Here is a 71,896-nt window from a genome sequence, read left to right on the forward strand (position 1 = left end):
TCATCAAGTGAGGTTTTTCCTTTACAGTAACCTTAAAACAACCAATTCTTGTATAACTGTCACTTGCATATAAGTAATCATGACAATCCTTTAAAAAGACCCGCATTTGCTGCAAGACAAACTTTTTGTTGGGCTAGAAATGAACTTTTACTGGACTAAAACACTGCCTTAGTTACAGTTAACAAAAAAAGTATGCTGAATATGATAGTGACATCAAAATTTTGATTTTTGTCACCTAAATGGAGTTTAAGCTCACAAACGTTTCAATCGCGCGACTTTCAACCATGAATGATAGGCTGTATTTTTTGTTAGCAGAAATTGTAAAATTGGGTTGCATTGTGGATGTTTCATAGTTGTGCATTTTCAATAGCAAGATAGTTTATGCAGCGCCTGCATATTTTTTCGCTAGAATCAATCGCAGTAGTTTAAACTTTTTAAACTACCAAGCGGAGGAAAATAAATTCAGCCAATCACAAGCCAATTATATTTCAAGATTGCGAAGCATTAAATTCCAAATGCTAGACAGCCAGCCTAATAAACAAATACCAAATATTAAGATAGATCTTAATGAAGTTACATGGTTTTTTTTGTTAATAAATTTCGTTTGAAGTGGAAACAACATTTTTTTCACATCCTGTAAAACAAGGTTGGTTCTGCTGTGTTATAAGAAGCTTTCTCAGCATGTTAAACTAGCCTAGTCAAATGGTGCATCCAGGGAGCTAAAAAACAAAGATAAATATTATGGGTACATTACTGGTCCAGGACCAAAAGCATACATTTCAGTGGTAAATTTGCTAAACAAAGTTGAACAAAAATGATAAAACAATAAAAAAACGATAGTATTTTAAACTGGTCGGTGGTGAAAAATCGCCAGATTCCCAGGAATAAAAATATGAAAACAAGTGTCTGGAGTGGTAGCTAGCTAGCGGCTACCGGGAGAGCTACGCTAGCTATGTTGCGTCAGGCTAAATAGCTCCTCCTTGGAAAGATATTAGTCAACTGCATGTATAATCTAAAAGCTAAATAAAAATATTTAAGAGTGGAGAAAAGATATAATGAACCCCCACCCCCATCGCCGCCGGGGTGGTACAAGCCGTCTTGTGACCTTTCGTTTCGTGTGCGAGGTGCAAAATCACTAGATATTTTGAGCCATGACTTTTTTTATTCAGCCCTAACACTGAAACAAACAATAAGTCAGCTAAATGTGCATTTCATGTTTATAACCTCCAAATCTTCACAAAGAGATTTCTTCTTTAATTTATGGAAACTTATTTACAAAAAACTATTAAAACTTAAAATATTTTATCTTTTTTCCAAAAAAGTAATCTTTATGTAAGCCTTATTGCACAAACATATATTCTTTGCCTAGCGCATGCGCAAAGTAATAGCATGTCTTTGTTAAAACTCACCCTTTCTTTTTGAAGTTTAGACGGCGGCGTCAGGGTTCGTTTTGTTTATTCTTGCCTGGCATTTTTTTATATTGTTTTTTGCATTTAACTTTACAAATGTTTTTGCAATGTGATTTTTTGCTTTATAGTATAACTGTATTTTTTTTATGGTACCTTTATTTACGAGGTAACGATTTTCAGTTCATTTTTCTTATTTGAAAATTTTTGATCATTTTCAACAAAAATAAATTCAGCATCAAAATTTATACAAGCATGCAAATTTATACACTAAGTACAATCCACCTCTTTACAGTTGAGTGAAAATAACATACCCTTTTTAGAAGACATAACTTCAATATTAAAACTGAAAACGAACTTTCCTTTTTTACCAAAACACCCACTGCTGTGGAATTGCAATTGTTGTTGTTTTCTGCTATTTCTGCACAGAAGCCTCCACGCAGATTTTTCTCAAAGGCGCACAGCATTGTCTTTTGAAACAACTACTTCATGTATTACTACATATCATAATAACTGTAAACACGTGTATTCCCTCTCCTCTTGGCCAAACTTCGAAAGTTCTATATCAAGAAACCACGCAAATCCACTGCCATGAAAATGTTTTAAATCTATCCCTTGCAAGCAAGGAGAACCATAAGTCTTTACTTTGTGACTTCCAATCAGGCATTTATTTTTCTAATGACTTGCTAACTTTGCCATGTTACCTAGCAAATGAATGCCTTTCTCAAAACCTGTCTGGCAAAGCTAGCCAAAAATAAATTTATTGTATATTTTCTGATCTTGATTTAAAATCTGTGATCAATATCAAGAATTACTAACAGGAGAGCTGTTTCGGGCATCTGGGTTCTTGTTAAATTAAAATCTATGGTTATGCTTAAGTTGATTAAATTTGATTATTAAAAAGTGGAGGGAAACCATGCGTATATGTTCTGCTCGGATAATGAACATTGGCCTGATTAAGTACGGCAGCTTGCACCGGTTAAGAACAGGGCAGAAAATACATAATCAGGGCAACATAATCAGGACAGGCCGGCTTATTACTCAAAAAATATTATTTGGCACTTATAAAAGGGACATATAATCAGGGCAGGCCAGTTTATATACGACAGTGTAATATTATTTCTCATTTATTATAGAACGAACATAATCGGGGCAGGCCGACTTATGTATGACACAGTCAAATATTATTCGAGACTTATAGAACGAACCTAATCGGGGCCGACCGGCTTATGTATGGCATTTTTCAATTATTTCTCACTTATTATAGAACGCACATAATCGGGGAAGGCCGGCTTATGTATGACAGTCAAATATTATTCCAGACTTATAGAACAAATATAATCGGGGCCGACCGCTTTTATATCATTCGTCATCACTTCTGACAAGCGAATAGCCCTGGTGGCAAAGTTGTTGTTGCTCTCAAATGAAACGAAATTTCGCGGCAAATACTAAATTTTGGGATTCGCAAATTTAATAACTTTTCACCAAACTTAATCCTTTGGCGGCCAGGTCAATTTTCGCATTTTTTACGAAAACGTAGATGTACTATAAAGAACCACAAATAATTCCTTTTATAGTAAAAATAATACTATAAAACTATATATTTTCTGAAACCTTATGAGTTCTTCTCCACAAATGTTACAATTAAAATAGCATATTTTTACCATAACGACAAAAAAATGGACAAAAAAAAATCAAAATGGTAGCAAAAGTTGTGAATTTTTCAAAAAAAATCCTATTTTTTAGCAAATATCAGTAACAAACAATGAAATAAGCAGCTAAATCATACTAAAATATGAACTACAATACCTTAGCTTGATACTGCAAAAAAAAATTTTAGTAAAACTCATTTGGTTGCTTTTCTATGGAAAAAGATACAGAACGCAAAAAAAGACATTTTTTCTAAAAAAAGAACAAACAATTGGTAAAAGACCATGTATGTCTTGATATACCTAAATCAAAGGATTTACATCGTTTTTTGTCAGTAGATTATAAATGTATATCAAATATCAAATGCTAATTCCTAGAAAAAAGTCATTTCAATAATTTACTTTCTTAATTTGCCTTTCGTGTGAAAGTCCCGAAAGCAAACTTTGCACACATGTGTTTCACATTTTTGACAATAGTCAAATGTTTTTGTGTCCCTTCTTTTTCCAGTTACAGGGTTAATCTGATAAGCACACAGGGTGCATTTCTTTCGAAGTGCGTGGTGAGACATATAATGTTTTCCTGTCAAACGAACTTGAGAGGAACACTTGCGGCGAATGCTTTTCTCCTCTGTAATGTTTGAACTATTTCGTGTGGGTTCGCTCTCCTCAACCTGATCAAGATATGTTTGAACAAGTTGGTGAACCAATGCTTCTCTGAATTTTTTGTGTGCTCTTCTTGAAGCAGCAAATTGTGGGTTCTTGACAAAGTAAACGCACATAGCATTGATGACGCAGAGCTCAACAAGCCGAAAAAATACTTTCTTCCACCACTTCAACGATTTGCGCGACACAGTGTAATATGATAGCAATTGATCGCACTTGTCAACACCCCCCATAAATTTATTGTATTCACAAATTAAATTTGGTTTTGTGATATTTCCTTGGTATCTTTCAATAACTTTCATCTCAAGATTGTGAAAGGATGATAAGCAAAACACGTCACGTTTATCCTTTCAGTGCACAGCGACGACATTGTTTTGCTGGAGATAGGACGCAGCTCCCAGATCCAATTTTTCTGTTTGGAAGGCAACAGGGAGCTGAGCTCTTCCCTTTCTTAGTGTACCACAGGAGTATGTCTGCTGTTTCTGGAGATCATCAACGAGTTTCAAACTCGTGTAGAAATTATCGAAGAATACCAGATAACCTTTTCCGAGGTATTTTTGAAGCAAATCAAAAACAATGAGGTACGACAAACCATGCTCAACTGTGCCCTCAGTCTTTCCAGTGTATATCTGGAACTGTAGGCAGTAACCAGTAACAGCTTCGCACAATACCCAAATCTTTATCCAAAACTTTTTTGGCTTCTTTGGCATGTATTCCCGCAAAAAGAATAATTTAGGTTCCGTGAAATTTAGTTACTTCAAAGTATATTATGCTGAAATGTATTTACTACAAGATTAGTTTTAAACTAAGAATTACGTCGAGACTTTTTTCTTCCGCCATCTCTAGTTTTTAGGGGTGTATCTTCCAGAGAATGTTTAATTCACAAAAGTTCGAGGAAAATGCCAATCACAGCCTGCCTGGCCAGCCATTATATCAGCGTTCATAATCCGGTCACCACTACATAACCAGTGCAAAAAAAACATAATCGGATCATGTGTACATAATCCGGCTGTCCCGGTTGTAAACAGGCCGTTTTCGCAATCTGGGCAGAACATATATACAGTGTGTCATAATGTCACACAAAAGTATAAAAATCATACTTACCTTATCTTATCCTGCTTTACATTTTAGCATTGAACTTACCTTAACATAAAAATGCAAGGTGGTGAAAGAATAAAGCTTTATGTTGGCTCTTTGCCTTTTGATACAAGAGGACCAGACCTCGAGGAAATGTTTTCAAAATATGGAACACCACATAATGGTAAGTTATCTTTGGATTGGGTTACTGTTGAGGTCTGGGAGAAATATGTGCATTATCACTGCTTATTTCTTGTATAAACCCTAACTGTATAAAATTTGTTGTTAAAGAGATATATCATGTTACAGAAAGCCGAACAGTTTAAATTTTTGTCACCCCTTCCCCCTTAACTGTTGTACGAAATACATAAATGTGTTATTTAATTTGTATTTAAAGCTCATGTGGTGATGGAAAAAGATGATGAGACAAGATCTCGTGGCTTTGGTTTTGTCGAATTCGAAACTTCAGAGGAAGCAGAAGCAGCTATTAATGGATTAAATGAGACTCCACTTGGCCATAGACACATAATGGTTCAGCATGCTGGTAAGCCTGCTAGTGGTAAACCCCCACAAAGAAGAGGTAGAGGAGGTCCTGGTGGGGGCAGAGGTGGTCGTGGTTTTGGTGGTGGGTTTGGTGGACGAGGTGGAAGAGGAGGTGGTTTCGATCGAGGAGGTAGAGGTGGGAGGGGTGGACGTGGTGGGTTTGACCGTGGTGGTAGAGGGCCCAGGGGAGGCAGTGGACGTGGTGGATATGGTGGTAGAGGAGGACGAGGAAGAGGCGGGTACGGAAATGATAGTTATGGCAGTGGAGGTGGTTATAATCAAGGAGGAGGGTATGGTGGAAACAGTGGAAGTAGCTATAACAGTAATGATTATAGTGGAAATTACAGTAGCGGGGGTCAAGGGGGTGGATATGGAGGAAACAGTTATAGTGGTTCTAACCAAGCTGCATCAGGTGGTTATGATAGTGCTCAAACTTCATATGGTGGTGGCCAGAATTCATATGGTGCAAATCAAGGCGGGTATGGTGGCAGTACAGGTGGATATGGAGCATCCCAACAGAGCAACCAGTCAAGCTATGGGGGCAATCAACAAAGTTATGGTAATAGTAACAGTTATGGCGGTGGCTATGGAAGTGGTGGACAAAATTCATATGGTAGCAGTGGCGGTTATGGACAACAAAGCACCAACACTCAAGGTGGAGGTGGCGGGGGTAGAAGTAAGTCTATTACTTATTTTCAGAAGCTAAAGTTTAGATCCAATTTTGTATGTATATCTGTTTCTGGCTAAATTTCTTTTCAACTTTGTGATGCAAATCAATATTTAATTTTTTACTAATTTTTTTACGTATTAAAATAATTATTCGCAATGCTACTCTTAGGTGCCTAATAAAGACAAAGGATTGTTAAAATAAATAGAAGTGTATTTGGAATATATTACGAATAAAAGTGTGGGCTTATAAGTCGTCTATCTTCAAAAAAGTGAATTAACACCACTTTCAAGGAATCCAAGGCAAAAAATCAATGACCCTTATAAGTTAGATGACAGAGATGCCTGAAGGGAAGGGTTTATTCGGCACCTTAAGAGTGTTTTCCACTTTACGAAAATTTTCATAGAACAGTGCGGAAAGAAACACGAAAGCTTCTGATCATGTACTTTAACTTAAATTCTTTACTGTTCCTGGAAAAGTTGAAACTAATGTAACTATTTCTCTTTGTTTTTGGAAACATCAGATAGAAAATTAGTTCACCAATCAGGTTTTTATTTCATAAAGTGGCAATAAAATAAAGCAGAAATGTACTGTTCCTTTTCATGGAAATTTTTTTGAAGTGGGAAACAGCCTTGAAAGTATTAGGCAGAAGATGGTAAAAAAATTATTCTGGACTATGTAAACTGTGTTATTGCCTACGTATTGGCTACATTGACCCAATTTTTTATTTTCAAGGTGACTGGTATTGAGCAGGCCTACATTGATCATCTCCTGCCTATCTTAATGAAGTTGAAAGTGACATTGTGGCCTTTATAGAGGTCTTTGTACATATAAATTTATCCACTTCAAGAAGAAAGTTATTCGGACTACATTACGCCTGTAAAGAATGCAATTCGATATGAACTACAAGTTATAATATAAATATGTGGACTTCACGGAACAAGACATATGCCTTTCAAATTGTTTTTATCAAGCTCCTTCAGCAAGAATAACTTAAAGCCTTTCGTAACTACTAGTATATTCCTGCATTTGTTCTATGATGTTACTGCTCTGACAAACTTGCCAAGAGCCACAAGTGGTCTCTGTGTTTCTTTTAAAGATAATTTTTAATTTTTTAATTTTATGTATATTGATGATAACAGTAATCTCAATTTTCTCATTTGTATTCGTTATTTTATTCCAGTCTATGTCTGCTCAATGTTTCAGGAAATGTAAAACTAATTTAAAATTTCTAACTGTATTACTAATTTTATTCTGGTCAATTCCTGTCTGTTGTCCTCAAGGTTTTACATAATTTTGTCCTGAAGATTTGTTAAAAATATCAAATGCAAATAATTAGGAGGGGATAACGAAAATTGATAAAAACACAGTTAAAAGGGATAATGCTTAAGGCAAACAATGGTCTCTTCTAAGAAATTCTGCCTGTTCCTGATAAATATGTTTGCTTGTAAGGGAGGCAGGGAAAAACAGATATTAGGATAAAAGGATTGACCAAATGTGAAAGCAATAAATCATATTTCAATACCTCATCAATAAAGTTGAAGTTACACAGCTACCTGGTTTTTTGGTATTTGCGATTAAAGAGACGACCATCAAGAGTTTAATCAGTTATATAGGCCTAAACCAAAAAGAATATAATCACCTTATATAAGTCTGGACCGACAAGAATTTGATCAGTTTATTAAGACCTGAACCAGCCAGATCTGCTAAAATAGACCAGATAAGCTAATGCTGATCGAATCAGCCTGGACCAACACACACTTTATGCTATAATCATATAGGCCTGGACCACCACGGATTTATGCTTTCCTCAAAAAGGCCTGGACCCGCACAGATTTCTGCTTTGCCTAAATAGGCCTGGAAACATTTGCCATTAAGGTTGGTTACATTCTTTGATTACGAAGGCACACTTGTTTTTTTGCATTTGCACATGAATCTTTTTTAAAAAATCATTGTTAAAGTCAAAGGTATTGGTGTTTTTAAGGAAACTGATTGGGGATGCCAGTCCTTTTTTGATTGTAAATATTGGAAACCCGGAGATTTGCACAAAAGTTGAAAAATAAAAAAACATTTCTTTTTGTGTGTAAATATGTTGAAGATAGAACTGATTTCATAGCGTTAATTATAGGACTTGTGATGCCAATGACTAATTGACAATGATTCATTGTGCTTAAAAGGATTCCAAAGTGATACATGTCGCTGAACTTTGTGGCTGTTCATATACAACTTATTAATTATCAAACCTTCCTGAATATTTTAAGATAAGATATTTTTTCTCAATATATGCGCTTAAGAAAAGCTTACCTACAAAATTTCATTCCAAACAAACATGCAGGGTCAATTAAAAACTGTCCTGGAAGACTGACTACCTCCTTGGCCTATTTTTTTGTCAAAAAAGGCTTAAAACGTTTTTAGCTTTGTCACAGTAGTTCAGCATCACTTTTCACCTTGGAATCTCTTTTGAAAAGCTTTCCTAAGTTGAAGTAAGTGGCAACTTTAATAATGCCGTGTTTTTTGCTGTGCAAATCAAATTTGAAATCTTTAATCTTTGTTGTTATTTATAGATTAGATCACTACGCTTATGACCGATGTGGTTCTATTATAAATCGTCGTTCAAAAATGATGTTATTCGGCAAATTCTGTAAAAAGTTGCTGACTTATATTTTGAGTTCATTCTTGTTACGAATGTAAGTACTGATTTCATAAAAATCAATCCTACAATACCATACAGAAGCTATGAGGCGCAATTTTTCTTTCCTTTCCATAGCTTGAGTTTATTACTGAAAACATTTTACTTATTCAATCAATTGCTCTTTGAAAATTTTGCTGCTGTAAGACAATTTTATTTCCGCAAAAATTGTTCAGCCAAAGTAGTCTCGGTACTAAAAATGGCAGCAAAAGCAGCCCGTTTTTAAAGTTCTGTTTCAGAACCAGTTTTTTCTTGTCAGTAAGGGCAACAATATTCTAACTTTAGTAAAAGGTTTGTTTTTAGCAGGTAAATTTGTTTTTGATGCTGGAAAACCCTACCTGAAGGTTAATAATGAATCTAAATCTAACATCTCACGTTTTGTAATGTGTTATGTTTTTTTTTAGGGCCACTTCCGAAGGTAGGTATGATGCAAGCTTACGGTAAGTATTTCCCAAGAAGAAGAAACTTTCCCGTCAACCACGTTAAAATCTCTTTTAGTTACGAAAACATTGAGTCCTTTGCGTTTAAAAACCTAACGGGTAGGTTTTTATCAAATCTCGAATCTCCTCAATTTTAGTTTTAAAACCTGTGACTTGTAACAAGTTTTAAAACTAAAAATGAAAAATCAAAACAATGTTCTAATTTCGAAATTCCTAGAACTGCATGGGGCACGGTATTTCCTATAAAATCTCAATTTCTTTGAAAAATTATGATGTCCTCATTTTTTTTTTATTATTTTTTTTATGTAAAAATCCCGTCATCTCAAAATAGGTCAAATTCTTGTGAAAAGTATTCACATCCCAAATTTTACACTAAGAGTGGCAACCCTATTAACTTTTCTGTTTAAAAAATCTTCTGTCTGAAATTTAGAACTTCATGTTAATTTGAGATTTCAGAGCCCAGGAAGTGGTCTTGGACGCAGAAAACGCTTTAGTTGATTTTGGAAGCTGGCATCCTCAAGTGTATACAATTAATCCTAATACTACTTTTTTTTCAAGAAAATAAATTCTTTAAAAATTCTTGTTTTTTTTTCTCTCAAAGTCCAAGCATTTCACAGAATTACTCATTTCCAACATGTTTTTGATGTTATGCTTTTAAAATCCTATTGCTGCAATTAACACCATTTTGTGAGATTCTTCTACTTAAAAGTGTCCGCTTGTTTTGACGATGTTCACGCATTGCGGACGACGATCAAACTTTGCAACTGAAACTGAGCCTATCCAATATATGGGAAACAGTATGACTGTGTGACCAAAAGCATGGAAACGAAATGTGACTTATAAAGCAAACTCGTGTCAGTTCTTTTAGTTCGCGTTTACATTCGTGTTCTGGAAATAAATATCTCTGAGTGATATCTGTCAGCAACGCTTTGGACTTTTTTGACTGGTGTACGACAATATATTTAAGAAACGCTTTTAAGGCGCCCTGTTTACTTCGAAGTCAAAATTAATGTGGTGAAGAGATACACACTGTCGATGAAGTTTTCTCGGGATTCTAATTATGTTTGGCCTATGACCCTGATGTAATAACGCATTCTTTTATTACCAAAGCATAAAATAGAAACATTAATTGACGTTTTCAGTCGGAATTTTTTTTCGCGATTTCTTGGGGACGAGGTTGGGTTGCAGGTTCGAGTCTCTGCTCTGGCGCATTGTAAGTGCAATATTAGTCTAACTTTGTGAATAATCTAGCTATGTTTACGCTGAACCGTGTGGCCACAAAGCCATATTGTACTATGAAACGTCATACTTGCGTTAGGACCCACCTTTTTCTTTTTTAATGCACTTTTTCAAAAAACGGAGAATTTCCAAGAAGTTGACGTGGAATTAAAAAATGAAAAAAAAATATTTTAGACCGAAATTCCCCTTTAATATTTATTAATTAATATTTATTCTGTGAATGTTTTATCAATAAAGGACTTCGTTACTTCATTAACGAAAATAATATTTGCTTGTTGTTTCGCAAGGCCTGCAAAAATAGCAGCATTTTTTAATCCGTAACATTGGTACTGGCAAAAATAAGTATCAAAGGTAATAAATCTGACTTTATTGAATTATAATTACTATTAAAACGAATTTTTAAGTATTCAGAAATAATATGAAAAGTATTTTGTTTTAATATCTGCATCTGTATTTTTTTCATCGCCATGGAAGCTGCTGAGAAGAGAGATCAAAATTGAAGGACAAATGGAGAGACAACCCCTACAACGAGTTTCTTTTAAAATAAATTACGTATAAATTTTTTTCAAAAATAGAAATTTTTACGAACAGGAAAATATTACGGAATTCGACAGGAAGGCAACTACAAACTCAGGACCTGCATGGTTGATATGAAGAAAGAAAGGCCAGTATTCGAGGTTGGACAAAGATAGTGCAAACTAAACTGAGAATTTCTTGTCAATAAATTTATACGAAGAATGTGCAGTGACGTAAAATGTGTATAGTAAGTTGTAAATCGTAAAGTTGTGGTTGTCAAAAAATTAGGAAACAAACAACACAGCTAATGTAGTTTCTTCTCTACACAAGCATAAAGTAGATACTTCTTCACGCGGCTTACAAAAAGTTAACAATTGAAATGACAAGCGCTACCACAACAGTGTAGGAGCTGATGACACGAACTCCTGCAGACGTCTCCGACTTGAAACTTTTTTCCACTTTTCGGCCATTCAAAGGTTGAGTTGGCCGATAGTTGTTGGACATGAAAGCAGGAGTAGATGCTGTTTTGGTTGTACCTCTCAATTTTCGGAAGTTTTCAAGCTAAAATAATAAAAGTATAAAGCTTTTTTTTTCTTTTATATTATTTATTGACACATGTTTCTAATGAAGTTTAGGAAAAAGAATGGAAACTCTTAACAACACAGGCAGGATGAAATCTGAAAAAAAGAATCAATTAAGCTTTTCTGCCAGAGTTTGAGGCTAATTTTGCAATAATTTAGGCAACTAGGGTCATTGTTTAGGTTTCTTTAGAAGAAGAACAACGCGTAATTATTTAAACAATTTTTCTGGAAATAAAAACACTTTTTTGAGAACCTCTTGAGTTTTCTGGAAATAAATAAATGAATTGTTGAATCCTGACAGAATTTTTTTTTGACTTTTTATTTCATAAAACAGATAACAAAGGTTGTAAGGGTACCTGCACTGAGCTGACTGTTATGTACTTGCTGTTCACTATCCACGTGACACTTTCGAAGCATTTTGGTGTTGTTAACGATCCATTGTATGTGAAATAATTCCCGGTTGAATCTGCTGGTATGAGCGACGAGATGGGAAAAGCAGGGATGTTCTTTTTTTCATCTTTGTCCGTAACAGATGGAAATTCTTTGACAAATGTTTGAAAAGCACTATTTTCAGTACTTCCGGTCTAAGGTAAGAATTGTTTTTGAGCAGTCAGATATACAGGGAGTAAGCTTTTGCGTGGAATCCGCCAAATAAATCCATGCGAAAAATAAAAGGTGGTTTTTTAAAATTTACTTTCTGTTTCGCTTTAGAAGAAATTGCTTATCATCAACCGGAGCTTGGTAAGTGATTTACTCCTGAACGCGTGTTTCGTAAAAATAAATAACACGCGTCTTGCGGATCTTCTTGCGGATTATTATGCAGAAAATAGACCTTGTAAATCTATTCTGCATGTACAAGGTCCCTACTTCTTTATATTCTACATTTAACAAGAGAAATTAGGCAGGAATAGGATGCAAGCGCAACCTCGTCCCCAGGCCCATTTTCTCTTTTTGACAATCTCGGATATCAAAAAAGCGAAAAATTGCCCTGGGAACGAGGTTAGATACAAGCGCTTATGTAGGTATATATAAGGCAATTCTTTCACTCACCTCTATAAAATGTCCCCAAACAAGAAGCCCGTCTGATTTTGAAGCTGCCTCTGAGACACTTGTGTACTTTGCATTGAAATGCACCAAATGCATCTACAACAACAAACAAGGAAATTATTTCTTATCCCCTGAATGTTGTTTCTGTTGAGTTTCAACCAAAGGTAATGCGAACAACACTTTGGTTATATCTTAGAATAATACCTTTCTTTCAAACATAGAATTGTATCTCCTTCTCTTTTTTGCCTCCATACTTTAAGGTATCACCTATCCTAAACTTATGGTCACTTGAGGATACCGATTATGCATAGAATATCTTCTAAAGGTTTTATAAAGAACGTAAATAAACTCTATAATATTTAAATTTATCCTGAAAATTATCGATTCTACAGGGATTCAGTTGATTATGTCATATTTGAAATCGGTTTGAAAGATACACCTTTTAGGCTTTTTCATGCTCATAATGCCACCAAAAGTGCTTTCGTTGAAGTCAGTTAAAATACACATAAGTGCAGAACTTTTTAATACACAAAAACCTCTATGTTTAAAACTAAATGCAAAAAATGAAGTAAGAACTGTGACAGAGGATACATGAGACTAAATAGAAAGTGACATTTTTTACAAGCAACCAAAGTACTTATCGTATCTAACGACTTTACCCATACCTCAGCAGGGAACTGTTTTTTGTTTAAAGTGTGTTCTGAACCACGGTTGTTATCACTTCCCCAGTGGAAATGAAATTGTGCCAGCCTGTATGTAACACCTACAAAACAGTAATAAAAGATTTTTGAGGTAGTTATCACGCATATTTGTCCCCAGGGTCTGTTGTCTCTTTTTGACATCCAGACACGAACCTGTCTCGTCGTCCGGATATAACAAAAAGAGAAAACAGACGCTGGGAACGAGGTTCGCTATTAGAAAATAAAGGCTGGAAAATTCTTAATAAATATATTCTTGCTATTGTTAACCTTACTATAGTAAATTTTCGCGCGTATTTATTTTGGCGAAGTGAAAAAAAGTCAGTTTCACGAGGATTATTTCTTCTGATTTAGCAGGATTTTTTTTTTTTTTCTTGTTTACTTTCCGTGTTAGTGTCAATAATATTCACACAGAAATAAACATGGCCTCTCACGAGTATTTAGGTTTCCAAAGTTTGATTATTTCATAGCCTCATCCCCATGGTCTTGTGACCCTCAAATCAATCAAAAAGACAAAATGTTCTGGGAACGCAGTTGGTCGTTTAAAGTGCGAATATAAGTTTACTGCAGTTATTTGACCTCGACCGCAGAAGTTCTTGTTTTCTTATAAGAGTTACGTCTTTATGACAAGAGTAAAAAAACCTGGGGACGAGATGGAGCACACCCTTTTCTTTACGTAGCCGTCCAAGCTAATATTTCTAACATTTTTTACCATTTGGCGAATAAAAAACCTGACAATAATAGGCACCTTAACCGAAAAATTTTCACAAAGTTATGATATACTTAGTAATTATAATTGTCAAGACTCCTGTTGCCTATAACCGGCGAAAATCAATCTCCTTAAAGTAGTTAGCTATATCCTTTTTGTCCCAAATAATATTTAAATAATCTAGTTGACGTTACCTTTATGTCCAATCATAATCGGACTCTTATCGGATGTTCCATCTTTCAAAATGTTCACTTGAATTGTATGTCCGTGATTGGTTAATTCGTAGGTGAGTCCCGTGGTGAGGTTATAGTCACTCAACGTTAATGCTTTTAAGTCAGAGTTATATGTCACGTCAGCTTCAACAATATTTATTGGAGACTGTTTCTTTCCACCACACTTGGGGTAAGTATCCTTCCAATTAGCTGGTCCTGTAAACACGAAAAACAGAACAAACGATATACTCTCTTTAAGGCAGGCACCTCCGTTTAACGGGCAGATTTTATTACACCTACCGTCTTATAGAAAACGTTTTAAAAAGTGGACACACCAACAACAGACATATTTTTATACACGAAATACAACCCCGTCCCCAGGGTTTTGTGGCCCCTGAGCCGTTAATACAGAGTTATCAACTTCGTCAACAAGGCAAAATGGCCTGGGAACGAAGTTACACTTCAAATGAAAGCAGTGTTTTTCCTATGATTTTTATTTTCGTTGCTATTTTAAACATCAAGAAAAAAACATATTTGAACGAGTACATTTTTTACTATTTTGTTAATTTTGATGAAAAATAGGTCAACCTCTATCATTCAGTGTGTTTCTATTCAAAACGTTTGTGTATAAATAACGAACATTATCGCTATCTTCCTTTGTCTGAAACGATCCCGCAACACCACTCGTTCGCAACGAAACAGAAGCTAAACCCTCGGTAAAGAATAAAGTTACCTTCACTTGAAGAACTGTTGTAATTCCATCCTTCACAGGAAACTAAAAAAAAATACACACAAAAAAACATTTTATCTCTAGTTATAATAACGACAAGGTAACATGTTAGAAGGCTTTTTTAATAGCTACACATATCACAGATTTGTATTGTAAGATATAGTATAATTCCGATAACTCGAACCTCAGATAACTCGGATTTTCAGTAACTCGAACTGCTTTCAAATTTCCCTTAAAAAATCTTTGCTAACGCTTTCTCTTCACTCGATAACTCAAATAGCGGTTCCCCATGTTAAAATACTCGCAATAACTTGAACTCCAGAGAAAAATGCAAAAATTTGAGAAAAATAATGCTTTAAAAAATAAATTTCTTAACGGATACAAGCTATACCCAGTCCCCAGTCCATATTCAGTGAATGTGTTCAGTGTATATTTTTGTTTGCTTTAGAATACTCTTTTGAACAAGCAAACCGGTGTAACCGTTAATAAGTAGTCAGAAAAAAATACTCCCCCAGTACCCCATGAAAAAAAGAGTCATTATTGCATGTAGAAGATTCGAATAACAAAAAAGAATAGCTGTTTTTATATTAATGAAAAGGTGTTCTATCAACATCGTCCCCAGGGTCTTGTGGCCCCTGAGCCGTTATTACCGAATGGCCAACTATTTTCGCCGCTATCAACTTATCAACAATAAAATTTACTGATTTTAAAAGTCTAGCTGCATTGCTCTGTGATTAAGTTCTAAAAATATAAAAAATGTTGGAACAGTTGAAAAAGTTTTCTAAAAAAAAGACTAGTTGGGTTAAAGATTCGTGCGTTCTTATTCACTTTATCTACCTTTATCTTTTTATAAACATATCTTCTCTGAACTGAACATTGTTATTCTTAGACAATGACCCTTAAAAGACTATTTAGATTGGAAAACTCTTAAAATGGTAAATTAGGAAAAATAAACATGAAGTTCATATTTGGAGAAAATGGTAAAAAAGAGTCTAGTTTCATTGATTCATGTTGGATGATCAGACGACTCACTTTTGTTAAATATTTTGAGATGAAAAAAAATTAAATTTAAAAACACTTTTTTAAAAGAACATTTTTATCCCTTTAGTTTCTGTTTCACCTGCAGAAAGCAAACAAAAAGGAATCAGTTAAATAAAAAATGAAACCTACCTTCTTTAAACACTTTCGAACAACAAAGCACCACCAGAACAATCCAATACATTTTTCTTTTGATAAGGTTCTTTTAAAAATCTAAAATAAAATAAATGTTCGTCTTGAAAACATAGGAATCGCTTTACAAACTGTTTGTAGTCACTGTTGTATATTATTTACACTTTAGGTGTAAACGTAAATGAAACCCGATCTCTCACATCTCTATGGATACAATAATGTCTTATTGGAATTGGATTGGAAAAAATGAAACACAGCTGGTTCTTAACCAAAGTCAGGGAAGGTTTTAAAAATCGTTCAAATTCTTTATAGTTTCTATTTTTTAAGGAAGTAAAAGAAAATTAAATTAAACTCCCCTCCCTATTCAATGTTGAATTTATTATTTGGATTACTAGTGCCAGGTCTTGCGAAGACACTGTTGTCAAAACAGCCAATTTGTTGACACTGAAGAAATAACAACAAGACCGTTGCTATTTTTTATTTTTCTTTAACGTTTCGGGTGTTCATCCACCCATTCTCAAGAAGTGTGTACAATTTCATTTTTTTTCCAAATTTACATACTACATATATTCTTAGTGGACTAATGAACATATTGGAATCGAATATTTGGAATTAACATATTAAACATTTTGGAATATCGGCTCTCACAGGTAAGTCAATTAACGCTAAACAATCTGCTATCGGTAATCATCATAAATAGTGTGTTTATCGCGCAGTGTTTGCCGACTTTTTGACGTTTTGGCTTTTGGTAAGAATAATTACCACCTCTAGAAATTAAATATTCATAATAAGAGAATCGGTACCATTACATCTTTTTGATATGGTTTGAGCAATTATTAATCTTGGAATATATGTTGTGTAATATTTTATGTGTACGGTCTTTCATGCTTGTATAAACTGGATCGTTGAAACACGTTACTTTGAGCCTTTTGTTAAAATATTTCTTCAAACAATGTTTTAAGCGTCTTTTTAGAGAAATTTTTTAACTTATTATCACTAAAAATAACATGAAACCAAAAAGTTCACGGTTTACACTTCTACTGGCGGAAGTCTCTTTTGTGCATATTGGGTTATAGTACACTCGCAACATGATCTGTTTTAAAACTACAGACAAATGCATAGACGAGTACAAACGAGTAACAGACGAGTGTAGACGAATCACAGACGCGTACAGACAAGTTACAGACATCTGTGTGTCGATCTTAATGATTATTGACCTTTTAATAGTGCTTACAGTTCGACTGATCGAGATGTCATAAAATAATTCATTAAAGTATCAATTGCATCAGGCACATCAAAAGGACTTGATTTAACCAAAACATCGCAAACTTCATCTGATTGAATATCATTTCCGTCTTGGTTGTCATCATCAACTTTCTTCAACTTTTTTCAACATCATGTATTTTTCGGTAATTGATTTATTATCAACAGCTTATCTTTAGCTCGGTCAACAGTATGGTGGCCGAGAGCTTCCACGCAAAAATACGTCTTTTTAAAATAGTTTTGTTAACAAAATTTAAAAACAAATTTGAAGTTGTTTTACTTATTTTTGTTTCAGTTTAAAATCATTTTAAATTTGAGGTAAATCGCATTTTTTAAATATGGCTGCAAAACGCAACACCAAAGAATGGAATCCAATAGCCAGAGAAACCAAACAAAAACGAATGGAAAAAGAAGTGTTTTTTACGTGATAGCTCTCGGCCACACCATACACCAGTGTGTTTTTTCTTTATTCGATTTTATCGTTTATTTTATACTTTTTTTTAGAAAGTCATTGATGTCCCACTTGGGACCGTGTAAAAAACGGTTCAACTTAACATTACTTATTTTGGGTCTCAATAAGGCGAAGTATTTTTGCATGGATTTAGTACGAAAGTTCAAGGGACTGACAAATTTGGTCCCAATTAAAAACAATAAGTCCCACTTATCCTGCGTCCCACTTAACGTGTGTGTACTATATTTTGTTGACACATGTTCTGGAAAATGGCTCAATGATGCGAATTTCTTGAAGATTATACAGTGGACTTCCTTATCTTGAATTCGCAAGGGACCAAAAGAGTTCGAGATAGAGAAAGTTCGAGATAGAGAATATAAAAGATTGGATTTTTTTTCACCAAGGCTCGGCATAGCAAACGTACAACCCTTCTTCGGTAATGTGCTTTAAGGCTGCGAATGCCACCTTGGTCGATTGGTTGGAGTATAAACGTTGTATTTGGTGGTAAAAACAGGAGTTGAACGTCAGTTAAAATTGCGATTGAGGGGTGTGCTGGACAATTGTAAATGATCGCAATTTTGAACCAGAGTTTTGTTTTTAAGTTTCCTTTTGACGGCTGACTTGAAAACCGAGCAAAACAAAGCCTACTTTTTCCTTGTTTGAATCCAAATTTTAAATTTCGAATGTCTTGCGTGCGTTCGAATTTTTCATTTTACAAACTTTTTTGTTCTTTTTGCTGTGTAGATGAACCCTCAAACGCGAAAGAGAAAAGGTCGCAAGGGACCAGGATTTTTGTTCGAGATAGAGAAAAATTCAGAAAAATGGTATCTTTTTTTCCGAAGATCGATAGCCCAGGGATACGTCACGATATTTAGAAATTGTGGTGTTATACGAAGGATCTCCTTGGTTATACGTTAGTGGAGGTATCAACTGTAAGGTTCTTTCCAAATGAGTTTAGGGCATCTATCTATCTATGAACATTTTTGATGTGATAGCTATCATCAATAAATTTGCATTAAAACTCAACCATGTCCGACTACGGTTTTACATCAATCTCCTTAAGTTCTTCTTCTTCTTCTTCTTCTTCTTAATTTATTTAACGTCGGAGAAATAACTATGTACATATAGCTTCCTGATATAAAAAAATAAATAAATACATACTTATAAATATACAGGAAACTAATCAAATCCGACAAAAATTTGTTTATGGTTTTATGAAAAATGTATAAAAATTAAGAAAAAATATTTAAATAGACCGAGTGACTGAAATCATACTCCTTTAGTTTCGTTTTAAATTTTTTAAGGCTGTTACAACTTTTCAATTCGGAAGGTAAAGTATTCCAAATTTTAGGCCCCAATGAGCGAAGACATTTTTCCCCAAAATTTTTTGTATTAAAGTTCAATGTTTTAAGATTATTTAAATATTGACTTCGTACTGGCCTGTTTGTTTCGCTGCGTTGAAAGATGTCTAACATAAATGGCGGATTTAAATTATTAAGAGATTTAAAAATCTCTATACATAGATTTCGTATTCGCATAATTTTCATGTAGTTACTTTTGTTCTTGGTAGAAATGTACCTTTCTTTTCTCTCTGAATATCCGCTATCTACAAATTTTAGGGCTCGCTTATGGAGTTTTTCGACCCTAGAAAGTGATTTTGAAGATGAGAAATTCCAAATAAGTGGACAGTAGTTAAAGTTTGAATACACAAAGCTTTCTGCTAAGACACTCTTAGCTTTAAAAGGAAGTATGTTTTTAAATCTATACAAAGCATTTAGTTGCGCAGATGCTTTCTTGCAAACCTCATTTAAGTGCTGATCAAATCTAAGGTTATTGTCAATTTTAACTCCTAACAGTTTGACTGTGTCTTGCGAATATATGTTTTTATCTCCGATTCTTATCAGTTTACTACTTGTGTTTTCTATCCTATCTTTGCTGATTATAATGCATTGAAATTTGTCAGGGTTAGCAATCATTTTATTTTCATGTAGCCATGCTAACGCCTGCTCAGACTCACCTTCTAAAATTTTAATGAGGTTTGGAATTGAATTGGAAAAGCTTGACAATGTATTATCATCAGCATAGTTGTGTAGGTCACTTCTGGTTATAAAAAGAAAAATATCGTTAAGAAAAATATTAAAAATTATCGGGCCTAAGATTGATCCTTGCGGCACGCCTGAAAGAATCATTTGGAAAAGACTGTAGTGTCCGTTTATACGAGTAGATTGTTCTCTATTTGTTAGGTATGACAGGACAAATTTCAGGGCATTAATTTCAAATCCATATGCCTCAAGTTTAGCGATTAGTAAATCATGTGGCACACAATCGAATGCTTTTGATAGATCCATTAAGACTGCACCAACCACGTAATTCTTATCAAGTTTTTTTTTCCATTCTTCTAGTAAACGAATTAAGACATGCTGTGTGTTATAGTTTTTCCGATAGGCTGACAAAAATATTGAAAGTTTCGATTCTATGAAAGACATGATTTGATCCTTCATTATGTTTTCATAGAATTTTGAAAATACATTCAACACACTGACAGGTCTAAAATTTTTAATGCTATGTTTGTCTTTGCCTCCTTTGTCAAGAGGTGCTACCGTTGCACGTTTGGCTCCATCGGGAAAAATATTCAATTTTATGCTGCTGTTTATAGCATTTTTCAATGGGCCAATCAGATATTCACTAGCTAACTTCACAAGCTTTGGGGGTATTTTGTCTCTACCTGGAGAGGAATTTATGTTTAAATTAGTAAAAAGTTTTTTGATTGTGTTGTCATCTACCTCCTCAAAGTTAAAAAAATTTATATTTTCGTTGCAGGCTTTAATTTTGACAATACTCGGATGACTCTCGTATGTTTTAATTATCTCATTAATTAGTCTCTCTTTGTCTAAGGAATTTCGATAATCAATTGATATTGGCTTGGTTCCACTACTTTTTTCTACAATGTTAATATAGTGTTCATTAAATAATTCAGCAAGCTCACTGTCATTGGTTATCTGAGCACCATCTTTGATAATCATAATGTTATCATTGTTCAAACCACTTTTATTGGTTATAAACGGCTTAATAGTTTTCCAAAAAGTTTTATTTTCTACAATCCCAGAATCTATAACATTTTTAAAATACATTTTTATGGCTTTCTTTCTGAGTCCAACACACTTATTTCGTTGTTTTTTATAGTTAATCTTGTTTTCTTCAGTAGGATCTTTATTGTATCGGTTTTTAAATCTTGACCTGGTATAAATGGCTTGCCTAAGTTCTTTATTCATAAAAGGTGCTTCATTTCCCCTGAGCAGTTTCTGTTTTAACGGGCATGCTTTTCAATAATAGAACTAAACGTTTTTGTCAAGTGGTCGTAATTTGAAGCAGGGTCATTTTCATTAAAATCAAAACGTGTATTCCTAACATCAGAAAGAAACTTTCTCTTATCAAACTTTCTGTTACTTCTATAAACAATTAGTTTTGGTTTCAATCTTACCAGATGAGATCTTAGGAAAGTTGTAATCATCAGATGATGGTCACTGAGTCCAGTCTCAGTAACCATAGTGTTTTGAAAAGACCTTTGTTTATTTGTTAAAATAACATCAATTGATGTTCCTTGTTCACTTGCAAAACATGTTTTGTCTTTGACTAAGTTTTTTAGGTCAAAAGTATCGCAAAGAGAAGTTATGTAATGATAATTTATTATTTCGTTTTTATTATGAGTATCAATGTTTATGTCCCCCATCACAATGATGTTATCACAAAATGAGAGTGTTTTGTTTAGAATTTTCTCCAAATCTTCAAAGAAACTTTGAAGATTAGAATGACGTGGTGGACGATAAAGGGTGATAATAGTCCATTTTTTGTTTCTGACGTTTAGCTCAGAACATATAATTTCATTACTTGTAAGGTTAGCTATGTTTATTTGCTTACAAACCACTCCCTTTTTTACATACTCAATTAGCCCACCCCCATTTTTATCCCGATCTTTTCTAGATCTTAATTCATAATCATCAATAGTAAATTGACTATTTGGAAAAGTACTATCTAATTTTGTTTCAGATAATACAAAATAATCTGGAGCAAATTTCACAAAGATTTCCCTTAAGTCAATTATTTTTTTCCTTAAACTATTTATATTCAAATATCCTATCAATAGATTGAAAGGATTTTTGATTCTAATATCACAGACATTTTTCAGAGAATTTTGTAAATTATATGTAGAATCATGTGATTGGTCAGTCTCAAATTGATCATTTAATTCCTTATTGCATTCAGAAGAAGTAACCCCATATGGATGTGTTACACCCTGGGAGCAGGATGCCGTAAGTTCAGTGCTTATCCTATCAGAAATCAGTATACATTCGTTTCTATAAAATCCAGACCTAAAAAATTATTTATATAAAATAAGAAATTATTAGCTAACAAAACTTTACCACTTTCCATTAGATGTAATCCATCTTTCCATAAATTAGATTCCATAATATTACTATTGTCGATAAAAATATAGCCATATTTCTTTTTCTAAGTTCGTTCATAAATCCCGCTAACGCACCATCTGTGCAAGCGATGAGTTTACAAGAGTCATAAGGATATTAAACCCAATCGGAAAAGCACAATAGGCAGTAACGAACCAACTTCAGAAGGTTACACGTTTCTAGAACGCACTTGATCAACAGGTAAAGGAGAATGTGTTGAGATTTTTGTTATTTAAAGCAAATTTCCCAAGTAAAAGTAAATCTAAAGGATACACATCATCGAGCGACATAAAAGTCTGTGTTAAAAACTTTAATAGTTACTTCTAAACATTGTAAAGTCTTTGAGATCAAATGCCATTTATTTGACAAATTTAACTTGGTGTTTAAATCGTAACATGGAGCTACATATAAAAAAGTGTTTTAATTTTCAAATGCCTCTGTATTATTTGTTGAGAAAGAGCTTCGTTCGCTTCAAAGAAAAAAAGCCACGGTGTTGAAGAACTTTCTCCCAATATATTGAAGGTTTTGTCTTCCACGTTAGAAAACTACTGAGACATATAATAATCATTTCAATGAAAAATACTGCACCGACTATTTGGAGATCATAGAAAGGCTATTCTCAATATTTAAGTCTGGTGACACTAAGCTGAACTAGTAAAAAATGACCGACCAATTTTAATTTTCCCGATATTATCTAAAATATTTGTAAACGCAGTCCACCATCAATTTTATAATTTTCTTTAAGATAACAATCTAAGGATTGTCAATATGAACTCCGTAAAAAAGGTTAACCAAATTAGCAAGTGCTTTGCTTTGTAACAAAATCAAAAAGGAAATGAACAATAGAAAGCTTATTGGATGTGTATATCAAGACTTGTCCAAGGTGTTTGACACGATTGGTCATTATATTCTGCTAGACGAATTACCGGCATTTAATGTCACTGGTTTATTCAGAACTTACATGCTTTGTGGATTTTCTGTTTAATCGAACATAATTGGTAAAAGCTGTAGTAGAGTTCATTAAGGATCAATTTTTGGTCCATTGATCTGAAAGACTGTAAAAAAACTCAAATACTATACCCTATGTTGACGATACCGCCATTTTATATTCACACAAAATGTGGAAGATATTGGATATGCCTTAAATAAGGATATAGCTCTGATTGGTCAATATTTTAATTAAAAGGAACTTCTTCTCAACCTTAAAAAAGAAACACAGAAGTCCTCCTTTTTGGAAAAGCAAAACGCCTTAAGTTTCATGGAAGAAATCTCATAATCAATCTTAATGTCATTTGCATTAATTTTTGTGCAAATGATGTGTACCCCGTAAATGCCATCAACAGTCACTTGACAATAATCAAAAACTTTGACTGAGATTACGAGAAGGCTAGTGGTCGCCTGCGCTTGTTCCAATCTGCTCGACGAAATCTAACAATACATATGGAAGGTCAAAGGTTTTCAAAATAAATGTACACTAGGCGAAGAAATATAAGGTACCCCTATAATAAGCCGGAAAAAGATGTACTTAATCTCAATATTAGAGTTCAATCCGCAATAAAATAGCCGCGCTTACACGGAGCTTTTTTAAAATCAGGGTTCTGCAACGGCAATTACACAGTAGCTTTATAATCGGCCTCATCCTCGCGAGACTTCATGCAACAGTTGCTGGGGACGAGGATGCTTTATACTTAGCCTCGAAATGAAAAATTGAACTCCATGTAAATTAAGTAAAGGAAGTTTGCGATCAAGTTTTTTTCTGCACACGTATGTAAGGAAAATGGTACCTCAATACTCAAGACAATTCTAGTTGGGGTGATATCCAACATCGATAAAAGAAAACCTTGAAAGTTATATAAGGTTAAGAACGCGAGTTAAGCACGTATTAAATCATTTATTCTACTTCAAAAAATCTAAATATACGATTTTAAACACCAATTAACAAAAAACGCTTTGTGTATATCGAAAGCAAATATCCCTGTCTATTTATTTAATTTCGAATTAACGATTTCAGCGTGATACAGCGTTTACATGGAACTTTCATTTTGCCTCAAGTCAAATGAAATGTCAGCTAAAAAGAATTGCCGTCGTGTTTACATAAAGTTTTACTACGGCCGCAGCCTTGTTTTACGCCGACCATACAATTACCGCATATGCACAATTAGTTTATTTATTTACTTTATTTTATGAAAATTTATACAGGATGGGAACTTCAGTCATATATACAAACAGTATGTACAGTAAAACTGCTATTAAAGTTCGTCAGGTTGATAATAAAAATTGTGAAACTAAATATATGATAAAAAAATTAGTAAAATTAGTTAAAAGCAAACTAAGGATGTACAAAGTGAAAGGTGGAGTATGTGACGATGACATTAAATGGCAGTGTGAAGGCAAATAAACAAAAAAGACTAAAAAGATGAATCATCGTTTATTTTTGTCTTTAAGATCGAGTGAAATTTAAATTGAAGTGAGTTTCCTTTTTGGGATTATCATATAAAAGTTCAATCTTCTCTAAGCAAAACCATACTCATGAATATTCATTAAAGGGGCTACGAACCGGTTAAAATGCTCACATTCCGTATATCCCGCGCACATATTAAAAATCCGGCAAACGCGTTTTGCGCAATGAACATACCAGCGCACTTTGCTCGCTGATTCAATATTTTTTTCTTAAAGTATATTACAAAGAAATATTTTAGCAAGACTCATTCTGGATAAAAATTCTAGATATATTTATATGTTCGAGTCTGTAAATTACATACATGCCGAAAAAATAGCCATTTTTGATTTCCGCTGCCATCAACTCGACTTTCGTGTAAGTCACTAAAGTGGAAAACCAACAGCCGTTCCGTAGCCCTTTAAAAATTAAATTAGCCCGCCTTTCTACTACAATTTTAGTGGTTGTTACACGGAAACATACGTGGAGTCCTGTTACATTGTTTACAAAACAGAGCTACCATTTTGATTCCATTGCAAAGATGCAGATTTCCGCAATGGGTTTTAAACACAGCACGATATACAAAATATAAAAAGGCGCATATAAAGACGTTAGTTTTACATAATGAGAGGTATTAAACAGCAAGTCATGGGAAAAATTAGTGTTATGTAAGACAGGTTTAAATGTCAATTTGAAACTCGAGTTCAAATCGAGAAAAACACACCGTGCCTTATTAAATGAATATGATCAGTATTAACGCTTATCAAATATACGTTTGTATAAACTGATTAGGATGGAAAAGACTTTACGTGTGTCAGACATTTGGTTGTGTTGGACATCTAGGTGTGTTGGACATTTAGGTGTGTTGGACATTTAGGTGTGTTGGACGTCTAGGTGTGTTAGACATTTAGGTGTGTTGGACATTTTGGTGTGTTGGACATTTTGGTGTGTTGGACATTTAGGTGTGTTGGACGTTTGGGTTTTACTTTTCTTGTAATCAGATTGAAAACAATGTACAAATGAACGTAATTTGAATGAAAATGTTACATCAAAGTGACATATTTTTTAACTGGCAGAAGCAACCATAATGGTTTTTGATGAAGTCATCCCCCTCCCACCCACCTTCCCACCCAAGTTACTTTCAATTACACTTCCCGCTCCTCCCCATCTTCCCTGTTTATTCCACGACCACTACCCCCTTTTTATTCAGTACTATAGAGCTTGGAGGAAAGAAAGAAGTTTTTCTTTCCTTCCGAGCCAAAGGTAAAAAATGTCGAGCGCTAATTTAGATTATTACAGTAACTTCAGTTGCTGTTTATTTTTCTAAAATTAGTCCGTCGTTATTGATTCTAAAAATCAAGACTTAGGCAAGGCTTTACGAGAATTGTATGGTGTGAATGGTAAACCATAGTCATAAAAGTCGTTTTCTTATGACTATGGGTAAATTAAGGAACATTTTTTTAAAACCTAAAAGATAATTCAAAATAAACAATACATTCCGCTAATGACACAAAAGCCAAGAATTTTTTTTTAAAGAATTTAAGCCTGATGGTAATAAAAGTCTCATATAATAGTATCCGCATTATTTGTGTTCAAAATGGTTTTCCCGCAGCTTTTTACGGATTCCTCTCATCGTAATTTTATTCACGCTCAGAGACACGAAGTACTGTTGTACGGCATACGAAGTACTGTCGATTTTGTCACGGATTAACAACTATGACGCTACAAAAAGCTGATAGCTTGGCCATGATAAAAAGTTTGTCAGCCATTACTGAAAATACCAACCTTTGCCTGAGCTCACAACCACTCCAGAAGGTTGTAGAAGTTACAATGACTTTTTGCCACTATAGATGTATAATACTCCTTGTTTGAAAATCTTAAAGTATGTCTGACAAATATATAAACAAATAAGTTCAAAGTACTTTACAAGGAGAAAGTTTTGCGAGAAGAAAATTTCGCGAGGAAAAAAAAATTTTCGCGAATAAGTGTTTTAATTTATTTTGCGTAAAATAATATTTCGCGTTCAACTTGAAAAGTGAATTTCGGGTGGGATAAGCCTTTGTGATTTTCCGTTTTTGTGCAATTTTTTTCACTAAATATTTTTGGAATTTTGACAAATAAAACAGAGGTTTGTTTACATCAAACATTATTTTTTCTTTCTCATTAGAGAATTATTTAATTAGAAAAAACATTAAAATCCTATGATATAGATTTAGACTGATGTAATATTTGTGTTGTCGAAAGAAAAATATGTGAACATAAAATTTGAGTTTTTTTTTCAGTTTAAATTTCGCGAATCGGCTTCTTAGGCTATTGTGCGTGGAATAAACTTTCGCGAATCCCCATGTCAGTCTTTTTCGCGGGTACTTACTTTCGAAAAAATAGCCAAAAAACGCGAAACTTTCTCTCCGTACACTACACAAAACAGTCACAATCTACCCACCAGTTCCGAAGACTACTCCTCTTGAAATACTTGCATTACAGAGTAACAAAATTTGTTATGAAAAAAAGCGTCAAGCAGTGCGTGTTCCAAGGGAATCATCTTATGAGAATGACAATTGCTTTTGTTTTTTTTAAAGAAATTTATATGTATTAATTCCTACGGATGAGATTGCCCAGGAAGGGTTTTGATATGTGAACAAAAGTTCTGGTGGATTAGTAAGCGAAGTAATTGAGTCTTTAAAAGACTTTAATTTTTTTAATTTTTTTATTGCTTTCCCTAAAGTTATAGAAGCCTATGGATTCAAATCATATGTTTACGTAATTTTGCAGATTGTCGTTTTGGAGTAGTCACTGTCGTATTTAACGTTGAGTGCACGTTACAATCAGCTCGTTCATGTTGGTTGTAGCCGGCTTTTTTTACCAGATAACCAACTACACCACATTGGTTTCGAATTTATACAGCTTGATTGCAACCGACGTGAAGATCCCGAGTTATGGGGTCGTCAGCAAAACCCACCCTCGAACCCAGGGCCTGTAGCGTTTTTTGATATGAGGATGAAACGCGTACGAGAAACCTCGTACCTCGTACGCGTTTCATCCTCATATCAAAAAACGCTACAGGCCCTTGGTTCGAGGTTGAGCAATACCTTATTCCATGAAATTAACGGTCATGAAATTAACGCGGTTCAATAAAATTATTTTGAAAAAGGCATTTAATTAACGCGGTTGCGCAAGGTTGCTTTCAAAAATGCATTAAATTAACGCAAATTTGAGAATATGTGACATTACACGAAACAAAAGTTAGGGTAACAATCAAACTTACGGTGGTGAAGCGGCCCTCTCTATTACAAGGTGGTTTGGCAATCGAAATAAGATTTTTCTTGTTTGGAAAAACAGTGTTAAAAATTTAAACATTTTTGAAAAAAATGTGCTTTCAGTTAATTTTCCACTTGGATCAGAGTATGAAGATGATACAAAAGCTATTTTAAAAAAGATCACTGAGAAAGAGAACACCGTTGAGCTATCGTCAGATGAGGAGAAAATAGTAGAAAATTTGTAAATATTCTCCTATATGTATACACACCATCCGGATAAACTATCTGAGTTCATCACAAACATATTGCTGCGCGTAGTGTAGTGGTTTCGTCTGCGGCTCCCAGTTCTGGGGACCGCGGATCGAATCCTGCTCACTGCTTGCCAGTATTTTAGTGATGAACGAAGTAGTTCTTCTTAAATATGACGACTCTTTGGTATTAAAGTTTTACATTCATAGCGTCTGTCGCTGGGACAAACGTTAATTGGCTATTTATACAAAATTTATACAAAATCTTGGAAAAACTCCCAACTCTATAACTCTATAACTCGAACGGTTTCCGATTCCTCGTGGCTGTTCGAATTATAGAGTCCCCTGTATTAATAAAGTTTGAATGCACCCTTAACAGGTCTAAAATTACTAATGACAAAAAATTTCAAAATTTGCTATTACTTAAATATGACATCATAATTTATGCATCATAATTAAATCTGAAATTCTTTAAATGCGAATATCCTGAGAACGAAAAGAGCTTTATAAAAAAAGTAAAAAGACTTGTTAACCAACTTTTTAAGCTCTATAATATTATTATTATTATTATTATTATTATTATTATTATTATTATTATTATTATTATTATTCAGAATATTTATGCAGAATATGGCCACTTTAGTGTTTGAAACACTGTTATCAATGTGGGTCCTGTGTTCGGGATGTATACATTAGTATACACCGGCATTACCTGCCCAATTTCCCTCACATTGCATGGGTTGACCCATAGCTGTAGTAAAGACACTTGCTAAACATGCCCGAACCACGGACCTTGTGATTGCGAAGCGAACTCCATAACCACAAAGCCACGCGCTACGTAAAAGTCCAACATCATATTATACCTTAGTTTTCCTTTTAAGCAAATGGATATTTAAAAATTATTATCCGTTTCTAAAAAAATTGGTTGGTTATAGTATGTCCGCTATAAGGAGGTTTCACTGGTAGCTATGTAATTTTAGATTCAAATAATTTTTTAAAGCAAGATTACCATAAAATAATGATAACAAATCATGGAACAAAGAAAGGGAAACAGTCTTTGAGGCCAAACCTCTCGTGAATGACGACTTTTGTAATATTTTACCGTACAGAAGACGCGAAAATAAAAATCTGTCATATTCAAGGAAATAACTTTTTGCAAAAAAAAGATAGGAATTTTCTAAATTTCTATCTTGTTATTTGTCCTGGAAGTCTTCACCCTCTTCGTTGCATTTAGGACCACAAAACGTCTTACACTGCCCTGTGCGGGTAACTCAATCAGATTCAATTAACGTCTTACAATGCTCTGGGGTAACTCAATGATATTCAATATCATTATCATTCTCGGCAGAAATTTTTTTTTTTAAAGGTAAAACTTTCAATTTTTACATTTTAAATATTTAAAGGCAAAAATTATTGTGAAAATAGACAAATGCACGTGATCACGAAAGTGAAGTGGCAGCTAGTCACATTCTCGACCCAGAGCTCTTTAAGATAAACTCGAAAGTAGCTCTGGACCCGTCTGGTCAAGTGAGAGATTCTGATTGGCTAATTATTAGAGGTATATGTTTTTCCGCGAAAGATCGTATTTAGCATTTACATTTAAACTAACATGGCGGTAGGAGAGACGAAGGATCAAAATATGCTCTCTTTAATTATGTCGTGACTGAATTCAAAGCAGATATTAAGGGCTAGGCTATATATATCTATATCTACCAAAAACATAATTCGGCTCTCTCTTTTAACAACAATTACTGTTAGTATTTAAGTATTCTTTAGATAGCTAACTTTTAGTGTTACATACATGTGGCCCACCCACTAGCCAGGCTGAAGAGAGGTGGTTTCTAGCTAGTTAACATTACTTTGCTACTAGCTAGCTAGCTACCTAAAAGTTACTGCATGCTATGCAAATGTTTAGTCATGTAGGGAATTTTTTTTAGTAAATCAGGCAAAACTAACAGCTTCGTCCTGGAAAGTATATAGCTAGCTAATAGATGACTTGCTATAAATTTTGTTTACATTTTTATTGGCAGGCAAATAGTTTTTTAACCAATCAGTTCTTCTAAAAGAATTATTAACCAATTGAATTGCTTTATTTTGCCTGCTAAAAAAATAAAAACAAAAAATTTATCAAGATAGCAAGTCATCTATACTGTCACACTAGCTAGCTACACTTTTTTAGAGTTCTTCTTCCATAAAAAATATAAATTGGTGTTTCCTTCTGACGTTCAACGATAACTATTTTCTTTTTCGCGGAATAAGACGCAGTGAAAAAATTTGTATTCAAAAATGCTGTGATTTAACCATATTGTACTAACTTTAAGAGCATAAGCTTTTGCAAGTTTTTAAGTACTGAGAGTCTTATTATTTTGGAAATTTCGAAGCATTCTCACAAAATTATATATTTTATGTAAGAACCAAAAATTGTGGCAGTAAAATAATGCTTTTGAAGCAGTACTCTTTAGTGCTCTTTAGTGCCAGGTAAGAACCAAGCCAAAAAGATTAAATATTTGCAAAAACTAATTAGTATTCACAATTTCGCAAGGACTACATTTTCGCGAAAATTAAATTTAGCGAATGATTATCGTTAAATGTTTCGCGGTGAGAAATAATTTTTGTGAATGGTTTTTAAAATGCTTGAGCATCCAATCTCACTCTTAAGAGTAAAAATACACTATAGAATTTAGAAACTGTGGAAATCTTCAGACGAACGAACCCATCGAACATATTCAGTCTTTAAATTTTCACTCGGCGTACATTTCCCAGGCATTTCTTTTGGGTGAATCCGTGTTGGCCTGTTAGCACGATGTGACCACAGTCATAACTTTTTTTTGGGTGTCCCTACTTTTTTGTTTATTATCAATCACTTACCAAATCTGTTAAGCATGACCAGCAAAAAAGTCGAGAAAGAATTATATAGAGGTCACCCTAACGCCAGGTGGGTTGTTTTGGTTCTATCATAAATCAATTTCACTACCCGAGCAGAAAGCGGTATAAGAAACAAGGGCTGTGCGTCTGATGAAGCCCTTGCTCCCACACAATATCCCTTCTCTACATACGATTCAAATCCTCCACTGAAGAGTAGGGACACCCAATCGAAAAACAACTTATGACTATGAAGTAACATAATTACTCTGAGATTGCCTGAAAAAAAGCTACGGCGCATCCATTTTGAACAGACAGACAAAGGGTCCTATTAAGATAGAGATGAAAATAGAAGTCAGTAAAAATAATTTTTTTATTTACCCTGACCCTTGTTAACCTATTCGAGAGTTTTAAACAAGACCACATAGTTTGGAAGTCTTAATCTTTAATTAAAAAATGCTCAATTTAATTCTTGCGTTTTTATAATATCCAGTTGATAGTTAATTCTTGCAAAAAGATCAGAAAACTCCTGAAAAGTAATTTAACAAGAGAAGCAACCAAACTGTTAGATAGTTTTCAACTTACCAAAACAGAATTTTCCCAGCGTGATAAAGATACAAATCTTTGAGATGAACCTTGAATTTAAATATCTTCGCATTTGATTCACAAAATTCTAAAATAGCAGATGTGGTATACATTCTAAGGTGTAAGGCAAATAAAACATATAAATTCGTATGCAAGAATAAATATAATGAATAATAAATGTGATAAATATATTCTCAGACATATTAACAAAGCAGTACCAGCAAGTTTAAAAATTGCTTTTCCCTAAGAAAAACATTAAGGGGAAGTTGCTAAACTTTTTTTTAAGTAAGAAACCATGCCAAGAACCTTAGTAGTATAGGTTTCTTCATTTTTTTATACATATATTACCAAGAGTGTTTTACACGGTTCTCAAGAATTAAATACAGTTAGCTCCCGGTAACTGGAACACCGAAAACTCGAACATTCATTATTACTTAAGTTTCTTTTATACTTTCCTATAAAAAACTCCGGTTAACTCAAACCTCGGATTACTCGAACCATAGAGATATTATATCTCTATGCTCGACCATTTTTTTTGAATTTGTGCGTTGTACCGATGAGGTTTGGTTGTACCTAGCAAGATAGAAAGAAAGATAATCCAAGATGTAACAAGCAAAAAATGGGCGAACTATTAACTCAGTTAGATTTAAGAAAATAGAAAATTATTTTCTAACCTCCTAGGGGTCATACACAAATAACTTCCAAAGGTGAATTTTAACACTGTCTTAATGACATGAACTGAGCGGTTAGAAGGGCGTTTGCTTTTCTCGATTTACTGGAACTTCGCGTGTCGTCGCGGTAAGTGTTACATGCGGATATCGCATAAACTGCATCCAGCGCATTTTCAAATTTCCTGATCGAGTCCTCACATCTTCCTAAGTAAAACTTTAGCAGCCTGTCGGCTGTGGAGGTAAACAAAAAATATCGACTAAAATGGCAAAACACAGTTGTTAAGGACAACAGTAATATAGGTACTGATTGCAGAACAAAATAGGACAAAGTTTAAGGGTTATTTTTACACACTTTACTACACAAATCCACGGGTGCGCCCGTCCTTTTCATACCGCATTGCGTGCTTCTCGCTATTGCGCAGCTAAGCTACCATTTTGCGCGACAGACAGACAGACAGACGTATACGGGTATTATAATATAGATGAACTGGCTAAATATGGCGAACAATTTCGTCAAAGAAGGTAAATGCAGGGTTTATTTATTTCCAAAGGGTATCCAATCGGTGATAAATAAATCCTATTTTTTATTTCTTTTACAAAATAAACGGTCACAATTAGAAATAATAATTCGCTGGAAATTGAAAATTCGTAAATTAATTTTGCTTCCATGTTAGTACGTGTTTTGCGTAATAAATATGGATTTTGAAATAGGTTTATTGTAAATACTGCACGTATTTTTGGAATACATAACTTTACTAATGTAGGAGTTAAGATACCACATTTAAAATTTCTTGAGCAGTTAAAAATGTTTCGAAAAGAAAATACCTGTGCACAACTGAAAAACTATTTTTGATGGAAAGCAAATTTTTTATAAGTTAAGCGAAAGACAAGCAAAAAAAAGAAAATTAACAAACAAAAGAAGTGATTATTAAATTGACTTATTTTTGTCTTTAAGGCTAAAATACACGGTAATTTTAAATGGACCGCTTAAGGATACTGTAAGGGTATAGACACACATAGCTATTCAGTATATTCATTGCTTCTCAAAAATAATATTTTTTTCTTCAATTTTTTTTATTGAATATGAAAGCAAATTAAATTGTCTATAGGATAATATAAATATGAAATTTCGGACATTTAAAGTCATGTATACATCGTGAAAAACGAACATATAAAATTCCTCGTAAAAGAGTTTTTCGCAACCTGACCTTTACAACAATAGCCTATTCAAAGATGTGCAGAAGGTGTTAAGCGAACTACCGACAACTCATTAATTATTTAAATTCCGGTAAAAGAAAAATCTGTTGTGCTGAATGTCAGTTGGTATAAAAAGCTTAGTGAGATTCACACATAATATTTCTTTGTTCGCTTTTCAAAAGAAGCTGTGTTTTAAGTTTGCCGACCAAAAGAAGTAAATCCTTTTTTATCCTACTTGCAATCAAAATTTTTAAAAAATAAATATAGAAGTTGGTAGGGAATATCAAACTCCACATATTTTGAAAAAAATATTTTATTTATACCATTACTACGGTGGCCGACAAGTGCATAAAAAATCTTTGTTGTGTAAATTTTAAAAAATGCGTGAAAAAAATCTAATATGCGTAAAAAAAATGTTAAATGCGTAAAAATAATGCTTGACAACCACTTTGACTTTTCTCAAGATTGCGAGGCTGAATCAGGAGGACGTACTGCAACCTTGTCCCCAGGACTTGACTACTTTTTAATAATGAATCAGGACCCTGTACAAAGACAAGAATACAAAACATTTCAAGCGAAAATACGCTGATACACATGCTCCTTGTTTTTAATTTTTTTAAACAGAAACATTGACGAAATTTGATAGGCCAATAAGAACTCGGTAAAATGGTCTATGGATAGGCTTGGTTCCTAGATAAAGAAGACATGCGTTCACAAGGGTTTATTGGAGACAAATAAAGAGTGCACGACTAAGCGACAGGTAAATTACCAGCACATTTTTACTTTTAATTGCGGTTGTCAGTTGCTGACAAAAACAAAACAAAAAACACGAGGACGCCTGAATAGTGTCCTTTTTTGAAAGAAATAAAAGCATGGGAGTTGTTTGTCAATAGTAAAGCCTGTTCCATCTTATGACACATTTTCTAAATTTGTAATAGTCCTTTGTGTGCAGTTGAGTTTGTTCAATCCTATGACACGGTTTTTAAAATCGGGAGATTCCTTTGTCAATAGTTAGGCTTGTACCAACCTAAGACGAATTTGTATACATATGTTCAAAGTTAGGCCGGTGTCCGTCGTTGGGTCAAAAAAGAACTTCATCAAACTTGCCCGCACATTGTAAGCAAATTTTGCAACATTTGCTTATAATGTGCGGGATCATTTATTTATTTATTTAATGACAAGGTCACGGCGCAGACAAAAACTAGATATAAGATTTTTTTTACGTAATGAAATTATTTTTATGTATATAACATGATTTTACGCATATAACATTTTTTTTACGAATATTAATTTTTTTTACGCATATAACATTTTTTTTACGCATATAACATTTTTTTACGCATTATAACATTTTTTTTACGCATATAACATATTTTTACGCATATAACATTTTTTTTACGCATTTTTAAAATTTACACAACAAAGATTTTTTTAGGCACTTGTCAGCCACGGTACATTTCAATATCCTTAAATGTAAGATAAAAAAAACTTACCGTGTAAACAGGAGATGTACAACTTTTTTCGGTTATATAAGTTTTTTTTTTAAAAGTTGGACATGTTCAACTTTTGTTAAAAGTTGGAAATTTTCAACTTTTGTTAATTTTTTTCTATTGAAATTAACAGAATGGTTAATAAACTATTGTTTAAACTAAAGATTTGAGCATATTTTTTCTTTTTTTAATCGCGACTGCTTCTTTACTTCTACCATTGTTGCTTAAATTACCGTGTATTTTAGCCTTAAGAAAATGTTGAGGAGTTTTTATGTTTTTTTTGTTTCGTGAGTAGTTTTTATAACTTATATTATTATAACTTATATTATTATAACTTATATTATTATAACTTATATTATTATAACTCAGTTATTATAACTGATTATAACTTACCATAAAACAAATTCAGATGAAAAATCTTGATTGTTAAACAGCATCATTTTGATGAAAATAAACGTTAGATTATTGCAACCATCTAATTTTTGTTCTTGTAATAAAATTTTCTCAGCTTTATTTTACATGCAGAATATGAGTAATCAAATTAGTTGAAAGCTCGGTTTCCAGAAGGCGTCTAACTGGCGTTAATTTTACTGAGTATGATTTTTAAACGCCTTAGCGCCTTAGTGTGGAGGTAAAAAGCACCTGTAGTGCCCGTCATACGCTCATTTTGCGCCACATAAACGTCTTGTAGACGCCAATTTTAAAATCAGTTGATAATTTTTAGGCGACTAGTGGGCGTTTATGCCTGAGATAAAAGAAAGCCGACATACTTCTGCATGTTTTCTCTATTATTTTCAACCTCGAACCCAGGCCCTGTAGCGTTTTTTTGATATGAGGATGAAACGCGTTTCATCCTCATATCAAAAAACGCTACAGGTCCTGGGTTCCAGGTTGCATTATTTTCCGTCATATTATAAACGTCTGTAGGTATTTGTGGGACCTGCGTCTAACTGAGGCGTTTAACATGTAGGTAGTGATTAACGCTAGTTGAACACCTAGCAGGAACAATATGTTATACGCAATATTTTACAATTTATTGTACTTCTCCCAAGTACTTGTGTCGAAAAAAAATTATTGAATTAAGCAATAAAATACTATTCCCGAGGCAATGAAATAAAAGCAGCTATTGCTTCTAAGAATTCCTTTTACGAGAATGCGCTTTCACTTTCACTTTTAAGATGGTACAATACGTATTTGTTAGAAGAAACTTAACTTTTGACCTGATACCTATGTTGGTAAACAAATGGAAAGCTTAGCTAAAAGTGAAAAACATTACAAGATTATTAAAAAAAGTGACATCTTAGTGACACAGTCTATAAATATAAATTGTGGCTTGTATCATAGAGACATGATTAAAAGAGAAAGAGACACAACGGCTATTCAAGCTATTGTAGTAGGCGCGCCCCTGATGATGGTGCATTCATGAAAATTTAAAGTTTCTGAGGCTGGATTGTTTCCTTTAATATCTCTATGCTTTTATCCAATATTTTTTATGCTAAAGTTGATTAGAGACCTTTTAGATTTTAGTTTGTGGTTTATAAAGTGGTTGCCTATATATAAAAAAAACTCTGATAATACCTTCTCAAAACCGCATTTCAAAAACATTTTATGGCTGTGACCAATACTGCTGTTTTTCCTAGGGTTGCTTAAAAATTTTGTATTTTGCATTTTGGTATTATTACAACTTCCTCGTTTGTCAAGGTATTGCCTGTAGCTAGGGAGCTAGCTAGCTATTCATAAATTGCCTATTGGAAGATACTGCGTGGCTGTTTTTTTTTGTTTTTTTTTGCAAAATCTGAGTTTTAATAAAAAAAATACAAATATGGTTGACAATTTATAGCTAACAGTTCAATCTGATATTTAACAGTGGAAGCTGATGTCTGGTGTAAAGCGCCGCCATTACGGGTAATGGTTATTTTGTAACTCCATGCTATTGGGGGCATTTTTATGCACTTCGGTACATTAGACCGAACCAAGTATACAAGTTTCGCAGACTTGCAACAAATGAATCAACAAAAATTTCTGCCTTTAAAGCTGTTCATACATGTTTGTTGTGTCTAAAAAGAATAAAGACTTATATTGCTCACGAAATTCGCTGTCCAGTTGATTAATACATTGTTTTTTTATAAAATGGTTGTTATAAAAAGTGAAATCCAGATCATATAATTTATTATGATATTACCGTGTAAAATTTTCCAAACTTTTCCAATCTTCTTTTTTTTTGTCAAACAAATTATTTCTTCTTCAGCCGTTCCCTAAAAATCTGGCATTCACTGCGTAAGTAATTCTTCTGTATTGTTTGTGCAAATGATAGCTTAATAGTATGGTTCTTATAACTATACTTCTAGAAACCCTAAATTTATTTTATTGAATTTTCTTATAAAGAGGAATGCGCGCAAAGTGATCAAAGGGAAAGTTAGGAATTAATAATCTTTTCAACGTTTCTAGAGGAGCTATTATTGTACTTTGCGTTTATCTTCATATAGTGCATCAGTGCATCAGTGCAGCATTATCAGTTAAAAAAAAAAATTAAAGATCATTTACGTACTTGGTCACTCACATCTTCATCTCCTGAACAAAACCGACTCTTGAACATTATGATGGGAAAGTACTATCATCAAAACGAATTTTAAAACAAGCAAGCAAAACACTACTTTGGTGGGATTCCAGTTACGATTTTATTTCAACCTTGAAAAATAAATTTTATATCTTCCACAACATTTGAAGGCAACATTTCAATTATCGACAAAATCGATCGTGTATTGCCCGCTTATATAGGTAGGAAGGATTTTTTAAGATTTTACTGTATTATTATTGATTACGCCGTCCTTAATTATTAAATGTTAGTTTGGCGTTTTCCGAATCGTAGTTTTGTTGCAGGGTCGGTCGGTCAGCAGATTATATTCTTTACCTTTTCGTTAGACAAAAAAAATATGATCTTACTGTCTTCTCTGGTCTTCTCGTGAGCCTGTTGTTTTGATTTATCATTTGCTTAGCGATTTAACTGTATTTTTATTTAAATATACTCATACTTTATGGAAAAATAATTTGAGTCGGTAATTAACTGTGTTTGGTTCGGAAATCGGCGAAATACTGGGAAAATAAAAAAACAATGTTGAAAAATCCTGACCCAAACTTTTTGTCGTCGGCGAGAAATTGAAAAGGTCGGCCGGAAAACGGCAAACGGTTCTTTAAGGACAGCCTTATTATTAATGAAATTGTTTACCCAGAATAGTCTTTATTAGGTCTTATTGGTACTGCTAACAACGGGGTCATGCGAAGGGAGTCCTATATTGCATTCAAAGCTCCTATTTGAGCTACGAAAGTCGTGCAAGCACAGCAATCGGTCAACTAGACAACCTCCAAAGATATCAATCCTACTCTCATGCTGAACAGTAAGCAGAAAGGATAGATTAACATTTTTATAGTCTCTGGCATGACTCGCGATCCCCAAGCACTCGATGGTTATTTCTCGAGAAAAAAAGAAAAGGCTAGGATTAAGGAAGAGGTACTTCCAATGGCTTGGCATCCCGACAGAGCAATAGACTGGTGTTTTTCAGAGGATGAAAAGGCAGACCTTGAGCTCTTGTAGAGTAAATAAACGATGAAGGAACAATGCGATGAATGTGAACGAGTACTCGACACCTATGACAGATGCTCCTGTGGACGAAGGTTCTTCATAAAAGCTAAGCTGCTCTGCTGGCACTGCTACCAAGTACATCACGTATAATGGTAGTAGCTGTCCATGTGATGCTAGTTGAGGTTTTGCTTTTCCACAAATAAAGAGACATGTCTGACAAAACGAACAAAACACTAAACTTTTCAGGAATCGAAGTACCAACCACAAATATCTTATTCAATGTAGATTCGAAAATCACAAAACCTTCAGAAGTCGATGTGAACAAGGTCGTGATCTCGTCGATGGTCGACTTTTCAGTCCATAGCAACACGATCAAGTTCAAGCGCATCTATGTGGGATACAAGGAGTCGGATGACAAGATCACATCCCTCCTAAGCAGAACAGCTATGGTATCCAAAAATATAACGAGACCGCCAAGTGGAAAGTGTGCTTTATCATCGACCCAGAAAATACGAATCAGGCCGCTTATATCAAATGCATGCAAAAGATCGACGCCCGGATCTGTGAGCTCCCAAAGAACTACAAGCACCCCATGATCAAGCACATCTCGGATAACTCACCCATCAAGGAGAGATCAATTCCCACCTTTTGTCAGCAGAGCAAAGTATGAAGACGGTAAACAAGTCAGGAAGATAACCACGCCATTCTTCAACAGGCACTAGCAGCTTTCCATGGTGGCAGCCATAACTTATAGAGATGTGTACCTTTCGTCTAACACCATCCCAGAAAGGAGCCTCGAGATTTGGCAAGCGATCATCACAGGGGCTCACGACATACCAAATCAATCGCTGATGAACGATGTGGATGAGGGAGATTTTTCAGAAGATGAAGCCGACAACGCTGACTCTCTACCATCCGATGACTCTGTAGACCTCGAGTAAGAAACGACAGTCAATCAGGCGAACCTTCGGGTTTAGTTGTAGTGGATGCAAAGGTTTGTATGGTTGAAGACAACCATAGAAACAAACGTGAACGACGTTAAGGCACTGAAAAAGGAAGCGAAAGCACTAAAGGTTCGTAACTATTCAACTATGAAAAAAAAGCTGAACTCCTCGAAGCAATCCGCAAGGTCAAGTACAAGGACGCTTCTACACAAACGGACGGTCCTTATTGTGAACCTTGCGTCACGATCGCTTGGGAGAAAAATCTGGAAGAATACTTGAGACAGCTCTCCGAAAAGCAGCGACGTGTCGTATATGACTGTGGTCTTATTATCGATCGAGATACTGGAGAAGTGCTCGAAATCGAGTAGCATGTGATCTAGTGTGTTGTTTAAAACACTAGATTTATGAATAAGCCGGCGGCTCCTCTAAGTACCACTGACATATTGCACAGACTGCAAGTTTTTATCAGCTCCTGTTTACCCTCTTCACGCCCTTGCGCGACTAGCTGGATACGTTCCCGTTCATTGATCGAGTCCACGATTTGGCGTGTTCGTTGTCGGACTTGCTCCTTCAGCACCATGTACTTCTGTTTCTCCTGCATGATTAAGCTGAACTAGTGGTCGCTGATCACACCATTCTCCACAGCTCTCGAGACCAAATCAACGATAGAGTTGAGTTTGGTCTCCGCCAGTAGTCTGATGCTTTCATGCTTCTTACTCTTAGAGCCCAGCCTTTTCCCCGCATTCCGTAGACCCGCTTGTCCCAACCCTATGGCAATCGTAATTCCACCCATAGCCACGGCTAATGGTACACCGATTCCAGATAGCATGCTACCAATGCCAACGCCTGAAGTTATCACACTTACCGCTAGTAACCCGTGATCCATGTATCTAACCCACGTATCATGCATTTTGAACTTTTTAGCGAGCTTGTCACGTTCTTTAATCTCAGCCCGCAGGTATTGTTCCACTTCATCAATTTTGCCGAGCCTGTAGGCTTGTGAAGTGTCCTCCGTACCCCCCGGAGGTGCAGAAGGTAAGCTCGGGTAAAGCTTTGCAATGTCTGTCATTTATTCTATGAGCAAGTTCATGGTAATTCCAACGAAAGGGTTCTTATCGTCTTGATACTCGTTGATGAGCATGAACTCTAACCTGTCTGTTGAACCTTTAAGGGGGAGGTATACAGGAATGTTGAAACTCAATGTCACCATATCTCCCCAAGCGTTTAGCTCTTGGACTGGAAGCACGGCTAGTATATTGGATTTCTCACCATTTAAAAGAGAATAACCCGGATCCAGCTGGGGGCATACGAGTCTCAGCCGCTGGTGAACGTCAGTCTTGTAGATGCTGTTGTGGTCGCCTTTGGTAAACTTTACCTTGTTATCGAAGACCCGTCCTATAAGGTCCTGCAGTGCTTGATCGATTATGACATCGTATCCATCGTTGACACGGAGTCTACATACCCCGTTACTGAGTACGAAGAGCTTGATCCTCTCTCCCGCTTGGTCGTTGACTATGGTCGCGAGATCCTCGATTCTATACAAACCCAGCGCAATCAAGATGGAGACTTCCAAACCCCCGACTTCAGTCGGCTTAGACCCCGCCTTATGGATGTTGATCTCGCTCTTAGTGAAGAGGTTCACCCACCTAGGGCGAATGCTGATCGACTTCAGAGCGATCCTCGTGTCCTGCCCTAGGTTGTCCTCGAATATCGAGGGGTTCTCTATATTTGTGACATACAGCTGTCTCATGTTTCTTTAAAGAAACGATGAGCATTTACTCGTATGACCCTAAAGCAAAATACAAGTCCAACAGAGGTAAGTGGCGTCTCGGTGTAACTAATTTGGAGCATCAGGCCCTCTACGTGTCTACGACCCACAGTTCACCAAGTACCCCATCAAAGTTCCCACTAAACTGTTGAACGATCCTGTGAGTGTAAAGTGGGAGGGGTAAGCCTTGGACTATTGGAACATCCAGGTGAATTTCGCTTGTCATTGTTCGACAACGGTGTTGGGAATATCTACCAAACACATGAGTGGCTCCGTACCCTTCGTTCAATCCATTTTCAAATTCCACGTGTACTACCACATGAGACGTATTCTCGCGAGAATGAAGGTACCTATGCCCTACGAAAGAGGCCTTTTTCCAGTACGAGAACCCCTACTCCACCTTGGGGTATGCGCAAATATGTCGTGGGTGTGGTGCGGATCCCAACGCTTTGTACAAGTTCAAAGCTCTGGTGTCATCGTTGACAATTGGTAGATGGTGGCCGCAGGTTGATGGGGATTGGGCCAAGTTTATCATCCCCACTAGCCAGGGTCTGACATCGGGGGGTCTGATGAAGCTTAGCGAGAGTTTTGCGTTTACGTGATCTTGCTACTAGGATCCCAAGCGAGTGCCAAGGCCTCAATCCTAGGCTCTAACGCCGATAACTTCACGGCTAGACAGATCCTCCTGCAGAAATGCGAGGCCATGGTTCAACGTGAGGAAAACGTAGATCAAGACATCACCGAGATTCAAAAGGTGCTCCAGTATGCACGGACTCCGGTAAACTTCGCCTTGATCTCCAGCGTGTACATGCTCCCCTCCAACATGGACCTACGCATTGGGGTATAACATTGGGCATTGTTGGGTATAACAACAACGTTCTAATCACGCCCTCTATCATAGGTGTAGTAGGTGTGGAGCTAGATCTGAACACCAAAGCCTTGGGCCATACTGTCAAGCATGAGGCATCCTTCACCACACCTCCTAGACAGACTATCGAGTCGAATAAAACCACACCTGAGGCTGAGCCAGCCTTACCTGCTAAGTACTTCAAAATCTCCCGAGTCTTTCAAGCTGTTTCTGTACAAAACCCTTGCCGGCTGCACTTCCAGCAGCAGCACCTCCAGCAGCACCTCAGCCACATGTAACAGCGAGCACGATGGTTGACACGAGCAAGCCAACGGCGGAGACGATACTCGTGATAGTCAAGCCTTGTTCCTTGAAGAGAATTTTGAGCTTTTCTAGTAAAGATGTATCATCCCCAGCAATCTTCATCAGAGTCTCCTTGATCCCTTTCAATTGGCTCTGGGTGTCTGAGGAAACTAAACCGTGCGCTTTTCGTGCTTCTTCCTTCTGATCACGAGTCCTTCTATCTCTTCCCTAGCCTTCGCGATGTCTTCATTCCAGATAGCTAGCTATTCCTCAGATGTCCCAGGCGTGGGTTTCTTGCTCTCGAGATCTTTCATCTTGGCTTCTGCTTTGTCGATCTCACTGTCATAGAAGACCATCTTGCCTTTCAAGTGCTTGAGGTTACCCCTTAGCGTTTGAAGCTCACGGTTTAGCTTTCTTCTTTCACGCTCTGTGATATCCCCGTCAAAAGAATTATCTTCGATAAGATTCTCCGTCTTGTCTAGAACATTCTCGACCAGTGGCAGCATCTCGATGTCATCAGCCCTTTCCTCTCTAATTCAATTCATTCATAAGTTTCTGGGCCGTTGCCTTACTGCCCTTGTTTGGTGTCTGATAGTCATCAAACCCTATCGCTTTCATGCGTATACTACCCAACAACTTCAGCAGCTGTTTTATAGTTGGAAAATTACCATCTTGCAACGTGAGTACTACTTCCGGTAGTGATCTTTTTCCCGTCACAACCCTCTTTACTACAAGCTGGCCATCCTCTCCTAATCTGAACCTATCGTAATGTATCGCATCGGGCATAAGCCCAAGCCCATCCCTAAGATTCGTGTACAGGCTATCAACCTTTGATTTAAAAAGTAGGGTCTCGGTCGACTCCGTACTCAACTCCAATCGTCTACGCGCACCTCCCTGCTCTTCTGGTGCTATGCTGGTATCGAGCTGGATGCCCTCGGGTCGAAGGATCACACTCTCGATACTAAACTCCTCAGGCTCGTCTGAAATGTCTTTTTCTGGCGTAAAGACTTCTTCGTATATTGGATTAATCGGCATTTATTCAACCCTCTAAAACCTATTAATATATGTACGGAACGAAGTTAGATCCACACAAGGAATTAAAAACTATGCCGGCAATGAAAGGCAAAAAGCAGCGTGTCAAAGTCTCACACAACCGCAGTACGATCAACCAAAACGAAGACTTGTAATATCGACGTCCCCAATTTGGGTAAAGATGATGTAATTTTTCCGGGCTCTCTTATCTCCTCTTTGACTTGGAGCTTACTGGTACCAACAACAAACGCACCATCGTCAGCAACATCGGCAAGGCCCTGGTTCAAAACCTTTGCATCAGCTTGAACGGTAATGAAGTGCAGAACATCAGCGATTTCAATGTTCTGATCCCAAAGTTTGATCGAGAGAACAACCTAATTCTAGAAGGTATCAATCCCAATGATGGTACCATCTGAGCTCTGCAAGTCAAAGCTAGCCGCCATGTAGGAAATGATGAAGAAAAAGCGATCGTGGCAGCGTATGTATATACTTTTGCTATCCCTATCATTAAAATGTTAGAGCTTACGAAGGATCTACCATTCTATCAAGCAGGCTTATATGACAGGCTGCAGTTTGTACTGTACTTTGCACAGCACAGCGACGTAATTAAATATGCTGGTACGGCAGCATCAGGGTCTACCGCAGCTAAGCCAGCTGATGTCAAGATACTCGAGGCTCGCCCTGCCCTATGAGCGTGTATTCCGCAGCAAGGTTATAACGATGAAGAAAGCCGATACCAGCTATAATCTCCAGATCGACACTCCTGCCAAGAGTTTGAATGGCGTCTTACTGTTGTTCGTAGACCCGGGGAAAGTGAAGGCCTATAGCGGAGTCAACGAGGTCTTCTACAACCCCAAGATCGAAAAGATCTCGATCACTGTCGAGGGTGAGCCGAATGAACTGTATAGCCACGCCATGTTGCCGAAGGACCATCTGGAACAAGTCTTTGTATTTTTCGGATCCCACGATAGTGAAGTGACCATTGGGCAGTTCTTCAGTGAAAGATACGCGTTATTCATAGATTTTCGAGCAAGCCCAGATCACAGCCTACATGGTAGTGGGAGACCTCTACAGAGGTTGTCAGACGGTATCACTCTCCACATGACGAAGAAGGCGGATGGAACTGGGGATATCAAATGTTATGTGTACTTGCTCCAAGATGCGCAGCTTAACATCCTAGATGGGCGATTCCACTCTGTGGAATATTAGAAATAAACAATGGCCACTTTAGCAGTAATGGCAGGAGGAGCGTTGATTAATGCGCTCGCATTCAGCGGATCAAATTTTCTATTCAGCAAACTCGGCGGCCATAGCGACGAAGAGCGCAAACGACACGATAAAGCTATCGAACAATTACAAGAAGCTCAAGCAGCTTGGGTACGTGACAGACAAGCGAAAATCGATTGGTACAACCAGCAGCGAGAGCTTAAGCGTCAAGCTGGCGAAAGTTTGAAAGAGCTTGATGAAGGCATGCAAGACTACTTTATCGCGACGATCAAAAAAGCTCCGAAACTCTCCGACTACTATACACCTTCCAAACAACAACAAGACGGCGAGCTCACGTTCATCGTAGGATCCCTGGCCCTTCTAGGTTTTGCAGCGTACAAGTGGGCCTAGATGCAACGCAGAACATTTTTCGACATGTAATAAACATGTCGAAAGTAAAAGCACATATCCTCACAGAAGGAGAGGAGGAAAAACTAAGCAGTATCTATTACCAGCCAGAACATCTCTGAACTGGAAGGAAAGCCATCAAACTACTCACTGAGCAGAGCGGATAACCTAAAAAGAAAGTCATACACTGGCTGACTCGTCAACTCCTGTGGCTCAGACATATCAAAGGTTCCAAGCGCATCAATTATCCGCATTTCACAATCACAAAGCCTAATGAAATACACCAATTCGACTTACTCTACACACCACACGATAAATTGTATGGAAACACCTATAAATGCATCCTCACAGGCATCGACGTAGCCTCGAGGTATAAAGTAGCGAGGCCTTTGCGTACGAAAAAAGCTAGTGAAGTAGCTGACATGCTCAAGGACATATAAAAAGCCGGACCCCTCAAATATCTAAGTATATTCCAGTGTGACAACGGCAGTGAGTTCAAGTCGGACGTGAGTAAGCTGCTAGAGACCAAGGGTGTCGAGATAAAGCGTGGAACTACCAAATACCACCACACTTTCACGGCTTTTGTCGAGTCCTATAAAAGTCGCTCGCTGAGAGGCTCTTCAAACCCCAAGATGCGCAAGAGCTTGCCTCTAACGAAACTAGTACCACATGGGTAAAACATTTGTACACTATCGTGAAAAGCATGAACAATAGTAAAACGGCTATGATCGACATGAAACCTTCAAAAGCCATCAAGCTGGATGAAGTCCCGCTTATGAAAAGTGAGCAGCGGCACCCGGATGAAAAGCCGTTACCCGACAATGGCCTCTACCTCTATCTTCTACAACCTGGAGAGGAGCATAGTGACTCTAAAAGACGCGCCACTGACGCCTGGTGGAGCAAGAAAACGTATAGACTGGACCGTATTGTGACTGGTACCCGTCTCCTGTACTATTTGGTAGATGGGCCTGATCGAAACTTTGTAGCAGAGGAATTGATGCTAGTGCCGGAAGATATTGCAGTACCTCCGGAGCATGTAAAAGAATGGTAAATTTCACGAGTCAGATGGCCATTTCACGGGTGTACCCGCAGCGGGTACACCCGTGAAATGGCCTGGGTGGATGTACTCGGATCTAAGTACCTCCCGGAGATCGGTAATAGCGTCACCCAGCCGCATTTTGTACTTCCCGATATCATGAGGATTTTTAGTTTTGACAAGGGGGTCATTACTAACGACCCCTACTTCATGACGTGAAATGGTCTTAATATTTCATCATATACTTGATCATGATAAGAGCCAGCGACGAGATGATTAAAGCGATCTGATTGTTGTATTTATCTCTCAGATTCATCCTATACAGCTCCCGATCTCTTTCCTCGAGATCTGCTTCCAAGTCCTCAATTGATTCCTCCAATTTCCGGATCTCTTCCTCTCGTTTTTATTCGATACAAGACATATTGATTTAGTTGAAAGTCAAGGCAAAAAATGCTCCTTTCAGTTGTATCCGCGTCACTCCAAAATTTTCCAGGTCCGAGGGTGCTCCAATCTCACATACAAGCACGCATGTTTCGACTTTTTCAACTGGGTCTTGATCCCTTCCCTGTCACTGATCATGTTCGTCTCTTCATCCACCAGCTTCATATCGCTGCGTTCGTGCGGGTACCACATGAACAGCTGCTTCTTTTGCCTTCGCAGATTCTTTAGGAGAGCCGTGTAGCTTTAAGTTAACAACCAGAGACTGTGCCTTCGATGTCTCCCGCTGATGGCAAGCTCAATCAAGGGCTGACGCTTTTTGTCGAGAGTCTCGTCAGCGATCATATCGTCGGCGATGAACAACGTCTCTTTACCCGCCAGCAGCTTCGATAGTTGCTCGATCCAGTAAAAGAGTTGATCTCCTGACTCTATCAGGAACACATAGTCATCCTTTCAAAGCAATGCTCTATCGAGGTCGGTCTTATTCCAGCGGATGGTGGGACAGAGGATGACAACGTTGAAGAAATGGTGTTTGTACTCGTTCTCGAGCAAGTCCAAGACTCTCTGAGTTTTACCACAGCTTGTAGATGCTCGTGCACGGATCTTTCACGATGTCTAGGGTCATTTATTCTAGGTTGTGTCTGCCTAAGGCAGACCTTGGATGTACTTACTTAGGTTTTGGAACGATAGATGCAGGGATCCACCCTTTAGAGACGGCCATCTCACGGCTTCCCCGTCCGGCTGTGAACTATGCCACCATTTTCATCACGTCGCTTGTATCCAACTTAGCCGAAGAACTCGAGATCCCAAGGAACCCCTGCCAACCATAGCGTAAGCGAATGTAAAGCCTAGGTCCACGACTGTTTCATACACCATGTCGATGATTTCCTTCTCTTTGGGGTCACATTGGAACTCATGTTTATATTATAGATTATATCATCTTGAAAAAGTCGATATCAGGCTTGGCTTGAGGCTTTGAAGGTTGACGCTGCTCTGGTGCACGTGTTTCGGCATGTTGTTGGGCCGCTGCGGTCTGCTTACGCGTAAGGTAGTAGACGCCTGCTGCCATGCAAGCAAATACGACAACGCCTCCACCAATTTATACACTGCCTGACTGTATAGAACTCACCCCAGAAGAATTTTTGACTGTAGATTCTACAGCACCCTCTTGTTGCTTCAGATCTTCCTTCCTCTTCTTCATCAGTGCCGCCAACTTGTGACCTTGTGCGACTCTCTCCGGATGCTTTACTGGCTTTGTTATGACTCTCTCTTCTTGACTTTGAACTTCACTCATTTATTATGTGTACCCAAGGGTACACACAAAAAGATCTTGATCACTCATTCAGGTACTGATATATCACAGAGGGCCTTAAATCTGCCAGCGTATCTTATCTGATGCATATGTGGGGTCCTCACTAAATTACATGCTTGTGATGGAAATCGATCAGCTGCTGGTGTCAGGATTTCCAAAGCGCGTGAATGGGAGTCACCGTAGATACCACACCAATCCATGTACCGCGATTTTATTCTGCTATTGCCTAATGAATCTGCTATGATACTTTCATTTCAAACACTTCACGATTGTCCATGTATATCTTTGATAGAATATTTTCCATTGTTTTCTTGCTCTTCATCAACCTTCTTTTCAACCACCTTGGACGTTGAGAGCTGGGTGTGATTAATTGTGTGCGCAGCAATAAGCAAAGGTGTGAGAAACTTTCCGAAAGCTGAGTACATGAGAATCCCCAAGTCAGCCATACTATCCCTGATGATGGGGTCCTTATCGATATCTTGCCTCAGGGCCTCGGGTACATGTTTATGGTATGAGTTGACAGTGCTTTGGCAGTCTTTGAGCCATTTTCCTGGATTTCACGCTAAATGTACTCAGAGTACACCTTGTCGATAACCTCGTCTGATGCTTTGTCAATATAGGCTTCTGTACACTTCTTTGGTAGAAGGTGTGCCTTACCTTTACGTGCATCTTTCAAAGCCTGACGCTTGTTTTCATGTTGCTCAAGCGCTTCTGCTGGGGTATCTACAACATCGAAAATTTTAACCAATTCAGACATATTTATTAATAGTCGTTTGTACTTTAGATAACCGAAGATGATCAAGATATACGGGAGGAGCATCGCGATCAGTAACAATACCTTCATTTTATTGGAGCTTTGTGCGCAAAGGTGAAGATTACAACACCTTCGGAACTATGCGGTAAAGCGCGCTAACTACTCAGTGATAAAGCGGCTGCCCTTGAACTGATTTTCGATGGCCCACATTGGCTGCATATTTGTATAATGTAGTCTTGATAATTGTACCTCCACGCTGGGAGCAACACCATTTTCTTGATATTTAATCAGGATCTTATGGTCAAATTTCCAAGCACTTCTTTGCCCCAATTCATTCCGTCTCTGAATTGATCTTGGATGTGACCAATGAATGTGCAGATACCGCACCCCAGGTACTCGGTGGAAGCTATCTCCGTGTCATATCTTAAAGCATCGCGAATCCTGTTTAGAATAAGGTTATGTTGATACCCAGGAAAATCGCAGTCTTTGCAATGACCCTTCTGTTTTCCATCTTGGCATTTCATACGTTCTCTTGAAGCCCTCATAACATCAAGGCATTTGATACATAGTTTTGTCAACTGACCATTACGTTTGTCGATTCTAAAATTATCTAGTGTAAAAGAGTGATTACATTTTGAACATTTCTTGATATCCTCCATATTGGTTTTTTTTTGCTGTTGCTTTTGTGAAGCACTACTTCACAAAATTTTGGACATGGAAACCTCAGTCATTATGTCTCCTTAGCTGCTAAATGATAATGACCCCTGGCAAATGTTGATATCTGGTCCGCTTATACGATCCGTTTGTCATCTGACCTACTAAGTGCCAGCTTATTCACCTCCTGTGTGTAGATTTGATGCCCCTTATTATGGATACAGACCTAGGTTTCTTATATGTCAACACCATCCAGCGCTGGAAGTGATGGATTTCTTTGTGACACACTTCTTCACACCCTTGGCCTTGCGATCACCACCCTCTTTAGTTAAGGCTTTTTATGCATAGGCCTTCGCTCTTAATGTTATGAATTCGGTCATGACCTTTCCGCTTAATTCATCCTTTATTAGACCTACCACCTTTTTGTTTTTGCCGATGGGGAGAAGCCTACCATCATCCTTACTATATTCAATCGTGTCAAAGCGTGTCTCTACATCATCGGCAATATCGCGGTAAAAGTCATCCGTTCTGATGTGGTACACGAATGAATCTGTGTCCATGTAACAGATCCGCAGCTTGCTACCGTACTTGGGCTGCATGTAGTCGTAGTGAAACTCGTACATGACGGTTTTTGACTGATCTAAAATAGCTTGACCAATATACACCGGCTTATTCATCTTGATTCCCGTCCTACCCATTTTAACACCCATGAGGTTTTCGCTTTCCCACCCCTGAAGTTTGGTTGCATGACGAGCTTCGTATAGGCAGCTTCATTCGTGACTAGCTTGATATTCCGATGATTACGGATATTCTCCATGGTTTTACCAAACACCGAAATGTTCATTAGCTTATAGAAGTCCTTCTCAAAGTCGTTCTTGGTGGCAGTTCTCAGCCTTGTGTTATGGTCTATATAGTCCCGGAGCCAAGGCTTTTGGTTAAACTGGATAACTCTCAACCTCGTCCCCAGGGCATCTTGTATCTTTTCTGACCCTGGGACGGCGATACGAACATGTTCGTATCGCCGTCCCAGGGTCAGAAAAGATACAAGATGCCCTGGGGACGAGGTTGGATAACTCTGTGCACTTTTTTGATCGATCGAGATCGGTAATACCGTCGCCAAGCCGTATTTTGTTAATGTCAGCATTATTCCCGTTAGTCGCTATTGCGCATGCGTAGGATTTTATCGGTATTTCCCGGAATCGCCGGATTTATCGGATTCGGGGAATTCGGGATTTAGGAAATTTCCCTTGTCGTCGTCGTCGACTGTCCCAGAACGCACATTTTCCTATCTCTATTTAAATACTTACTCAGCTCCGTTGAGTTTGTAAAAATACCTATAACGCTTCTGCTTTGACTGCAAAGTCCTTTTGAACACTTCCACTGTGAGAATTAAATCACGTTATTTCCCGGTAAACCAAGCTTAAAGGCTTTTTCTCCTTTTCGACTAGAGACCAGGGCGTCAGGCGCCCAACACAAAAACCGCCCTGATTTCTTTTTTGCATGGCTTTTGCTGAGGCCAATTAATAATGGTAGCGAAGATACGTGCGGTATCATGCTGGATCTGGTTGTCCATATGAAAGTAAAGTCTAGACAGGTGAAATAACCTCTAGCTAGTTAAAAGATGGAAAATCGTGCAGCTAAAAGCTGGCATATCAGAGGGGGTTACACAGTTCCCTCCTCTCAGCTGACAGTCAGGGAAATCCTCTTAATTAAGCTGTATAAGCTGTATAAGATAAAAAACTCACACTATTTCTAGGTCCCTGAGTTTAAGTTTAAGGGAAAAGTATAACTAACAAAAAGAGTCAAAAGGTATATAAGACAGCACAGTGAAGGCTGTACCAATCCGGTAAACCAGCCCTACCAGTTTAACACTTGCTGTGAAAGTGAGAAATTATAACCGGAAAGGCTGTAACCGGTAATCAGCCCTACCAGCTTATTAACATTTGCTGTGAAGTTTTGGTTAGAGTTGAATTGGTGAGCTTTGTCCTTAAACTATGTCTGCTTTCAAATCTAAATGTGAAATACCAGCTCGACGAGAAAATAGACCAACCTGGTATAAAACTCACGTAAAGCTGAATGAAATTTTGAAGAGTCGTAAACCCGAAGTAATTTTAATTGGTGACTCCCTTGTATCTAATTTGTCAAGGTACAATGCTGTATGGGACAACTACTTCACACCACTCAATACCACCAACCTTGGTATTGGTGGGGACAAGGTAGAAAATGTATTATGGCGAGCTTTAAATATCAACCTTCCATCATCCTGTAAGACTGTAGTCATTCTTTGTGGTACCAACAACCTACATAACAGTGTACCTAAAGACATTGCGGATGGTGTAACATCTATAGGTATTGCGCTTCGTAAGAAAAAAGCAAACTTGAGGATTATTGTGTGTGGAATTCTATCTCGTGATTTCCATATTTCTAACTTATGGAGAAAAATAGATGATGTCAACTGTTCTTTGAGTAAAATTTGTTCAAAGAAAAACCTTGAGTTTTTAATGCCAGAAACGGATTGGGTATGTAGAGACAATACTCTAAATATGTCTCTGTACTATGGGGATTGCTTACATCTAGTCAAGAAAGGTAATGAAAAGTTGGCCTTATCTATTACTTCGGCCATCAAGATAAACGCTAGTAGGATAAATGTTTGCACTAGTGAACATAACTGTAAAAAGATGAACAATACAACCAAAATACCATTTATATTTCATGAATGTGATTATGTTCATCAACCTCCAGTAAGTGCACAAACTGAAATTCCTATTAGATACGAAAAAAGGCTGAAAAAGAAACGCGAAAAAACAGTAAAACTAAAAACTGTGAAACGAAAAACTAGTGAACCTACTCGTAAAAAGGTACCAACAACGACAAGTAATACGGAACTTAACAACTTGTTTCGTGATAAATTAACACAAGGTAAAAGGAAAACGCAAACCAAAATTTTTAATTTTCATTTATTTTTTAACATAATTTTCTGTTTGTTTTTTATTAACTGTTCAATTTCAATTTTTGAAAATATTAAGCCTGAATTTGTAAATAGCACTATATTAAATAGTAAGACAATTTTACCTGTTCATAAATTATTATTCTCACCTTTTTATATTTATAATCAAACCTTTGACGGTTTGAAAGGAGAAAAAAACAGTATTAACCTGCAGAAAGAACTGGCCAATAACTATGCAAACATTTACATTCCTGAAAATATTTTTATATTTTTCGTCTTCATCATAATTAACTTTCTTAAAGTTATGAGCTGTAGAAAGAGAAACTTATTGCTTGCATCAGCTGGTTGTTTCTTTCAAATTGCCATAGTTACACTTGTTGTACATAGTTATCACAATGAAGTTTGTAAATACTCCAAACTTGAGCGTTGTAACAAATCATCTTTCTTCGTGCCTGAATCTGTAGCTCTTTGTAACGAAATTACTAATAAGAACTTAGAAACTAACATCAAGTACTATATGTTGTCTTTTCTTGTTTTAAGCAGGAAAAACCAGACAAACTATCTTTGTTCATTGATTCTTCTTTCTGGTGACATAAGTCTAAACCCTGGCCCTCCTGTGGATATGACAACTGTGAATGAGGACTGGAACGTGTTCAAGAAGCGAGGGTTTCATATGGCTCATGTCAACATTAATTCGCTTTTACCTAAAATTGATGAACTTAGGGCAATAGCGTTCTCAACTAAAATAGCTATTATTGGTATAGCAGAATCTAAACTAGATAATACTGTAACAGATTCTGAGGTATCTATTGAAGGCTATAACCTCCTTAGATGTGACAGAAACAGGCATGGAGGAGGTGTTGCTTGCTTTATTAGAAATGATATTTGTTACAATTCTCATAAGCGACTTTCAGAAAATTTGGAATGTGTCATGTTTGATGTTTTATTTCCTAAAACAAAGCCTTTCACTGTTGGAGTGTTTTACAGACCACCAGATCAAAATAATTTTGTCAATAATATTTCAGATGAATTTACTACATTAGATTTTGATGAGAAAGAATTCTATCTCTTGGGAGACTTTAATATCAATACTCTTTGTAATGGTAGAAGTATTTTTAAAATGAATAAGACAGCACTTAAGAGTGAGTTGTTCGCTTTATGGCCTTAAACAATTGATTGTTGAGCCTACAAGGGTAACTTGTGCTACTGCAACAGTTATTGACCACTTTTTAACAAATTGTGTTGGTAAAGTTTCTCAAAGTGGAGTTTTAAATGTTGGACTATCAGATCACCAAATGATTTTCTGCACCAGAAAAGTCAAAAAAGTCAAGTTTAATACCCACAAACATATCAAATTTCGATCTTTTAAAAACTACACAAAGGAACAGTATCAGGGTCTCCTAAGGGATACAAACTTTCCAAATTATAATGAGTTCACGGACATTGATCTGGCCTACTCTGATTTTTTGACAAAACTAATGTCAGTAATAGATACTATAGCACCTACTAAAGAGGCCAGAATTAAATGCAACTCCCAGGAATGGTTTGATGGTGAGATTGCAGACAAGATTGCTACTAGAGATAAACTTTTTAAAAAGTTTAAGAAGTCAAAATTACAAATTGATTCTGACCTCTGGAATGAAGCAAAAAGTAATGTGCAAAATTTGATCAATAAAAAGAAAAAAGAATACTATAAAAACAAAATAACAGAAAACACAGGCAAGCCTAAGGAACTATGGAAGACTCTAAAGTCTATGGGACTTGAGAACTCAAAGAAGTCAGATCCGAACTACTGTCTAAAGGATGAGGATGCCTTACGTTTTGATACAAAATCAAAACTAGAGATATTTAAGAACTTTTTCTCTGGTCTAGCAGATGGGCTGCTTCAAAATCTTTCTAAGCCCTCAAATAGATTTGGGATAAATGCTGTCATCTCATATTACAAATCGCTAAACATTGGAAACAAAATATTCAATTTTCAGCAAGTCTTAGAAGAAGATGTGCTGAATTTGCTGAATGATACTAGTACAACAAAAGCACCAGGACTTGATACTATATCTGGAATTTTCTTGAAGGATGGTGCTGATGTTCTCTGCAGACCAATAACTCAATTATGTAATCTTTCTATCTCACTGTCATCTTTCCCTAGTGAATGTAAGATAGCTAAACTTAAGCCACTATATAAGAAGGGATCAAGAACTGATCCAAAGAATTACCGCCCTATATCTTTGCTTCCTCTTTTTTCTAAAATTATTGAAAGAGTGGTCCATAACCAAACACAAGCTTTCTTAGACGAAAACAATATATTATTTAAATTTCAGTCTGGCTTTAGAAGCTGTCATTCAACAGATTTTTGTCTATCATATATACATGACAAAATTTCAAAAGGTTTTGATGCAGGCTTGCTGTCTGGTATGATCCTCATTGACCTACAAAAAGCTTTCGATACCATCAACCACTCCATACTTTTGGAAAAATTAGGAACTCTTGGATTTTCATATGAAGTAATTCTTTGGTTCAGGTCTTACCTTGCAAACAGAACATTTTGTGTGTCAATAGATAACTTATCATCTAATCCAGGTAAACTGGAATGTGGTGTTCCCCAAGGTTCTATCTTGGGTCCACTTCTGTTCTTACTTTATGTAAACGATATGCCACAAGCTTTAGTACAATGTGATCTTTTTCTCTACGCAGATGATTCATGTCTCTTATTTCAACACAAAGACATAACTGAGATGGAAAATGCTCTTAATACAGACTTCAGTAATTTATGTGATTGGTTTGTGGACAACAAACTCAGCATACACTTTGGTGAAGATAAAACTAAGTCTATTCTTTTTGCCTCCAGGGGAAAAATTAAGAAAGCAGAAAAACTTAATATTTCCTACAATGGAGTAGAAATCAAGCAGCATACGAAAGTTGAATATCTTGGTTGCATCTTTGACCAATCACTGTCTGGTGAGTCAATGGCCTTACATGTGATTAACAAAATTAATGGCAAAATTAAATTTCTTTATCGTCAAAGCTCAATTTTGAACAAGGATCTGCGACGACTTCTTTGTAACTCTTTAATTCAACCACATTTCGACTATGCCAGTACTGTGCTTCTGTTTACAAAAAAGTAGCAGATCACATGTAGGTGCTACGGATTTTAAGGAAATAAATTGGCTACCAGTTGGCGAAAGGTTTAAAGTATGCGTAAACAATCATGCATATAAATTTTTTCAGAAAAAATGTCCTCTGTACATGTCTGATGTATTTATTCCATCAAGTCATAGAAGAGCTTCGACTCGTTCATCATTCCAGAGGCTTGAACAATCTTGTGTAAAAACATCCCAAGGTCAACAGTGTCTTTCCTACCTTGGACCCTCCTTATGGAATACTCTTCCTGAGGGTCTTAAAAGATCTAGTACTACAAACAGTTTTAAACACAACCTAAAAAAGCACTATTTTGATGTTATAACGAGAAGGGACTCAGATGATTTTGTGAATTAAATTCATATGATCTTTTGATAATCCTTTCGTTTTCGTTTTGCTTATCTTTTTTTCTATAAGGGTAGAAATGGACCACAATGGAAATCTCGCCTTGGCTTGTTTTGTGTTATCCAGCCATCAAACATATCAACACTCAGGAAAATTGCATTTAATTTTATTTTATATTTTTTATGATACATTTTAATATTATATATAGTTTATTATTTTATTTATTTGTTTTCAATTTCTTTTTCTCTGTAAATATTTTTAACGATTTTATAATGATGGCAAATATAACTTACTTACTTACTGTACAGCTTAATTTGGATGTCAGCTTAATTAGGATGTATCATACAGCTTAATTAGGTGACATACATCTAAATTAGGAGGTAGAAAAAGTTTTTCCCCAATTTCTCGAAAAATGTAAATTTTAGCAGAATCACCGCCGCAGCTCTTTCATCATCAGTTTGACCACTACATTATAAAAAAAGAATGGTATCTCCTGAACCCCGGGTTCAAAAGATATGGATAAAGAATGCTAGAAATCGCGAACCCGGCGTCAAATAATACGCCGGTCATGTAGTTTCACTTTAACTTGTTCGAATTCATAATGGCAGCAACCCAAGTCCGGTGTAAATTGAAACAACGGTTCATCGTAGCGATAGTCTATTTAAGCTGTACTGCATCCTAGTTAGGATGCACGTCACGTGATACAGCCTATTTAAGCGGACATTTTTAAAACTTCAAATTTAGCGGATCTCCGGGGTGCTACGAAAGAACTAATGTATTGGAGATGTTAATATGCACGTAAATATTGGATTTATTGAGTTAGATAGATGCTAAAATTCAGTTAAATGTGTGTTTTCGACGATCAAAGTTTTGTACATCTTAATTAAGCTGTAGAACGCCTAATTAGACTGTATGATACATCCTAATTAAGCTGACATCCAAATTAAGCTGTACAGCTTAATTAAGAGGATTTCCCTGACTGGCTGAGACTGGTCTGATTAAAATTAAATGTTAATGCATCCGACGAGGCGAGGGGCTAAAGTAAAGCTAGCCGTACCTAACCTAATTTCGTTTTTATGGAACATTTGTAGATGTTTCTAATAAGGTAGGTCCCAGCCGTACCTTAATATTGTTCAGCCGTACCTTATTTTGGCTAGCCGTACCTAACCTAATTTCGTTTTTATTGAATGTTTTTAGCATTTGAAGATGTTTCTTATATGATAGGACCTAGCCATACCTTAATATTGTCCAGTCGTACTTTATTTTAGCTAGCCATACTTAACTTAATTTCGTTTTTATTGTACACATTTTAGCCTTTAAAGTTGTTTCTTATATGATAGGACCCAACCGTATAATAGCTAGCTAGCTATATGTTGTCTTATAATTTTCATATTTTTCCTCTCTTTTTCTAACCTATCCCCTTTAGAACTTTACTTGATTGAAGTTCACCGCTCGTGTACTAACCACCTTTTTATTGCCAGCCGTACTTAAATTGTCGATTTGGGAATCACCTTCCTGCGCTCTCCTCCGTTTGGTTTCTATAAGAGCAAGATGTTTCGTTAACATTTTTCGTATTTTACGGGTTCATTGGCGATTGAGAAACAGAAATTCAGTGACATAACAAATTTACCACTACGATTAGCTCAGTTTTTTTCTATTAAAATACATTACCTCACCTTAAAAAGAAAAGTGTAGTTACCTACGGCTAAGGTACGGCTTAGGTACGCCTGTTAGGTACGGCTAGCTTTACCTAAGCGAGGCGAGGGGCAAAATTTGGTAACAATGATGTAGCCACAATGTTACTTTTTACCACTTATTTTGTTGATACATGGTCACCCTACTTTAGAAAAAAAAGATTAGATTTAGATATGTAACAGTGGGAAGAGGCTAGTAGCCACAGTACAAAAGTTTTTAACCATAATTTGACTTTTTTTACCTTTGGTCTGCATTTTTTTCCCTGTCAAAATGTAATTAAGTAATATATTAATTTAACCTTTTAATATATTACTTAATTACATTTTCATGTATATATTTCTATGTATAAACACGCAGCTACAGATCATTTTTTGTACTGATGATGGCGTAAGCCGAAAAGCTTTTACATTTTATTTTTAATAATATATATATATTAAAAATTTTAAGTTTTAGTGAAAGATCAGGTTTGGCATTTTTTGAATGTTCACATCCTTGCCTATGTTTCTTCAATCACATGCTTTCTTTGCTTACTACGGGCCCGCTCGTCATTGGATTTAGAAAAAAATCACAAATTAATTGATTTTGTTTTTTTCTTAACATAATTTAGTTAGTTTTTATTATTAAAAATAACAAAATAATAACAGTTGGTTTACTTAGTGTGAGGATGAAGTTAATTGCAACTGGAACAAAACCAGTTTTGCGATAACTCCTTTCAAAAACTTAGTGAGGCATATCTTAGCATTTTCTCTGGAACCATTCCAGATATTGTTGCATACCACCATATCCTTGTCTTCATTGTTATTATTTCTGTAGTATGGCATTCTACAGGAGCAAAAGTAATTTAACAGTTGTAGATTTCCTTCAGCAACACAACATTTTACCTTAGCTTTAGCTAAACTTTGTCACTTTGTGCCTTTTAATGTTCTTATTCTAGTTTACTATGCCATTTTTCATTCACACTTGCAATATTGTAATCAAATTTGGGGTAAACCAAACAGTCTTGATTTTAATTGTATTACTGTTTTGCAAAATTTTGCTATTCGACTCATGTCTTTTGAATCTCAAAGAGCATCATCCAGCCACCTGTATGGTAATACAATACCTGTATTTTAAGCTTCTCAAATTCTCTGATATTGTCCAATGTCACAATATTCTATTTTTACATGAACTATTTCATGAAAAATTGCCTGCTTCTATCCTTAATACATTTGCGGTTGACTTCACCCATGCTCAAGGCACTCGGGCAGAAAAGATTGGTTTGCTCAATCTCCCTACCTTTAGTACTGTTTCTTTTAGCAAAAACTCAAATAGATTTAATGCCATTAATTCCTGGAATAAGCTAGAAAATTTTTTCCCTTGATTATTTTAATCTTAGAAGTGATCTGAAAAAGTACTTTGTTTCCTCTTACTAATCCTTCCTGAATTGTTAGACTTGACCATTTGTCTCTCGCATGGTTGTTTATTATTTGACCCACTATTATGTGTGTGTTGTTTTGTGTGTCTCATGTCGTTTACTGTAATTGTCCAAGGGTGGCCATACCCTTTGCCTTAGCTTCATGGTATTAGGTATGGTCTCCCTTCAATAGCATTATATACTTAAATTTTGTTACCCTGACCAATTATTATATTTATTTTCTTTTTCTTTAAAATTTATTTTATTTTTATTTTAATTGTATATATATAACTGCTATTGATAAATAAAATATCTATCTATCTATCTTAACGGTTGGAAAAGGTTTCATTTTAAATTAAAAACTATTGTTTTCGGATTTAGGAAGATATGCATAACAGTTACTGACCTTGTTTCGGAATGCTTTGTTTCGCTTTTGTTTATGAGAAATATTCCATTCAATACACCATGACAACAATCCATGTATTTTGGGCTCAAGATTACAAATCTGGTTCAGTTGAATGTCAGCTGTTTACCTTTTCCGTTGTCCATGTCTTCAAATTGGATCTTGTGATTTACGATGTTTATTTTTTCGAAGATATAAATATAAAACAATATATACCTAATACCTATACCTAAAATATACCTAATCAAGTAAAGGTTTTATTGTTCTCAGGAATATACTTAAAGTATAGACATTGTACTCGCTTGTGTCGAATAGCTTATCTTTTTTATAGATGGAATATTTGCAGTCGGTATTAATTTCGTGTTAAAGAATAATTTCCTCTGCTTTTGCAAGTGAGTTAGTTGTAAACGACAATGGTTGTTGGGAAGAGCAATCCTCATTAGACTTTTGATTTTCAGTGAAACCTGTTAAGCATAGTAGTATGTAGTAGAAATATTTGTGCCACACGTTTAGCAGAAAGTAAGTTACTTGCCTTTATCACGTTCCATTTCATGAATTAATTCATTCGCGATAGCTTTTTCAAATTCTTCATCACTTGATGAATCTAAAAAACAGAACTTTTATAGGACCATTTTTTTCTAATGTAACACAAGAACAAGCAATTTTTTTACAGTTCTAAACTTACCTAACGAGATTGGATTATGATTAACCTGTGCCATCTGGTAAAGAAAAACATTTTGTTGGTAAAAAACATTCAATCAGTTAAAATGGAAACCAGAACAAATACTAACAATAACAGATAATAACAAAAACTGTGATTTCATTAAGTTTTATTAATCTGCCATATATCTTTTTCTTGTCCGTTCCAATCTGTTTTCCTCCCCACGCGAAAATGAAGGCGAATCGAAGAAACGTTTTTAAATAAAATGAAATAAAATTAAGAAAAAACGAGTTATCAATTTTTTATAAATCTCAAATCTCACATTTTTCTACTAAGTAGAAAAAGCACTTGTGCAAAATTTTATGTTGATGTTTTGCTTCGTTTGGTACTTTTCAAGTTTTCTTTTTGTTTGGCATTTCTCCAGTGCAAGTGCGACATGATAAAAAAATATGACCTACCAATCGACTCTTGTAACTAATGTTTTCCATAAAGCACTGGTAGATCCATTACCTTAGTTATATATACCATATTTTGAAGCTTCAATTGATCAATCCCATTATATTCTGACAAGTTGGATTAAAATATCTAAAAAACTGTTTTGTTTAAAAAATTTGTGGACTTTTAGGGCCCTTGAAATACTATTTGCATTAAAAAAGGTGATACCCAAAGCAAAATATTTTTTCATACTTATGGTAAGTACAAACACGTATATATACTGAATCTGGGATTTTTCTTCATCAGGGGCATTGTGTTAAAAAGTGTTGGGTGATTTTTTAGCCTCCGACGGAAACGTTTATTATAAAACATGGAAAAGACTGGAAAAAACGGGATCTGCTTTAAACTGCATCGCTTTTCTCACCTATTTTAATGAGAGTGATCTTAGATGTGTGTCCTGAATTGTCCCGACTGTGGACTTATTTTTCAGGCAAGCAATAAATAATAACAATTGGGCCACATGCCACAAAAAAACTAGGGCTAGTTAGAAAGTTTTTAACAAAGAACAAGGTCATAATGTTGGCAGAGCAGGAAGAAATCTGAATATTTGAAAAGCAATATCAGGAGTTCCATTAGACTTCTAACAAAATTGGATGTTTCATTGAGAATTTCGTAAACTTAGACCCATGGCTGTTCTACAAAAAGTTGCCTACTGTAATGTGCTGACAGACATATATAAAACTCGATAAATGCCTTTTTTAAATGGCAATGTCAAAACCTCCTCGGAGTATCACCACCTACTACCACAAACACACACACTTCTCCCAAATCCCCAAGCGTTAATGATAGCATGTGATTGGTATATGAACTTTATGATATATGTTTTCTCTTTTAATTTTTCTTACAAATGTATTTGGTTTTTTTGTAATCTATTTTACAAATTAAAGGCAAATCATAAACAAATCCCAACAGGGCAATTCTGGCATGGTAAATATAACGGAACACATACTTGCTAAAAGGCAATCAATAATATATGGCGTAAAAAGAGGAAAAATACCAACTGCTCTCCGTCCTAGAGTACTTCCACAAAGAAGAGAGGCTGGCAGTAAGTGCCTTTAATAAATTGTATATAGATATTTTTGTATGTGTTTTGTTGACTGATAAACACCAGGGTGCTAGGGTAATTATGGTAATTAATTTAATGAAGATGCCATTTAAAATTTTTGGGACAAAAATTAAAAATTTGATACAAACTTCTACTTCTCCCTGGCTTGGTTAAGAGAAAGGAAACTCTATTACCTAAGTAAGTAGGTATGTTTAAAATTTGTGGAATGTGAGTAAAAAAGACTTCATTGTGCTTTCCACATTGCGGGAGGCAGCACTTCATTGGATTGTTATTGATTAAGAATATTAATTTGGCACTGGTTAAAACAGTTTCTATATATATACGTTTTTTCTTTTGTTTTAAAGTTGTTATTTTGTTAACAGAATTTTACAGGGCTGCTACTTCTCATTAAACAATCTATACTCCTCAATTTTAAAAAATCTCAAAGCTCCTTAAATCTTTTTTAAAATATATAACAACTTTAATAAATTTCAGTTTTCTAAGGGTTTCGGACTGTTTTTATTTTCAAGATAAAAATCATAACGTTATTAAGCTGCATAAAAAAGCTGTTCTCCACTCATGACATCACCTTTATATTCTTAGCTTCATTGGAAAAATAGGAAAATAATTTCATTATTTTCAAAAAGTTTGAAAATAGTTAAAGATCATAAAAGTCTTCAAACAGAGTCAAACTTCCTCAAATTTGACTCTGAAGAATAGTGGTCACTCTTAGAATTTAGAAGATTTTTTATTCCTTTAAATTGTAATTGTGCTAAGCTTTTAATGTACTAAATTTTAATTCCTTACTAGAACCAACCTGCTTGGACCAAATGTCAAAATTGTTTAATTGTTGGAATTCCACATCGTTTGATGACAAAGCATGTGATAATGAAATAAAATCATTTTTACTATGTGCAAACGAATCTGTAAGTTAAAGTGAAATGTTATAGTTTTTCTTTGTCTGGATGTGTTAAATCTTGTTTATAGTAAAGCAGTAATGCCCCACCCACATCTCCTGCAAATGTAAATAAATATGAATCAATAAATAAATGAAAAAAGGGTTGGTCTACAGCTGAGGGTCTTGATTGAACAGTGCTAGGTCCTTACAACATATTAACCGGACACTAAGAATCTAAACTTCTAAAACTTGGAAAGAATAACAAATGTATAAAACATAGATTTTGTTAACCTGTTTAGGGAAATAAAATTGAAAGCGAACTTTGAAAATGCTGAATTAAACCTGTAAACAATGTAAAAGTGAGAAGGAAAAAGTTTATTACACAAGTAAATAATAATAGTCCTAGAAGACAAATCATAAGTTTGTATCCAGTCATACAATTCAGGGTTTCGAATTAGCAGGTCACTATTCGCAATTTTTGAATCAAAATGAATCATTTAAAATTATTTAAAGCAGTCAAAATTGTGAATCCCATTTTTTCATCAATCTTTTGTATGGCAAATTTCTATAGTAGCAACAAAATAACCATTAACAAGGGATCAATGGCAAGTGGCCTACAGTCATCCCCAACTACAGCGGCAAGGAGGTTTTCTCTACAATAAGCACATTTTGTGAACCGACTGTTACAAAAGGCAAAAGCAGTAAAAAGATTTATTAGGTAAAAGTAGAATCGATAGTAACTACTTCACAGTTAAAAAATTCAAATGTTTAACCATTCAAACCAACCACATTGAAAATAACCTTTTTTAAATGTATAAGTGATAGCAACAAATATAATTTATTTTTTTTGTCCAGGGAAGCTTTTTGCATTCCCAATATATGCCGACAGTTAAAGTTGGTGTTCACGATAGCAGGTAAAAACCACAAACAGCAGACAGCAAATATGTCAGAATGCTTTTAATGTTTTTTTTTTAATTGAAGTAACAAAAAATTGTAAATTTGAGGCTAAGTTGTCACCTTTTGTTGAATAAGAAATTGTTTTACTAAATTCAGTGTTAGGGTGGCCATTAAATTAAATTTGTATTTTTTTAAATTTGCTTTTAGATATATTTTAAGCATAACTAAAATTCTGAAGTGTTCAGGAAATTTAATTTGTGTTACATATTTAATTTGCAAGTCACTTTCAAATTATTTTTTTGTAGCTTGAAAACTACCACAAGTCTGGAAAAGGAAAGAAGACAGAGTGGAACACAGAGAAACTTAATGAACTTGTAGCAAAATATACAGTTGTAAATAAACGAGGGATGAGGGAGAAACAAGTGTTCCTTAACCAAATTATTAAATAGCGTCATATTGTAATTTATATACTATTTCATTTGCATGTAAATATAAATGTATCTTCTTTTGAATTTTTTTTTATTTTTGTTTTTTATTCACAACATATACTTTTTTGACGTTTTAAAGATTGGGAATATCGCTTTAATATCCTTAGGATAAAGCAGTGTTACTATTAAGGTACAATATGGCGGTGAGTATGTTTTGTTCATATGAAATGTATGACTTAGGTATTTAGGAACTGCTAAGTTGCAATGTAATAGAACGTTAAGAAGTAACATGACTCTTGTTGAAAGTAATAAACTTTATAATGTGCTTGCACTGAAGCAAAGCAAAGAAATATGCATTATTCAATTTTTTATATCAAATTATATCATAATTTCTTTTTTTTATTATCAATGCCAGAATTTTTTTCCAAACTAAATAGCACTGGACTGTATAGTTAATTGATCCAAATTACCTTTTTATATTTTTTAAAATATCTTACAAATTTTTAATCTAGATTTACAAATTTTTAGCAACACGCATTAGGCTTTAAAAATATATGACTTAATTTTATGTGCCTTAAATATACAGTGCATTTAAGAGTGATAATGTATTTATATGTGAAGGCATCATCTATTGTTGGATATGTGATATATTGACTTAAACCTTTTTAGCCACAATAAACAATAAACAAAACAAAATAAACATGTCTTCTTCTTCTAAGGAGGTAACGAAAAAAATGAAAAATCGAGACAAATGGTATGGCGATGCAGCAGAATTCTGGGAAGTATGATCTGTTAGCATATTTTTGTTTTAAAGTTATGTTACATGTCCTTGGTCCTATAAATTCACAAATGTGACTGTTATGTCCCAGTTGAGAATTTCCATAAAAGTTTTTCAGACAATGCTAAACAATGAAGAAAACATTTCGAAACTCTGTAGTCTCAGATGCCGGAAACAGCTCACCTAACTTAATTTCTCAGTAACACTGCTGCCATTTTTAGGACTATGTGTTTGAACATACCCAATCTTCTTAGTTTTATTGTAAACATAATGCTTCGTTGTTGCATGCTTCGGCAGATAAAATATAAAAATGCGTATGCAAAAAATAAATTTTTGGCTGACTCTAACGCACCCAATAAAGGCTAGCTAATATTGTGATGTCACTCAATACTATGCTAACTTTCTGAATGTAAACTTTATATTGAATTATTATCATTTTAGAATGTGGATCCTTCTGTCTCTGGAATGTTACAAGGATTTGAACGTATCTCAGATATCGATGTACTTGGATCAAAAGAGTTTCTTAAAGAACTTCAGGTATGTGGAGTTAATACGAAATGCATTGTGGTAAATTTTTATTGTGGTAAACATTGTGTTAATGGCCCAAAGCAAATCATATTTTGCATTACGTTTTTTTATCTAAAGTTGCACGACTTTTCAAACACTAAATATGTTTATAAAAAAATTAAAAAAATTGTTTTTGGTTAGGTTATTGTAGTGAGCAAAAAGAAAATATATATTCCAAAACTTGTATTAACTTAATGCATCTAAATTTGCATGAATTTTTAAAAAATATGTTTACAAAAACAAAACAATAATGGCCTCTCCTGGGTGTAAAGAGCTTAACAAGTGTGGAAAATTTTATTGGTCGGTTGGTACTTGTGCTATGCATTATTTGGTGATATCTTGTTGGTACATTTTAGTAGAAAGGTATGTCGCAAGGAAGACATTCGTCTCGCCCTTATGGTATGTCCCAAGGAGGTAGTATCCTTGTCTAGTCTACTACATGTGCTAGGGAGATAGCATCGGGCCGATAGCAAAGTCGGTAGAGTGATCGCTCGGCAAGTGAGAGGTCGTTGGTTTAAGTCCCACACGATTTATTATCTTTGCAGCACTTTGGAAGATAATGTGCACAAATATATGTCGTATATGCATTGTTAATTGTTATGTTGTGACTTATATGAAATAATTTTTATTTGAAAAAATGTGGTGAGAAATTAAAAAAAATATGTGTGATAATTCATTAGTCAAATTTTGTTTGGAAGTTAGTGTTTGAATTACCTGCTGTCTTTGAAATTGAAGGGGAATTTATAAATTGTGGACGTTAATTCTCACCAAACTTTTTGCACTGTTAACAACGTGTGTAAATTTAATACAATAATAAAACCAAGCATTTTAAAGATAACAAAAATACAGCTTATTGTAAATGTATTCTATTTTTAATTTGTATTTTTAAAACAATAGAATTGCGTATTTCGTATTTTTAAAAATACGAATTGCTTATTTAAAAATACGCGTATTTTTTAATACGAATTTTGTATTTTTGAAAATTCGAAATTCGTATTTTTGAAAATACGAAATTCGTATTAAAAAATACTTATTTCTAAAAATACGCATTTCTAAAAATACGCTGTGATTTAAAATTCGAAAACATAAAAATAGTAAGGGAGTGTCTCCGAGATCTTTTCATTTTTGAATTGAAACGATTTTCATTATAATTGTGGAAATAATCTGATTGAAAATTTTGCAAAAAAAAATCCACTATGTGCAAAATGTTTTAAAGAAGAAAGTTATTATTCTTTTTTTTTTTCGTAGCAGGAATGTTTTTAGCTATCTCAAGGATTAAAATAATGTTTGGTTAAATCTTTCAGGACTGATTTTTATAATTCGGCCAAAATTTGCAAAAATAAGATTGGACCATAGATTTTTCAGGACCTCTTTGCAAAATTAAAAAATCCTACAAAATAAGAAAAAAACAAAAACAAAAAGAATCACTGTATTTGTATTTTAGCTTATCTTTTGCTTGGATAAGGCATCTATATTTTAAGGAAATTATTAAAAACTACCATTTTTACAAGAAATTTAGTTTTTCATTATAAGTATACATTTTTTCTTTCTTTCATTAGCAGGGTATAAATAAAAATGAGTATTTAAAACGAATAGTACATGAAACGTAGGTAAATAAAAACGATTTTGGTCATACAGGTATGACAGGTGTTTCCGCAGCTACCGATTTCCTAAACTTCTTCCATTTAACATAAGTTACCCATTGTTACAAAAAGACATTGTTTTATCTGATGTGGCTATCAACCAGACCACCGGCCAGCACATGTTTATAAGAGTAAAGAAACACGCTTTAATAACAAACTTTCTTTTCTTAATTTTATGCCAGCATGCAAACATTCCAACCCACGCTCCCAGCACTCCTCCGCAGAAGATTAAGTAGGACAAAACGCATTCTCCAATCCTTGTTTTACGATGCATAAACGTATAGACGATATTTGTGTTGATTTGTTCTCCTTCTGATTCAAGATTGTACGCGTCGTAATCAGTAAAGAGTGGTATGGGTAATTGTTGTTGGTGTTGTTTTTTGGCTAAATGTTTGTCAACAGCGAATACAATGAGTGTTGCTATGTTTATAATGACTACGTACATGATCAATGCGAGTTTGATGTTCCCAAAAAATACACATCCTCCAAAGAAAGTGGAGGCTTGCAGATAGAGGGTAGTAAAAAAAACAATAGCAATCTGTGAACACAATGCCACACCACACATTGTGAGCCTGTAAAAGAAAAAGGTTTTTGTTACTTTCCCTAAAAGGTGATACAATGTGTTTTAGTCTATCTAATGATCTAGCCTGTTAAAAATCAAGTTAAGGCGTAAGTTTCAACTCTTTTTTACATATATAAAGAAGGAGGAGTGATTTTAGGTGAGTCTCTTTTAGTTAAGTTTGTGCGTATCCTAACAAACAAACAACATCAACGTTTTCTTTAAACATCATTAAGCATGAAGGATCATTAAGAAAGTGCCTAATCTTAAGTACGTGAAATTTGATTTTTTTCGGTGAATAATTATTGTAGAAATTTTCTAAAATTTCAAAGCTCTAGTCCTTGTAAACATGTTTCTTATGAACCAAATTCTATATTCGATGAGGACAAGGCTATGTACAGTTTCTATATGCTCTGGTTAACATCCTGTAAATTACAATAGATATTTTTAGAATTTTTGTGACAACTAAAATAGAAGTTGCAGAAAAATCTTCGCCGTTACTAAGTAAAAAAGGTTACCTGATTTTTGTTGAGATTTAACGTTTGAGATTTCTCATTCTTGAAAAAAAAAAGAAACAATTCACCATGAAACACCACTTAAATCCAAACCTTTTGTGGTGTTTCTGCTTTTTCATTATTTATATATTCGATTGAGCTAGTGTATATCAAGTGCTGGTCATCATTCCTTTGCGTCACTTCTGTATACAGAGGCTCACGTCCAGATGTAAATTATAAATGAGTTGGAATTGATCATGTTTGAATAAGTATGATGGATAGTTAGTTACGAAATTGGTTGGTAATGAATAAATAATAAAATAAATCGACGATAAAGTGTTGTATAAAAATTCAACTTGATAACTTAGGATGCTACATCATAATGAGTATGGGTGTATGAATTTATATGATCTAACATCATTGGTGGAGTACGGGCCACTTTAGTGTTAGTAAAAAATAAAAAACAAAACAAATAAAAAAACTTATCAACCATTCATTTCAATTCTTACCAAGATTGCGAGACGCGTATTTCGCGACTTTTTGTTATTTTTGCGAAGTCAAGTTTTCTAAAAAAATGGAAATGGACACCATTCGCGAAATGTCTACTAGAATTCGCAAAATTCGTTAAATCGGCAATATACTTTACAAATTGAAATTTTAGCTATTCTCCTTGATTTCTCCTTATTTCTTATTTTTTCTGATTGTAACTTTTTTGCAAATGTGTTCATGGATTGTTCATCACCACTTACCTTAAATCCTATATTTTTTTATCTTTCAGGGCATAATTTATATGTATATTTGTATAATATGTATAATTTTCTTATCATGAACATAGTACGTAACATTAAAGAAAGAGAACTAAAATTGGTTTTCCCCTTAATTATCCCTATTTTTTTATTCTCGTTCGTAGCTAAATATCCTTAAAAAATGTCAATTTGTCTCCTTAATTCTCCTTAATATTCTTACTTTTGTTCTCATTTTATAAGTGGTCACCCTGTCAAACAATATGTTTATTTTTGCAAATCTCTTAAACATTGTCATTGACTATGATTTGAAAAAAATAATCCCCGCGAAAAATGCACAAAATAGTCGTTTGCAAAAATTAGTCTTCGCGAAAATTAGTCTTCGCAAAAACTAGTTTTATCGAAAATTAGTCTTCGCGAAAATCAGTCGTTCGCAAAAATTAGTCTTGGCGAAAATTAGTCTATCGCAAAAATTAATCTTCGCGAAAAATAGTCGTTCGCAAAAATTAGTCTTCGCAAAAATTAGTCCTCGCGAAAATAAGTCGTTCGCAAAAATTAGTCTTTGCAAAAATTAGTCTTCGCGAAAATTAGTCTTTGCAAAAATTAGTCTTCGCGAAACCGCAAAAAAGGCAGAAATTAATCTCGTAAAGATACATGAAACATATAATACAAATTATTGCAAAAAATTGTGATCTGAATGCAGACTACCCATGGACATATATTCTGAGGACAAGTCCTCTATCTGCTCTGGTCAACTTCCTGTAAATTACAATAAATTCTTGTAAACCCATTGACATATATTCTCCTTTATAAATTCTTATAGTATAAGAAATTTTCTTTCAGGAGGAGAATATTCTAAAATCAAATCTATATAGAGCTGCAGGTAAGCTCCTTATAAATTGTTTCTCCTATGTAGTGTTATCTTTAGAATGGAATATCCCAGTATGGAAAATGAATCACGATATGGAAACCATGCCATTTTTTTTTGAAATAATTTTTTAATTTACTTCTTCATTATGTTATTTGTTTACATATCCCTCCCCAGGTCGCAGCGCCATTATGATTTTCTTCACTGGTTCACATTGTGCATTTAGTTGTCTTCTTCTACCTAATTCTTTTTTTACAGCAGCTAAATATACCATATATGTGTTTTTTTGTTTAGACTGTGGTGCGGGCATAGGACGAGTTTCCAAACATTTTCTCATGAATCATTTCGAAGTTGTGGATATAGTGGAACCATGTGAAAAATTCTCGAATGAAATACACACTTACTTGGTATGTTAATATTGTTTTGCTGGTGTTTGTTAAAATGTCGTCTGTACTACGTCTTGTTGAAGTCTGTTATTAAATGTATCTAAATCTGTTATATTTGAGATAAAAAAATTCCCACCCGTTACTGTAAATCCAGGGTTGCCACGAGTCCTCATAATTCCTAAATACTCCGCAATTTTAGAAAAATTTATTATAAATATTTGTGAATTTCTTCTCAATTTCGATTGTTTAAAATTTTTTAAAAAAAGCTTCGAGATTTAAATTTGGTGATCATCACGGAGTGCATTTTATGCTCCATGATTAGTGGAATAATTTCAACTTGGGTTTTTCCTCATTGCCGAGGACTAGCTCAATTGTGAACTCCTCCCCTTATCTGTACTCTAAAAAAAGGGTGGAAATCCAGAAATAACACCCTGTGGTGAGATTCAGTTAGTCGAAGAAACTTAAGCTTGACCGTGACTTAGGTGGGGTTGAAATTTTCCTTTTACATGCATCTCTTCACTTAGAGCTTACAGCAGGCAAGCTTTTAAGGTTTAAAGCGGTATGCTCGAGTTGTTATGTGATCGTGTTGCCATAAATGTGTTCTTACGTTATAGGCTGATGAAAAGTTAAGTTCAAAAGTTGGAAAAATCTTTAACGAAGGCTTGCAGGTAACGCTGTTTTTTTGGTCTGCTTTAACAAAATACTAAAATATTTTTGGTAGTCTGAGAAATCGTTTTTTAATTTAAAACAGTTTTTGGAAATTAAGAATAGTACGTGCGCAAAGGAAGCAGGGAATCTTCAAAACAGAAAATCTTGAAAACAGAACTTAACAGAAAAAAGTTGCCTTACACTAAATTTGTGTGGGTAGCTTGAAAACGTTTGTACAGGTGATTAAAAACTAACTGCTTATAAAATACGATTTTATAAGATATTGATATATTATGTTGAATATTTTCCACTTTCTTTTAAGACATTTACTCCAAAACATAAACATTACGATGTTATATGGATACAATGGGTTGTTGGTTATTTAACGGACGGTATGTTCGTTTTTTAATGACATTCACCGAGTAAGATGCAATTGCTAACCTGAAAGTTTAGTCGGGTGGAGCTGCAATTGGTACCCGTCCTTATCACAAAAAGTATTTTTAAAACTTTTAATTCGAAGGGCTTATTAAACGCCTCAAATAATGGCCTAACATGTCTCCGGGTCAAAAGCGATTAATCACTATGGGTAAATGATAAGGTGTTTGCTCCATTTTTTTAGAAGATTTCGTGACATTTTTACTTCGTTGTAAGGAGGGGCTGACTGATGACGGGTGTATTGTTATCAAGGATAATTTATCCCGATATTCGCCCGTTTTGGACGAGGAAGATAGCAGTGTGACAAGGTATACTTGAGAACTTCTATTCGTGAAAAATATTTCTTTAGCCTTATCAGTTGACTGGTGACTTCAATGGTAATGTGCAACTATGTAAGAGCTAAGAAAAACATGCCTTTTTTTCTGCGAATGTTCACAATATACTTTGCTATGAAATGATGAGTGATGCGAACGGCCACATGTAAAATTTCTTTATAAAAAGCAAAATGGTTGATAGGAGTGGCTAACAACGTTTCAGTATTCATCTTTATTTGCAGCAGAACTTTCTGTATCAACAAAGTAAGTTGAAATATGCGTATATAGCTAGTTACACAATTTTTATAAACAACACAACTTTTACTACTCAATGCTTTCCCTCACAACCTAACTTTTACTTCCCTCTGTTCCTTGTTAATGTTTGCTTAGAAAGGTGACCATAAATACATGTTGCTTGTATTTTTACAAAACACCGAATAAAATATTTTTGAGATATGCAGCCATTATGAACCTGGATGCGCTTCTACTGCCCATCCTTTAGGCAGTGAAAACTCGCCAGCGAAGATTGTTGTTTTTCTTTGTTGTTATTTTTGAGGGTTTTTTACACCAGCTCTGTATACATTTCAATAAGTTAAGGTTACCGAGAATTACCTTTAAATTATTTGCCATGGTTTTACGCTATACTTTATAGGGTCCAAAATCCTAACTAGCCCCACTTGGTTAAACAAAAACCATAATGGTTGCAGGAAATGGTGTATTAATTTTGGAGACCGTAGGAAGTTCTCATTTTGTGTTTACAAGACGTTCTTGATAGTTAAGAGCTTGTGTAAAGATGTATATTCTCAACTTGTGATGTTTTTTTTTCATAATCTGTTACACTAACTTCTGAGCATGTTTTTTAGGACCTACGCCG

General features: G+C 35.3%; 5 protein-coding genes across 7 annotated transcripts in view; 3 read left to right on the plus strand and 2 right to left on the minus strand.

The window, feature by feature from the left end:
- The first annotated feature begins 1,404 nt into the window (after positions 1-1,404).
- LOC130613679 (uncharacterized) lies at positions 1,405-9,711 on the plus strand. 2 transcript variants are annotated; one of them, XR_008975711.1, is made up of 5 exons: positions 1,405-1,443; positions 4,850-4,979; positions 5,193-6,014; positions 8,570-8,692; positions 9,099-9,711. XR_008975711.1 is itself a non-coding variant. In XM_057435006.1 (4 exons), exons 2-4 carry the CDS (start codon positions 4,874-4,876, stop codon positions 6,752-6,754), a joined length of 942 nt encoding a protein of 313 aa, XP_057290989.1. In that variant the 5' UTR covers positions 1,405-1,443; positions 4,850-4,873; the 3' UTR covers positions 6,755-7,164. The 2 variants fall into 2 exon arrangements, 1 of the variants encoding a protein (XP_057290989.1); XM_057435006.1 differs by lacking the exons at positions 8,570-8,692; positions 9,099-9,711 and adding an exon at positions 6,741-7,164.
- A 1,478-nt stretch (positions 9,712-11,189) lies between these two features.
- Positions 11,190-35,020, minus strand: LOC130613677 (carbonic anhydrase-like). Of its 2 annotated transcripts, XM_057435004.1 has the most exons (9): positions 34,964-35,020; positions 31,603-31,690; positions 16,037-16,117; positions 14,870-14,911; positions 14,119-14,352; positions 13,183-13,280; positions 12,521-12,613; positions 11,827-12,054; positions 11,190-11,450 (listed from the first exon to the last, which is right to left on the minus strand). In XM_057435004.1, the coding sequence occupies exons 3-9, from the start codon at positions 16,086-16,088 to the stop codon at positions 11,247-11,249; spliced, it is 951 nt and encodes a 316-aa protein (XP_057290987.1). In that variant the 5' UTR covers positions 16,089-16,117; positions 31,603-31,690; positions 34,964-35,020; the 3' UTR covers positions 11,190-11,246. The 2 variants fall into 2 exon arrangements, with proteins under 2 accessions (XP_057290987.1, XP_057290988.1); XM_057435005.1 differs by lacking the exons at positions 31,603-31,690; positions 34,964-35,020 and having other exon boundaries at positions 16,037-16,194.
- Positions 35,021-50,976: 15,956 nt separating this feature from the next.
- The window catches only part of LOC130614128 (N-terminal Xaa-Pro-Lys N-methyltransferase 1-A-like), a 22,368-nt gene continuing 1,448 nt past the window's right edge, over positions 50,977-71,896 (plus strand). Inside the window, exons 1-9 of the mRNA XM_057435534.1 lie at positions 50,977-51,011; positions 64,255-64,369; positions 64,807-64,902; positions 69,215-69,254; positions 69,534-69,646; positions 70,240-70,293; positions 70,596-70,665; positions 70,893-71,016; positions 71,886-71,896. The exon at positions 71,886-71,896 is cut by the window's right edge and continues 91 nt beyond it. Coding sequence (XP_057291517.1) covers positions 64,289-64,369; positions 64,807-64,902; positions 69,215-69,254; positions 69,534-69,646; positions 70,240-70,293; positions 70,596-70,665; positions 70,893-71,016; positions 71,886-71,896 — 589 coding nt within the window. The 5' untranslated portion in view covers positions 50,977-51,011; positions 64,255-64,288. The remainder of the gene's footprint in view (positions 51,012-64,254; positions 64,370-64,806; positions 64,903-69,214; positions 69,255-69,533; positions 69,647-70,239; positions 70,294-70,595; positions 70,666-70,892; positions 71,017-71,885) is intronic.
- LOC130614130 (coiled-coil-helix-coiled-coil-helix domain-containing protein 1-like) lies at positions 50,983-63,671 on the plus strand. Its single transcript, XM_057435536.1, has 4 exons — positions 50,983-51,010; positions 61,204-61,364; positions 62,175-62,290; positions 63,465-63,671. Exons 2-4 carry the CDS (start codon positions 61,244-61,246, stop codon positions 63,606-63,608), a joined length of 381 nt encoding a protein of 126 aa, XP_057291519.1. The 5' UTR covers positions 50,983-51,010; positions 61,204-61,243; the 3' UTR covers positions 63,609-63,671.
- LOC130614129 (uncharacterized) lies at positions 66,434-67,766 on the minus strand. The gene is made up of 2 exons (XM_057435535.1): positions 67,653-67,766; positions 66,434-67,147 (listed from the first exon to the last, which is right to left on the minus strand). The coding sequence occupies exon 2, from the start codon at positions 67,138-67,140 to the stop codon at positions 66,628-66,630; it is 513 nt and encodes a 170-aa protein (XP_057291518.1). The 5' UTR covers positions 67,141-67,147; positions 67,653-67,766; the 3' UTR covers positions 66,434-66,627.

Source organism: Hydractinia symbiolongicarpus, chromosome 11, assembly GCF_029227915.1.
Source record: "Hydractinia symbiolongicarpus strain clone_291-10 chromosome 11, HSymV2.1, whole genome shotgun sequence".
Taxonomy (NCBI): Eukaryota; Metazoa; Cnidaria; class Hydrozoa; order Anthoathecata; family Hydractiniidae; genus Hydractinia; species Hydractinia symbiolongicarpus.

Excerpts from the sequence above, each read along its gene's own strand:
- LOC130613677 (XM_057435004.1), bottom strand. The coding sequence starts at position 16,088 with ATGTATTGGATTGTTCTGGTGGTGCTTTGTTGTTCGAAAGTGTTTAAA. Across the intron at positions 12,614-13,182 it reads AAAAACAGTTCCCTGCTGAG|ATGCATTTGGTGCATTTCAA; the intron begins GTATGGGTAAAG and ends TTGTTGTTGTAG. Across the intron at positions 12,055-12,520 it reads TTTGGGGACATTTTATAGAG|ACCGGAAGTACTGAAAATAG; the intron begins GTGAGTGAAAGA and ends TTCTTACCTTAG.
- LOC130613679 (XM_057435006.1), top strand. The coding sequence starts at position 4,874 with ATGCAAGGTGGTGAAAGAATAAAGCTTTATGTTGGCTCTTTGCCTTTT. Across the intron at positions 4,980-5,192 it reads ATATGGAACACCACATAATG|CTCATGTGGTGATGGAAAAA; the intron begins GTAAGTTATCTT and ends TTGTATTTAAAG.
- LOC130614130 (XM_057435536.1), top strand. The coding sequence starts at position 61,244 with ATGGTAAATATAACGGAACACATACTTGCTAAAAGGCAATCAATAATA. Across the intron at positions 61,365-62,174 it reads ACAAAGAAGAGAGGCTGGCA|AACCAACCTGCTTGGACCAA; the intron begins GTAAGTGCCTTT and ends ATTCCTTACTAG. Across the intron at positions 62,291-63,464 it reads TACTATGTGCAAACGAATCT|CTTGAAAACTACCACAAGTC; the intron begins GTAAGTTAAAGT and ends ATTTTTTTGTAG.
- LOC130614129 (XM_057435535.1), bottom strand. The coding sequence starts at position 67,140 with ATGTGTGGTGTGGCATTGTGTTCACAGATTGCTATTGTTTTTTTTACT.